The 72,089-nt window shown below is 41.6% G+C and overlaps 1 protein-coding gene across 4 annotated transcripts; it reads right to left on the bottom strand.

Annotated features, from left to right (window-relative positions):
* Positions 1 to 31,766: 31,766 nt before the first annotated feature.
* VLDLR (very low density lipoprotein receptor) lies at positions 31,767 to 67,857 on the bottom strand. 4 transcript variants are annotated; one of them, XM_063080336.1, is made up of 20 exons: positions 67,785 to 67,857; positions 67,197 to 67,333; positions 55,516 to 55,635; positions 51,449 to 51,571; positions 49,925 to 50,047; positions 47,867 to 48,238; positions 47,644 to 47,766; positions 47,435 to 47,557; positions 46,880 to 46,999; positions 46,657 to 46,782; positions 45,988 to 46,159; positions 44,290 to 44,508; positions 43,276 to 43,394; positions 42,537 to 42,676; positions 42,072 to 42,213; positions 40,631 to 40,777; positions 39,666 to 39,749; positions 39,206 to 39,286; positions 38,151 to 38,320; positions 31,767 to 37,289 (listed from the first exon to the last, which is right to left on the bottom strand). In XM_063080336.1, the coding sequence occupies exons 2-20, from the start codon at positions 67,276 to 67,278 to the stop codon at positions 37,254 to 37,256; spliced, it is 2,622 nt and encodes an 873-aa protein (XP_062936406.1). In that variant the 5' UTR covers positions 67,279 to 67,333; positions 67,785 to 67,857; the 3' UTR covers positions 31,767 to 37,253. The 4 variants fall into 4 exon arrangements, with proteins under 4 accessions (XP_062936406.1, XP_062936404.1, XP_062936407.1 ...); XM_063080334.1 differs by having other exon boundaries at positions 67,662 to 67,849; XM_063080337.1 differs by lacking the exon at positions 39,666 to 39,749 and having other exon boundaries at positions 67,662 to 67,849.
* Between the last annotated feature and the right edge of the window lie 4,232 nt (positions 67,858 to 72,089).

The raw sequence follows: 72,089 nt of genomic DNA, 5'->3' as shown, positions 1-72,089 counted from the left end.
TTCCATAGTCTTCTCCGGATAGGCAAGGGTATTGACTTTCGTTTCTCACTTCAGGCTTTTGGCAGTTGTTTACAACCATCAACAAGGGCAATATCACTAAATCAGTGCTACCGAGTCAGGGAAAAGAGCTAGGTGGTGATGCTGAGCAGTTTCAATGACCACATCAATCAGGGCTGTTCACCCCATCAGTATCAAAATGGGGACAGGCTAGAAAGCTAATCTGGCTACAGAGTAGTTCGCGGAGAGATGTCTGGAGGCAAATAGCATCTGTTAGGAATGTCTTATCCTCCGTGACCTTGCTGGTGTGTTCTCATGTTCCTCCTGGCAGGGGGGTGTGGAGTCTGGGGCTGAAGACTGCAATATTGAGTTCACCTTCAAAGCCCGAGTCCTCATCTGAAATTCAAGCAGTTTGAGCTGTAAGGTATTAAGAGTTTTCTAGCTCAAAATTTAGTTCTATCATCTTTCTTCCCCAATGGCCCTTGTCCTATCTTTACGGCTGGCTTTTTTCCCTCCCTTGTCCTTTAACTGCGGCTATTTTCTATGATTCCTTGTTCCTAATGTCCTCTATTTTCTCATAGCTTTGGGGAGTTTAGAACTTGGACTGCTGCCTCAGCTTTAGGTTGCTGTACATGCCCCCTAGTCCATCCTCTTGTTTTCAGTCTTTTCCCAGGCTGATCCCAGGCAACAACCAGAATTTTCTTACTTTCAATCTTTTACTCAATAGCTTCCATTTATTTTCTATTTCTTAAGCTTAAGCCTTCTCAAGTGGATCTGGTGCCGACTTTTAGCCCTATAATGTTTTTATCTTGAGAAAAAATATCCATTTAGAATAAAAATTGAGGTCAACCCCAATCAACTGAATTTATAACGGGTATCACTTTCAAGTATGGCAGTCACCTCATGAAATGTTGCACAGATGGGGTAGCACGAAAAGGCAAAAGTCAACCTGAAGAGGTTACAGTAAAGGCAAGAAGAGAATTTACAAGCTAATCTAACAAACAGCATTGAAGTGACCAAATTATAATGCAATGACTTGTTACTGGGAAGGGGGTATTTAATAAGTAGCACAGAAGCTGTAATGAGTTTTATGTTTCTTCCTAATGAAGAATTCATTTTTCAATGGGACCTACAACAGGAAGTAATTTGTCCTTTTAAAAAGGATGTAACTTTTCCTTCCCATTCACATAGCAGCCTGGAGTTTGGTGATTCTGCCAGAAATGATGTTGTTTCCATGGAGAGAATGCTGTTTCCATGAAGCACATAGAGCTGCTAAAACTATCCTCAAGCTCAGGTTAGAGAAGAAGAGGCTCGGCCTCACACAGGCACGCAAGGTTCATTTAGATCATGGGAAAAGCAGCCAGCATTTTTTTTTTGCAGAGAATATTGAGAATAAGCAACGTCTGCCCTCACAGACTTGAACTGATACATTCTCAGTTATGGACATTGAGATGGTATGTTAGCAAAATCTATGACCTTCCTCCGATAAGTAATTAGAATAGAGGACAGAATTGGACATCTCTGCCAGATTGTGTATTGTCTGTGGAAAAGAGTATAGGTAAGACCAGAAAATGATTATTCCAAGTCACACTGGTTATGTTCTGACCAACAGCTTAGTGGTGACAGACTCGACACAGCTGTCATGAGCCACGGTGTGTCCTTTATCACTCATTACATTTAGGAATGGATCATAAGTTGTTCACAGCTTTCATCATAGCCATTGTCAATAAAATTCTTTTGTCATCTTCACTAAGCCCAAAGTTCACCCTTCCCTCCTGATGTTGGTGATTAGATGTGCATATGTGGAAAAGATGAGCCCTACTTGATTTTCAGGGGGCTGCGGTAAGTGGGCAGCGCCTCTTCGAAATGCTCACGTATCCTGGCTTCCTTCCATCAGGAGGTGCTGCATCTCAGAGACACACTGCATTTTCCATGTTGACCCTTTAGTCACCGTCCGCTTTGCATCCTCTCCAGAAGCTACTACAGGTACCTGTTATGAGCTGAACTATGTCTCTTCAAAATTCATGTGCTGAAGTCCTAATTCCTAATACCTCAGAAGGTGTCAATACCTTTAAATAGGTAATTAGGGTAAAATGAGGTCCTCAGGGTGCCCCTAATCCAATGTGGCTGTTGTCCTTATGAGAAGACGAGATTAGGACACAGGCACGCAGAGAAGGAACACCATGTGACATAGGGAGAAGATGACCATCTGCAAACCAAAAAGAGAGGCCTCAGAAGAAATTGACCCTGCTGACACCTTGATTTTGGACTTCAAACCTTTAGAGCTATGAAGAAATAAATTTGTTTAAGCCACCAAGTGTGTGGTACTTTGTTATGACAGCCCATGTAAATTAACACAGTGCCCTTTCTGCCACCTCCATCGCTGATTCTTGAGTGTGGGAACAAGGGTGATTGTGTTGGTTAGACACACAAAGGCGACAGATGTGACCTACATCGAGCCTAAACTCGCACTCTGTTTTCACTCTTCCCCCTCCTGTTCTGCATCCAGGCTTTCAGCATGAACTTTAGTCAGACAGTCGGACAAGTCTCTTTACTGTCTCATGTGCTGCATCTCCTCTGCACATTCTACTGAGCTCTGCTTTTAGTGGATCTCCTGCTCTTTCAACTTGGGATGTCCTTCTGTGGTCCCCTCCCTGTCCAGTCGCCAAGGCCCAGTTCCTGACTCCTCCTCCCACACTTTCACCCTCTTCCGAATGCCTCTCCTGCTTTCTAGTTTGTGCCATGCCGTTTCAGGCTTGATTCTTCTCTCTTACATTGCAGCCTTCTCAATTGGAAAAAAAAAAAAATGTATTTCAGGCAGCTTAAACAGGTACAGAAAATGTAGCGAGATAACATAAATTTGGCATGGGGAAAAAGGAAAACCACAGCAGGGATATGAAAGGGAGCCGGCAACGAGACAAACACCAGAAAGCAGACTAGTCTTGCTACAGGTTCAGCTCAGTTTTCAAGAAACCAGCCTGAAAATGGAAGCTTTCCAGTGGAACAATTCACACTGTATATAAAGTGGAAGTAAACCGATTGCTCAGGAGAGGTAAAACTGTTCCTAATATTATCAAAAGAAATAGCATTCTCCTGAGAAACATAAAACTGATTTATGTCATGAATGGCATCTTCAGCATCTTCTCAGTGGCCGAACGATGAGGTTTTATAAAAGCTCTCACATGTTATCCTAAAGTTTCATTCCATAAGGGAAGGTTTACAGATGCCAGACAGTAGGATTCAGGTACGGAGTTCTTTCTGGTCTCTTGAATTTAGATTTAGATTTTCGAGATTTTAGAAGAGGAGAGGGATTACACAGTGAGCCTCAGACAGTTCACCATATGGTTTCTCTCAACTGTGCTCTGATAAGTACTGGATGACAGTGAGCAGTGAATTCAGCAAGGGCAAGAACCTGCAAGCTATTCTGGGTTGCCAACTAAAGTTTGATTGCTTGCCCTAAAGGTGACAAAAGGCAGGAATAAACATGCTACAGTCATCCTTTAGTATCATTAGAATCTCAGGGGATTGGTTCCAGGACCCCTGTGGATTCCAAAATCCACAGATGCTCAAGTCCCTTACATAAAGTGGCATAGTATTTGCGTACAACTTATGCAGTCCCTCATAGTACTTTAATCATCTCTAGATTACTTACAATACCTAATACAATGTTAAATGCTGTGTAAATAATTTTCATGCTGTATTGTTTTCCCCCAATATTTTTCATCTGCAGTTGGTTGAATCTGCAGATGCAGAACCACAGATACGGAGGGCCGACTGTACTCCAGTTGCCAGTGCTCTAAGGCAGAGACCCCCAGGAGCACACCTGGAGTGAAACGGAGTTGGGTTTTCTGGCTTGCTGCGTTGAGGGAGATCGCCTATCAAGGGGACGCACATGGCGGAAGCCCCACAAGAAGGTGGTAGAGGATTTGCGCTTGTGTTTGGTGTCAAGGAAGCAGGAGTTTGCTCTGATTTGGGTGCTATCAGAAATTCGAGGGAATTTTGATTGGAGATCTGAATTTGTATCTAGAAGGCATGAGGAATGAAGTGTGGCTAAAGCTAGGACTGGTCAGAAGCTCCAGTGTCTCTTACAAGCTGAGAAAGAAATATTTGGTTATTTCAGTGGTTTTCACAGTGGCCTTATTTTTGTCTGTGCTCAGATGTGATTATGGAGTGGACTTATTTTTCTTTCACTTTAGCACTGTGATAGAGTGACCTTGTCTGGCATTGCCTTCTAGCATCACCAAGACCTGACTGCTAGTGCCAGGCCAGCTCCCGGCTGTCAGAGGCTGCTTTTCTCTTTCTCGTGCTGCAGAGACTGAGGGTCCTAATCAGGCCGGGTACCCACTGTGTGAGGAGGAGGAAATGCCTTCATAGAGGAATAAGATTTTACCCTAAAACATTGGTTTGAACCTGCTCAAACACACAGGCAAATAGGGAATTGAAGCCTCTTTTATTCCAATAACAAGAAAATAATTTTAACCTCCCCCAAAAGTTTTAGGGCAAATCCCTGATCCAGGCAGTGTCAATCTTAAAAACTGATACTAGCGTATTGATCCTGGAGCCCTGAATCGGCTGGTTCAGCTGCAAGGCATGTGCTGTGTGTGAACTTTCCTTTAGCATCTACAGGTTATAACATGACTTTCCATGTTACTTATTAAAAGTATAATTTAAAAAAAACAAGCTAAACTTTACATTAACTATTGCTCAACTCAAAAAATTATTACTATAATATTACACTATAGAAAGTTAATAGAACAGAAAAAGAAAAAAACCTATTAACTATTCTAACCCAGTTACTGTTATCTCATTTATTCCTTCGATCTTTTTCATGTACATTTTAAAACAGTTTAAATCATGCCATACAGTTTCATTATCTGCTATTTTACTTTCATCTGTGCTTTTCCATGTAACTAGAGAATTGTTTTAATGATAGTTTTTAATGGGTGCATAAATTTACCATTTTCTTACTGCTACTTGTAGAAATGTGTAGCTTTTTTTTTGTTTTAAATAGCATTAGAATAAAGATTTTTCAAGCTTATAGGATTTTTTTTCCTTTTAAGAGAATTTTTTTTTCAAACTGAATGGTTTAAAGATTTTCATTATTCTTGAAGATTGAGAAATTTGCCAGATAATGGATAAATGTCTCTCTTCTTTCAATAATAGTGCCTAAAATTCATTAGGCATTTGAAAACTCAGATTTTTTTCCCCCCCAGGGGAGTTTTTCTTACTTTTGTTTTTTTCTCCATCTTTCCTTTTTTTCTTTTCTTTTTCTTCTAGGACTCCTTCCACCCACATGTAAGTTTCCTGGGTCTACTGACCAAGCCTCTTATCTTTGTTTCTCATGATTACTAGATCTTTGTATTTTTATCTATGGTATTTATTTTATCCTTTTGATCTTCTAGGACACTGAATTTGAGTATCAACAGTGATCACTTCTTAAATTCATCTACTGCTTTTTTAAAAAATGAAAGCATGTGTTCTAGGAAGTCTTTTTTCATGTGCCGAAACTGAATCTCTTTAGGTGCTTTTATTATCATTACTTTTTTATAGTTTGTCCTCTGTCTGCTCCAGTCAGCTTTATTTCATCAGGGACCAGCTCTCATCCTTGCTTATTTTTCTTCTCTCTGGCTATGAAGCCCCCTTAGCATCTGATTATTTTTCTTTGCTGCTCATTGGAGTTCAGCTGCTGGGATACCTTAACTAGGATTGAGGGTGGGGTGGGACTGTGAGAGGGACAGAAGATTTCTGACCCTGAAAGCTGTCTGGACTGCAGCAGGAAGACATCAGCTCCCTTCCAGGGCATGATGGAGGGGAGAGGAGGAGGGAAGGAGGTGCCTTTCCCTCAGTCCACCCTTTCCCCTGCTTGTCAGCTCCTTTGGGCCTGGCAAGACTGGCTAATGTCAACCTTCCCCACAGGGGTTTGGGATCCCAGTGGATCAAGCTCTTCCCAAAAGCTGACTGCTTCAGATCCTTGTCCTGTGACTGTCTTCTCCTCCTCCCAGCCCCCAGGCTCCCTCCTGGCCCAGAGAATTGATGCACCTCACTAGGGTGCAGTTTACCTGTCCACCGCTGAAATTGATGCGAGGCTTGGGGAAAGGCAGGATGCGTTAATGCACTATCTTTCTAGACTCCCTTGCTGCATGTTTTTTACAATTATTTTTGATATTTTGGCTCAGTTATTCTTTCATATAATTTTAGAATCAATCAAGTTTAAAAATCCTGTAGGTTTTTTTTGAGGCAGGAGGGGGTAAATTAGCATCTTTCAAATATTTAGTCATGAAAGGTAGAGCTCTATATTTATTCAAGCCTTCTTTATTTTGTTTCATTATTTTCTCTATATAAGGCCACATACTTTTCTCATTAAGGTTATTTACAGATACATGGTTATGATCATGAATTATATATTTTTTATTTTTCTCATTATATTTTCTTCTGAATTATGCTGTTAATTTTCAAAATGCTCTTTTAGAGTAAAGGTCCTTAGCCTTGGGTGTAGTTTAGAATCTCTGGGGAACCCATCCCCAGCAATGCGGATTCAAATTAAAGCCATTCTTTTAGAATATATATATATATAGATAGATAGATATCTATTATATCTATATCTAGATATAGATATAGATATAACAGATATATATATCTATATATAAAGGCACACCTGAAATACAATATAGTAACAATTGTCTCCCTCCCTTTTATCGGTACTCTCTGAAGCTGAGGACCTTTCCAGGGTTTCTTCTCAACCTCCAAGCTGCCTTGGGGATCAAAGATGCCCAGATTGTTCATTTCCAGGTTCTCAGATGCCTTCCCGTCCTCTATCAGAGACAGACAGGGGGTTTCTCTCCGTGCCTGTGCAGCCTGGGAAGATTTTCACTTACTTTTTCAATGTAGCCACAGAAGAAATGATCATGAAGTAGTGTAATGTTGCATGAAACATAAAATCAGCCATGGATTTTTATTTCTCCATCAGAAAGAATAAGGACATTCAACATCCTCTCCCTTTTTTCCTCACAACAGAGATGACTATTTTTAATGTGGTAAAATTATACAGGATACATCCTGATCTGGCTCCCTGGTCTCCCTGACACTCCCAAGGACCACCTTGGGGAGTCATGCCAACGACAGAACACCCCATCAAGGACAGGACACACAGGGCACACTATTTCTTATCCCAAGCTATTTCACAGATTTATTACATTGTTAAATAATTTAAGAAAATTATTAATAACAAATTGTCTATTTTCTTAAATTAGGTAATATTTGCTCATTATACAAAATTCAAATGTACAAAAGTTTAGAAAGTAAAATACAAAATTCAAATGTACAAAAGGTTAGAAGTATATTCTGGTACCTTCCCCAAAGGAAACTAGTTATTAGTTGCTGTAAATTTTTGTTCAGCGGGGGGTCGACAAAATTTTTCTGTAAAGGACCAGGTAATAAATATTTTACCCTCTGTGGGCCATAAAGTCTCTATCACAACTATCCAACTTTACTGCAGTTACTTGGAAGCAGCCAGACATTACAAAGAGTGTGTCTATGTTCCAAGAAGGCTTTATGAACATTAACATTTGAATTTCATATACTTTTGATGAAATTATATTAACTTCTTTTGAATTTATTCTTCTATTGATTTTTTTCTACCCTTAAAAAATATAAAAACCACTCACAGCATACAAAAACAGGTGATGGGCTGGGTTTGACCCTTGGGCCATAATTTGCTGATCCCTACTCTAAAGGCATTCCGTGCATATTCAATCATGTGTGGACAGATATTCCTTGTATTTCTTTATTTAATTACAGACAGGCTCCATGCCATACGAATTGTTCTGCACTGGGCTTTTTCTGTGAAGGTTTCCTGGTGATGATTCCATATCAGTTTACAGAATCACTTCTTTTGTTTTACTGGTCATGTGATGTTCAGGCATGTGCAGTGATGTATTGGGGAGCATTAATATTGCTTTTGATCTTTGTCTTCTACAAGCAATGCTGTGACAGAATCCTTGTACATATGCCATTGTGCACCTCGGTGATTCTGTTTGTAGAATAAATTCACAAAAAGAGTAATCAGAACTAACAATTCAGCATAAATATAAGTAAAGTCTCCGACCAGCGCTTTTGGCTGCTTTCATTACAGTTTTCATGTCTCATCCACACCAAAGTCCTGGGTGGTTCTGAATCTTTTCAAGAATCAACTGTTAATAGGAATCCCAGAGGATGTGGACAAAATTTGTAGGTGCAGGCATGTGTTAACTACCAGTGTGCAGAGCGGAGTGGGAGAAATACACCGTGGACCCATCCCTTGGAGGACTCTGAAAGTTCCAAATGACCTATTAGGGGTATAATTACTACCCATGGGGCTGATTGGCACTACACAGAGCTGGAGGGGACAGAGTGATGGGGTTTGGGGTGGGATACAAGAGTAAGAAATTTTCATTTTCATGACTTACAAAGAGATTACCTCCAAAAAAGATTATGAACTAATTTTACAAATGAAACTTTATCTTAATGACATATAGACACCATCTAAATGAATCTTGTGGTGAATGATTTTATAGAGTAAGTAGTTCCCCCTAAAGTGATTTGTCTTGGTTTGGTATATTTTGGGTTGGCATATAACAAGTTCTATTTACACATATAGAAAGCTTTTGGACCCAGGATACTTGGTGCCACAAAAAGTGCAAACTGAAGATGGCAGAATAGACAGTCCCCAGCATCACTCTCTCCAACAAATCAACCAATTTATAACTATTAAAAAGCAATAACAGCCAAGCTGGGGCCACTAGAGCTCAGGGCAAGAGGAGGAGAGACCTATGGAGTGCATGAAGGTGGGAGAAGCCACAATGAGAGAAATAAAAACTCCTCTGACCATTTCAAGCCCCGGCTGCTTCCAAGCTGCAGCTGGTGAGTGCATGGAGAAGGAGCTGGCAAAAGCTGCAGCTGTGCCCCTGGGATGAAGTTGCTTAGAGGCTGCAGGGGAGAAGAGGGCTGTCAGAAAAATGGACAAATGGTCAGGTTCCCTCAGATGTTTGGAATCTTGCTGGACATGACTTAGCTTGTTTGATGTAAACTGTTCACATGCATCCGGGTATTCCTTGGCTATTGTCTGATGTGGATGTGTGTGGGCAACCAGGTGTTCCTGGGTTGTCTGACTCGCACCCAAATGTCCTGGGTTATCAGATTTAAGTATAAAGGATGAACAACTCTGATCCACAGCGCCCCCTGCCCCTGGGATGCTGTGTGGGGGGGGCGATGAGGGGGCCACTCCTGCTACTGGAGGCTGTTGCTGCAAGCTGTTGCTGCCAGGGCCCCTGGTGTGCCCCTGGAGACCACTGACACTACTGCCAGATCTGCTGAAGGCTTCTGTAAGCTGCTGCTGCTGCTGCTAAGGAGACTGGGGACTGAGCTTGCCTTGGAATGAAGCATGTCAACCTTTCTGGTGGCTCCCAGGGTCTTTTTCAATTACCTAGCTCATGACCTGCATGTGAGGGGTCTGTGACCCAGTCTGTATATGCGAGGTCTGTGACATAGTCTGTACAATGGGTGTGTACAGTCTGAGACTTAGCTCAACAAGGGTCTTGGTGGCCCCCAGGCCAGAAAGACTACTAATAGGGTGCCTGTGGACCTACATTGAAGCAAGGAGCCACAACAACTGAAAAAAAGGAGTCACTCAGAGGCTGGTGAGTCATCTCAAGGGACCGAAACTTGGGAAGTGTTTGGAGCACAGGCAGTGGGGGAGACTGATCCACCAGAAGAACACTGGGGCACAGTAAGGACAGCTAATCTGCCCCCCAGTCAGCACAGGACCACTCAATGGAGACTGGTCAGGAATATAGAACTGTAGGGGGTGCAGTTTGATGAAAAGACTTGGACCCAGACCAGAGTTTCCACACAACCCAGGTGTACCAGATCTCACGAGAAACGGAAGTACCTGTAAAGTCAAATTAAAACCTGAGCTGCATGAAAGGCCCTCCCTAGAGAATTAGCAGCAAACCAGCAATTTAGCTCAACCACAGAGCTCAAGTACTGGCCCCACAGGAAGTTACCCCATTTTAGAAATAAGCAAAGGACAACAAATTAGTTCCAGTGCAGAACTTAAGTGATGGGAATAGCAAATGCAAATAATCCAACACAGAACTGAAAAAAAAGACAAAATACCCACAGACCACAGACAAAGTTTGATATTAACTAGTAAAGGTCTCACATCACCAAAGAACACCTATAACACCTAGAAGAACTGGAAGTCACCTGGGTTACCAAGCCAGCGAGTGGGGAGGACTGGGGGCCTCAGCCATGCCCCTGATACCCACAACCAGTCCCAAGGGTGGGGTCCAAGGGCCTCAGGCACACCCCCTGACACCCACAACCAGCCCAGTGATGACCACTGAGTCACTGCAGGAAGTGCCCTAGGCTCTCCCAAGCATGGGTGGTGGGGAGCCAAGTGTCTTAGCCATGTCCCCCTGACACCCGCAACCAGCCCAGTGATGACTACAGAGCCACTGCAAGAAGTGCCCCAGGCTTTGAGCTGGGGTGGTGGGGGGCAAGGGCGTTAGCCACACACCCCCTGACATCTGCAGCCAACACAGCAATGACCAAGACACAACTGGAAGCTACCTGGTCTCCCCTGCAGAAATGAGGGGGGGTGCCACAGGCATCAATCTCACCCCTCTTCCTTCCTCCTTCTTCCACTCTACTTCCTACCCCTTCCCCTCTCCTCCTCCCCCCACAACTGCTCTGCAACAATATCATAGAATGTAAAATATATATATATGAATAAATAAATAAATAAGCTGAAAAAAAAGAGTGCAAATTGCAGATAATCCAAAATGAGATGTATCCCTGGTCCAGGAAATGATTTAGTCTCCCTAAGCTTCTGTTTCCTCATCTCTAAAATGAAAGAGTTGGGATATTTGCTCTCTAAATCCCCTCCCAGTCTCAGTACTATGCAAAATGTGGACAGTCAAGAAATGCCCAGTAGATTGAGGTCCATGAGGGCAGGGACAGTGTCTACTTTTTCTTACTATGATGTCCTCCTGCTACTTAGAATAATGCATGGCACATAGAGGGTACTCAAGAAACATTTATTAAATAAATTAAAAAATGAATGTGTCAAATGACCATATTGCAGAAAGTTTTACTTTTTCATTTGCTGTAGATTCTTGTGGTCTAATACAACAGTTATCCCTCCTTCCTTCTTTGTAAGAGAACTATCATTGTTTAAATGAATGCCTTCCTCCATATTACCTTTAGTTTCATGGGATGTGGTGCTACGGTTTGAATGATATTTCCCTCCAAAACTTATGTTGAAATTTAATTGCCATTATAACAGTATTAAGAGGTGGGACTTTTAATAGGTGATTAGGCCATGATGGCTCTCTCCTCGTGGGTGGGATTGGTGCTGTTAAAAAAAAGGGTGGGTTTGGTTCCCTCTTGCCTTCTCTCTTGCTCTTCTGCCCTCGACCATAAGATGATGCAGCAAGAAGTCCCTCACCAGGTGCTGGCCCCTCATTCTTGGACTTCTCAGCCTCTATAACTGTGAGAAATAAATTTCTGTTCATTATGAATTACCCAGTCTCAGGTATTCTGTTATAGCAGCACAAAACAGACTAAGATATGTGGTCTTCAGACCCAGTGCTAAAAGATGGTTCTGGCCAATCATAGTGATTCCATTTCTCTTGCTTGTGATGGGTCTAAGAATGGTCACATGATATAATTCTGGCCAATGATAAATCAGGGGAAAATTGCTGCTGGGCTCTAGGAAAGTTTCCTCACTGAGATGATGGGAACCCTGGAAGAAAGCAATCTTCTCACTGTTGTCATGTCTACTTGACTCCTGAAACTATTCAGTCATCTTGCAATCATGAGAGAGTCAGTTTGGGAACAAGATGAGAAGCCCAGAGTAATAGAGGAGAAATACGAAATCTGAGTCCGTGATAACTATGTAGAAGTTCTAAGGTAACTAATTCTGGAGCAGCTCTGTTTCTGGATTTTTAATTAAGTGAAATGATAAATGCTTCATGTTTTTCATGACTTGCAGCCAAAACCATCCTAATAATATGTCACTTTTATAGTCATTATGCAGATGACTGTTGAAAATTAAAGAGTCCTCATTGGTTGTAACTTGGAGCTTAAGGATTGTATTAGAGCTTACCAGAGGTGGGAAAGGGGGAGAGGAGGAGGAGGTAGAGGAGTAATTGGTAAAGGGTAAATTGATTAACATTACTGGTTATCCTGATTTAAGCATCACAGATTGCACGCAGATATTAATATTCAACTCTACCCCACACATATGTACAATCAACTATGTTTCAACAAAAAATTAAATCAAATTTGAAAAAAGGAAAAAGAAACTATTGTTTTTTTAAAAAATTTTATGTCTGAAATTGGCATCTTGGCTTTGGGTTTGGATAGCATTTTAACTTTGTATAGAGTTTTCATGTGGTATAAACATTTCTTTATTTACTAAATAAAAAAAATACCTGGAACTAGGTAATTTATAAGAAAATAACATTTATTGCTTATAGTTTCAGAGACTGGGAAGTCCAAAATCGAGGAGAAACGTCTGTTGAAGATCTTCTTTGGAGGTGGCTTTACAGCAACACAGGGTTTCACATGGCAGAAAATGTCAGAGCAGAGAGAGCTCCTCCTGCTCTCTCCTTTTAAAGCCTACAGAACCACTCCCATGACCACCTTTAAACAATCAACTTAATCACTTCTTCAAGCCCCCACCTTTCAATTACCATAATAGGATTTCCCACCCTCAACAGTTACAGTGGGGATTAAGTTTTGGGGGCACATTCAGTTCAATGCAGGGGTAGCAAATAAGGATGCATTTCTCTTGTTCTTTCTCATGTTATGGAAAATTTTAAGAAGCAAAAACTGCTAAAATAGGGAAGAGTCTAGTGTTGACATAAAGTGGGTACATTGCAAATTTTATAACCCATTCAGATATATTACAGAGCTGGGCTGTGTAAAAAATGATTTATGGAGATGAAAGTAGTAAAATATTTCCACTTTAAAATGAGGTAACATTATAATTGCTTATTTATATTTTTTTCCTTGGATTTTTTTTAAGATTGTAGGCAAAAGCAATTCATTCCAAATTTTATGTGAAATTCATGGCAAGAACCAGATATTAGCTTTAATAACTGAATCAATAAAATACAGGCAAAGCACCCACAGCTGTGTCAGTATCTTTAAAAGAGATAAATGTCAATTCAGTATTTACCCAGTGTCCCACCCACAGCAGGAAGTTGGGTGCTGAGGCAAGGTTGGTAGAAGTGTAGGCCTTTACATGATTAGCTATAGTATTATGGGAGCAAATTATAGGATTAGCTGAGGATAGACTATTATTAGACCTGTCAATATTTGTTAATTGCTGGATAATACTGTTTCATACATTTCCTCTCTGCTTCAACACAGAATCTTTCTCTTTCAAGCCCAAGCACACATGCGAACACACACACACACACACACACACACACACACACACACACACTTTGGACTTTGGCAGTAGATCATGAAAAGCACTCATCTAAAAGACCCTGCAAACTTAATTTTTAGTACACTAAATGTTTCCAAGATGCTTGTGGAAAGTGTCCAAAACCCTGTTCTGATGCTCTTATTCCAGAGCAATCTTTGCTTATAAAAGGCACCATAGAGCTCTAAGCATAGAGTCCCAAAGCTACACAAAAGAGGTTGTTATAGAAAAACAGAGTAAAATGAATGATTGTGCTGAAAGAAAAGATCTTTGAAACCTTGATTGGCAAGTTCTACCAGTTGCAGCCAAGGAGACTTTCCACTGGGTTATGTGATCATAACATTCTTAGTCATGAGTTGTTTTAGCTCTCTTGATCTTATAACCACTGTTATTTCATTTATTTTGCTTTCTCTTCTCCCTGTCACTTCTCCTTCCTCACCCATCTGCCCTCCCTCTGTGTCTCTTGTAGGTTTGAGAGGGTGGAAATTTCACAGTACAAGAGCACAAAAGCAGGCTTTCAGCTTTCCACAGATACAAGGCCTATCTCAGCTGTAAAGACGTCAGCTGGAGGTAGTAATACATAGCATATTCCATCCTGTTGAGGTCTAACAGCCTTCAGAGGGTAAGTCCACATGAGGTTAATCGCCTGCTTCAAATCATTCACTGAGGTTGGTTCCATGCAGTAGAAGGCGGCTAACGTAATGGAAGGAGGACGCCGGCCTGAGTTCATAAAGCATTTCTGTTACTCAGTAATTGTGTGACTTAGACCACATAATTAGCCAATAAAAGATCAGCCTCAGTTTCTTCACTTGCCAAGTGGGATGTTAATTCAGACCTTGTGAGGATTAAATGAGAGAAGCGTGGGAAGCAGGTTAGAACGCACTCGCTCTGCAAACATTTACTGAGTACTACTCTGTTCCAGGCATACGTGTTAGGACAGGAAATTAAAAGTCAAGTGTGGCACAGTGCCTGACCCTGAGGAGCTTACAGTCCACCGGGGGAGGCAGGTGTGTGCATCAATGATTCCAGAAAAGCAACAGAGAGGAGGCTGAAGACAGTGGTGATGACGATGGTATAGTGACAGAGAAGGCTTCCTAGTAATGGTGGCCCCTGCCGTGTGTTTCAAAGGACGAGCAGGACAAGGAAAAGTGAGGGGAAGGGCAGCTTAGGCTGAAGGAAAAACATGCACAGAAGCCACTAAGATTTACCAGAGCATGAGGAATTACCATTGGGGCTGAACGGCCAGATTGGACAGGGTGACAGAGGTAATGATAGGAAACAAAACCAGAGAATTTGTCAGGAATCCCACAATAAAGGGCCTTGTGTGCTAAGATGTGAAGTTTGAACTTATCCAGGTCACTTGGTCACACAGCCTGTATTTGGTAGGTAGATTTAGGGTGGAACTCAATTTATCTAAATCCACAGCCAGGATGTTCTCCACTATAACATGCTATCTCCTTCTGTATGAGACTTTAACACAGTGATCGTAACCTCAGTGCCTGCAGGGGCACCTATAATGGTATAGACTGGATTAGAGAATGTGGAAAGGGCAGCTTACCTCTTCCCTTGGGGTGAGGAGGCACAGGCAGACCCACTGAAGGTGCTGGCAAAGGATCAATGGCTTGCCTGAGCACGATAGTTAGCCTATGGGTTCCAAAGCAGAGTCTGAGACTAGGGGCCAAAAAAGATCATCAGAAGGTGTGAAGGCCATCCAAAAGTGAGTGAGGGCTAGGAATGGAGGATGAGCCCATGAGTCAAGCAACAGGTCCGCACAGGTACAGAACAGGAGGACAGGAGTAAAGATTGCTACGAGGCAAGGGGGGTTCAGACCCTCTTCTTAACCAGGACTGAGAGGCCCAAAGCCCCTTTTTATTTATTGGGAGCTGGCTGCAGAGGGTGTGCATGAGTAAGTCACCCTAGTGAAATGCACAGGGTTGGCAAGGAGCAGGTCGTAATTGGGCGCATGCAGTGTAACTGAGACCACCTTTGCAGTACCCCACTTTGTACCCCATCGAGGGAGCTTTCTACTTCCTTCCATATCTTAGCATGTGTTTTTCCCTCTTGCATCATAAGGCCCTCCAAGAGAGGGTGCCATTTGAACACTTACATTATAAACACTCTCTTGAAGATAATCCAGGCTTTAAAATTAATTTAAAAAGTCATTTGTTGAAATTCACCTGCTTGAGGACATTATTCTATTTTGGTATCATAAGAACATCATTGTCTCTGAAAAATCAGGCTGGAGAGAATTTGCATTTAGGGAAGTCAGATAGCAAAAGAAAAAAAAAAAAGAAAGAAAGAAAGAAACACAGAAAACCCCATTCCAGCTACTTCCTGGGCTAGGAGGCAAATCCAATAAATGTTTTCAGGCAACGACATAGTGGTAAACCTGTTTCCGTTTGCTTTGCTGGGGTTAGGTGCCAGTCGGTTGTTTGGATATTAGAACATAATGTGCTGACGCTGGCAGCCCTGACTTACTTTGGTAGAGGGATTAATGTTGGTATGTGTCATTGAATGTAACCAGTTCTTTGTCCCTTTGACTCCCCCTTGCCCAAACTAGAGAAGCACACTTCTTCCAGATCACTTTTCAGTGTCAGTTTGTAATCTTGATTTTTGTCCTGGAAAAACTAAAGTGCACCTGTTTGGTTCTCAGAAAATGCTAGCCGGTGCCCTGAGCAGATCAAGAAACCCCTGTGCTGTTGCCCACAGGCGAGCTGGGGCTGCACTTGCTCAGGACTTGCTTTTGAGTTGATGCCAGTACTGAAACCCAAATCCATGCCTTTTGGGGGAAATCTATGCTCTAGTTTTCAATGGCACTGATGCTTTTCAAGCGGCTCCAGAGCCAAGAAACAGGCCACTCTTTCTAAAATAGATTGCAGATTCAGCAGTGTACTGTATATGGTGGTGCCAGAAATCTTTCTTAAATCTAAACAAACAAACAAACAAAAAAGTAGAAGACTGTCCCTCTATATCAGGCAAAGTTGCAAAAGTCATTTTTTCTGACTTGTTAGAGACTCAAAACTTCCTTTAGAATCTTCAGCAGACTTTGAGTCCAGCAGAAAAGTACAACCTGTCATCTACTAAGTTATCCAGTAAAAACCACTGGGGAGTCTAAACTTTCAAGTGTCATGATGAAAGGATACAAACATCCTCATATCTTGCTCCTGGAAATGGAATGTACCAAAGTGAGATATGTTCATGCTACAACCAAGACTCTCGCTTCTCCCTCCTCTTTCTCCTCTTGCTTTTCTGCCTTCATCTCTTCCTCAGGACAGGGGCAAAGGGGCTAAATGATAACTCACGTCTTTCTGAAGGGGTCCAAATGTTTTCAGAAGGGCCTTGTCCATCAATTCACTTTTATTTAAGAATTGCATTCTTAAATGACTAAGACTCCTTATCTTCTCCTGTCCTGTAAAAACCATTCCTGTGATTTTGAAATGTTCTAATAAACTTGAGTCAGAAAGACCAACAGGTAGAATATAAACTTAATGATGGCAGAGATCTTTGTTTTGTTAATTGAAGTATCCCAAGCTCTTAGAACAGTCTCAAGCACAGAAGAAGTGCTCAAAGTATGTGTTGAACAAATAAAGTAATGAATGAATAAAGATGCAAGTGTGTTGGTCATTAATTCAGTAGGTCCAGAGCTACTGAAAAAGTAGACTTTTCCTCTCTTCTTCCCTTACGGGCTGAAGAGGTTTGAAACATAGAGTGGGGGTGTAAGAACAGGTCAGGGAGAGAGTTTAAGAAAACTTGGAACTTTCAGAGAATAATGTCAAAAAGAAGACAAAGCTTAAAAATAAACAAATAGTACATCCCCCAAAGAATTTAAACAGGTACTTGAACAGATACTTGGACACAAAACAATCCAAATGTCCATCAACAGATGAGTGGATAAACACGTGTTATATACATACAATGGATTATTATTCAGCCTTTAAAAGCAATAAAATTCTGACTCATGTTACAACATGAATGAACCCTGAAAACATTATGCTTAATAAGCCAGACACAAAAGGACAGATATTGTATGATTCCACTTATATGACGTAAATAGAGGAGACAAATTCATAGAGAAAGAAAGCAAAACAGAGCTTACCAGGGGCTGAGGAAGCGGGGAATGGGAGTCATTGTTTAATGAATGCACGGTTTCTGTCTGGGTTGATGAAAAGGTTCCGAAATAGATGACAGTTTTATAACATTGTGAATGTAGTTTTTGATTTTGTTTTTCCTGAATTTGTTGTATATATTTTCATTTATTTATTTATTTATTTTGAAGGAAAACATCACAAATAAAATTTAAAGTCGATTGATAAGGAACAAATTTAACACTCAAAGACTGACATCCTTAATGCAAAAAGAACTCTTAGAAATGCAGTAGAAAAATCTAAGCAGAAATTTGGTGAAGGACATGAGCAGATAAGTCACACATCCCAAAGAAACACACGTGGCTAATAAGAACATTCTAAGATGCTGTTGCCAGGTGGCAGGGTGGCGAGACTGGGCTGGCCCTCGGCTCCTGTCTCAGGACCTCGGGCAGCTGGCTCTGTTACTTGCCTCATTGTGGGCATGGCTGGGGACCTGAGGCCCGCAGCTCCCATCTCAGGATGTGAATATATTTAATGCTACTGAATTGTACACTTTGAAATGGTTAAAATGGTCAATTTTATGTTATGTATATTTTCCTACAATTTGAAAAAACAAATAAGCAAACAACAACAAAACCTGACATTTTGACATGCCCAGGAAACAAAGGAAACGTCCTCTTTTATCTCTGACTCTTTCTTTTCCTCTGGCTTGGCACAGAAGATTTTGGCATCAGACAGAGGTGGCTCAAATCCAAGCCCCACCACTCACTAATGCTGTGGCTTTGGTCAAGCTAGTTCACCTCTCAGGGTTCCAACTTCCTCATTGGTAAAATGGAGGTAAAAGAAATACAAATTACTGTGATGTGAGAATAAATGTCATTGTGTATGTGAAATGCTTAGCACAGTGCCTGACACATGGTAGGCAGGCAGTAAGTGGTTAACTCACGATCCCTCCCACTCTCTCCCCCATCTCTGTATCTTCCCACCATCCTCTGACCCAGGGCCTAGATCTTTGATAGATGCTATTCTCTCCAGCTGGGCTCAGGCAGGCTTCCCATAGACAAAGCAGTTGCTGATGCAGGTGTATGTTTTGAAAACTTTCTGTGCAGCTACGTCAACTGAAGCTCATATTTTTTTCTTTGTGCCTCTGGCATTGCAGACGCAGCCCACACATTCCTCAATGCATTGTGGAACTCAGAGTCAACTTGTTTGGAACATCATTTACTCTTCCTTACACCAAAGCATAAACCAACTTCCTGTGTGTTCATGCCATTGGAGCACCGGCTTCATGCTCCCTTCTTAAAAATTATTTTTGTTTTAAAAAATATGTAGGCATAGTTTGAAAAGTCAAAAAGTTCTAGGATGATTGTAATAAAAACCAGCGGTATCCTCTCTCATCCCTTTCCCACCCCCAATCCCAGCTACCCAGAGACAAGTACTGTAACTCTTACGGCTCTTATTGCTAATATTTCATCCCATTTTTTAAAAGATACAGTTTTATTGCTATATCTTGTTTTTATTGAGTTAGATATTATCAATTGACTTGTAACTATAAAATATGAGAATTTTTCTTACTTTAAATTTCTCCCAAACTTCTGCCTTCACAATCTCTCTCCCTGCACCCTTCCATTACACGATTCTGGATTACATGAATAGTTGGTATTTACACTTTTTATAACAATGTAAATCTTATTCCCAACTAAACTCGTGTATTTTTATTATTTTTCTTGTACATCTACTTTTTATTTCCTTGGAAGTAATAATCACCTAACATTTTATTTGCTTGGTCAATCTTTCTAAGACCCTGCATGTCTGAAAATGTGTTTATTTCAAACCCCCATTTGATTAACAGTTTGATTGGGTACAGAATTCTTGGTTAAACTAATCTTTCTTCCGAATATTTAAACCGTTATTCTATTTTCCTCTAGTGATTGGTGTTGTTGAGAAGTCCAGTGACATTCTGTTGTCTGATCTTTTATTTGTGGCCTTTTTTTTTTTTCTTGGAAGTGTCTAGGATCTTGGTTTTGCCTTCAGTTTTCTGAAGTGCTGTGGTGCTGTGTCTCGGAGTGTGTGCGTTTACTGTGTTGGACAGTCAGTGGCCCTTTCCATCAGGAGACTCATGTCTTTTTCTTTTCGTAAATTCTCCCATTATTTCTTTGATGATATTCTTTACTATTTTATCTGAACTCTTTCTGAAGCTCTCTTTGAGTTGCGCCTCCTAGACTGATCCTCTAGTTGTCATATGTTTTGTCTCCTATTTTCTCCTTCTTTGTCTTTTGTTTTACTTTTTGGAAAACTTTTTCAACTTTATCTTTCAGTCCTTTCACTGACCTTTGTATTTTTGATTACAGTATTTTTTTAACTTCCAAGAATTTTCCTTACTCTTGGAATGTTCCTTTTTTTTTTTTATAACATCTTGTTCTTGTTTTGTACATGCACTATCTTATGTCTTAAAGCTATAAATTACAGAGATTTGGGGGGACATTTTCTTGTATTTCCTCCATTGAAATGGTTTCTTCTGAAGTTCTTTTTTTCCCCCTCTTTGTTCAATTTAGTCTGCTCTTCATGTTTGAAGACTTTTAAGACGGTTGGGATTTTTTTTTTTTTTTTGGCTGTTCATACTTAACAGTGAGGGACTAAAATACTGATTAAAATTCTGTGTGCATGAGCAGGGTTCATCGACTGGTGGCTTTTTCTATACATAGTTCAGTTTAGGATCTGGTCATTTTTAGAGGGAATTCCAACCATTGGTAACTACAGATCCTTTTTCTTGGTCATACCAAAACCTCCAGTCCCCTGATTTATACAGGAGTACAAATCTGGATGAAACACTCTGTGAGCTATGGAATTTGGGGTTTTGAAAGTGGACAAAGTTAACTCCCGAGTTGATCACCCTATTTTCATCCAAAGTTCTTCTCATTTATTTCTCCCAGAGTGTACACTTGAAAATTTCTATCGGGATTAGGGAGAGAGTGATCTGAGTTATAAGGAAAATCTAAGGGGTTCACTATTTGCTGTGTGGGTGGGAGAAGGTGGAAATATTCCTCAAAATGCCATGTTTAGAAAAATTGGAGACAAAATGAATGCCCATCAATAGGGACAAGGTTAAGTAAATTATGGTACAGCTATATCATGTTATATTGCCTATGAAATAATGATTCGGATAAATATATATTACATAATAAAATGGTCATAATGTATGACTAAGTGAAAAATGCAGGCTATAAAATATATGTAATATGATGTATTTTTATTAAAACAAAATCAAAACCTTCTTACTGTATAATTTTTATCTCTATAAATATTTCAGTTGTAAGACAAAGGATGTGTTAATAAGATAAAACAAGGGATAGAGCTCTTTACAAATAAGACTAAAAAGTTATCTTTTCAAAAAGGTTGTCCCATGTGATGCAGCTATAACGAAATAATTTTTCCAATCATTCTGGCTTTTTATTTTCTACTTCTTTTTTAATTTGTGAGGCTTACAGATGCTTTTGCCTGACTATTTGGTCAAATTAGAAAATGGAGCATAAGCCATATATCATCAAGTTATCCAGTACCTGCAGCAACTATCTCTGGCATGAACTGAAGAAACTCAAAGACTCTGGGGCCAGGAGGCACATAGCATGAAGAATGAAAGTAAACAAGTTGCAAACAGCTTTGGAAAAACCAGCATTTTTCTTTAATTGAGGTTCTCAGAAGGAATATTTCTCATGTATTTTATCATTAAGAATGAAAATGGCTGTTGATTTAAAATTTCTATATATTTTTAATCCCTTTAAAGAAGTATAATTCTGGTTTTTAAAGCATTTTTATTTAAAATTGATTATTGGATTTTATTGAATTGGACATTTTTTATTATAAGGTTTGTCTTATTTTATTCATTGATATGCCATGTTAGATTGCTCAATATTGCATCTTTCTAGCATAGCTTAAGAATTATGATTTGGTCATGGTCAATGATGCTTCTCATGTTATCTTTGAATTTGATTTGATAACATTTAATTTGGGGTTTTTTTCATTTGCATTCAGAAGTGACAATGACCTATAAGGGTGTGTGTGTGCATGCCTGCGTGCGTGTGTGTGTGTAATTGTATACGCATGCACACTAGCTATCTTTGTCAGGTGTGAAACAAGATTATTCTAGTTACAAGCAGAGCATCAAATACATGGACAAAAACTGGGGGAACTGCAAGAAGCAACAGACAATCCACATTTATAGTTAGAGATTGTAATGCCTCTCTCTCAATAATTGATAAAGCAAGTAGACAGAAAATCTGCAAGGATATAGGAAATTTGAACAGCACTATCAACCAATTTAACCTAGCTGACACTTATGTGATACTCCACTCAACAACTGCACAATACATATTTTTTTCAAGTTGCACATGTGACATTTAATAAGATAAACTACATTCTTTGCTTTTTTAAGTTATTATTTTAACTTACTACACATTGTAATTGTACATACTTATGGTGCACAATCTGATGTTTTGATACATATAGATGTCGTATAATAAGGATAGACTATATTCTTGTGTTCAGGTCTTCATATCTTTTGTCAGATTTATCTCTAAGTGTTTCATATTTTTGGTGATGTGAAAGGTATTGCTATTTTACATTTCAATTTTTTTTTTTAAAGATGACCAGTAAGGAGATCTTTACCCTTGACTTGGTGTTGTCAGCACGAAGCTCTCCCAAGTGAGTGAACCAGCCATCCCTATATAGGGATCTGAACCCGTGGCCTTGGTGTTATGAGCAACATACTCTCCCAAGTGAGCCACAGGCTGGCCCTTACATTTCAATTTTTAATTGTTGCTAGTTTACAGAAAGACAATTGATATTTGTATGTTGCATTTGTAACCTGCTAAACATACTTATTAATTTTAGGATAGTTTTTATAGATTTCATAGGATGTTCTACACAGATGATCATGTCATCTATAAATACAAAAAGTTTACTTTTTCTTTTCCAACCTGGATGCATTGTAATTTTTCCTTTTTTTTTCTTTTTTTCCCCTTATTGCAGTGGTTAGAATCCCTAATACAATAACAAATTGAAGTGATGAAGAAAACATATTTTTCTCATACCTGATCTTAAGGGAAAGGCATTCAGTCATTTACTATTAAGTGTGATGTTGGCTATAAACATTCTGTAAATGCTTTTTGTGAGGCTGAGTAAGTTTCCTTCTATCTCTAATTTGCTGAGAGTTTTTATCAGTAGTAGATGTATTTTGTCAAATGCTATTTCTGCATCTATTGAGATGATCACAATATATTTCTTTTATAGTCTATTAATATCACAAATTACATTAAGTGATTTTCAAGTGTTAAACCACCCTGTACCCTTAGGATAAACCCTGTGTGGTCATCCTTTTTATATATGAGCATTGTTGAATTGGATTTGTTAATATTTTGTTCAGAATTTTTGCATCTATGTTCATGAGGAATATTGATCTGTTTTCTTCTAATGTCTTTGTCCAGTTTTAGTATCAGAGTAATGTTGGTCTCTTGAAATGAGTTGGGAAAGATTCTGTTCTCTTCAATTTTCTGGAAAAGATTGAGTAGAAATGATATTATTTCTTTCTTAAATGTTTGGTAGAATTCACCATAAATTCAAATAGCAAAGCCATTTGGAGGGCCTTGAATGCCAGGCTGAAGATCTTGGATCCTGCTCAGGAACCTGCAATGGTTCCCACAGTAAAAAGATGACGTCCACAAAGTATGTTTTGGGAATATGAATCTGGCAGCTATGCGCAGGGAACATGTTGGCAGTAAGGACCTAGATACAAGCACCAAGGAAAACACTACATACTAACTTCCAAAGTGCCTACAGATAAAACTTTTGCTTTATCTTTCACAGCCTTGGGGGAATTCCCCACACAGAAGGGAAAGGGACCCCATTTGGTGAACACTGCAAATACTCTGGAAGAAGCTTTTCTTTATGGAGAGGCTATGAGAGGTCTCCAACCATCGTCACTGAAAAATTACTCTCGGTTCCTGGGGTTTCTAATTTGGCTAAATAAATCCAGCTCAGCTTGACATTGGCTTTATGAAGTGCCAAGACCAGAGTTAGATTGCAGCATTTTTAAGTGTCTGGAATTTTTTAAAAACTATTTTAGATTTTCTTTTCTTTACAGGTTTAAAGAGTCATAAAAGAAACACAAATCTGAAGGACCTGTTCATAACACAACTCTGTAAAGTTGCTGCCTCCCCATGACCCAGGAGATTTGTCATTTTGAACAAGCACAATCTCCTCTTCTGGGCACAGTATCCAACATATTTCCTTCTGCACTGTTTATTATTTTTAAATAACAATATTGCAATTTGATCCATCTCATTGCAATGGACACTCTCAACGAGTTTCACTTTATTGCATCAGCTCTCAGGATGGGATAGGCCAGTGCCAACCAAAAAGCTTAGTAACTCAAACTGTAAAAAAATATGAATTTGTTTTAAGACTGAAACTACCATATTTTGCAAGCCCTTTTTAGCTCATGAAAACATTTCTCAAACTATAAGTCTTATGAGAACATCTTTTAGCATTTCCTTCTGCACTGCAACTTAAACAATGCCTACATGTTAGTAATGTATGCATACCTTTCTAATGGGAAGTCTTCTTGGGAGGGAGGCATAGTCAACATCAATGGAAGATTCATCAGATCAGGGAATGGCTTTCACTTGGCATTAGCGTGAATGGCTTGTCATTGTCAATATGGGTGGCGTTATTATAAACACAGAACATCCTGCACAGTGATTTTCATTGTAAACCCAAAGTCACTGATGTCAAACTTTGATAAAATTTCTTTCTGGGAAGTGAACCTTCAAAATGTACATACAGCAAATGTCTTTTATTCAAACAGCCCTGAAAAAAAAAGCTTACATTTGGATCATACACATCTGTTATCCCATCTGGTCTCCATAACAGCTGTGTGAAGTGACTAGGTCAAATTTTATCACTGGCTCATTTTACAGATGAAGAAATGGAGGTGGAAGAGAATTTACCAGGATCACAAGGCAAGGAAGTGGCAGGGCTAAGATCAGAACTCAAATCCCATAACTCTGGCTCTCATGCTTCCACCGTTGTGGCATGCTGCCTCTCCAGAGTGGAAATACGGATACTGTGACAGAGTGACTCCTAGTTTGCAGGGCTCAAAATACACACACCTGGTGTATAACACAGGGCAAGCCAATATTACAGCCCTAGAGTTGAGTATTTTGTCAATAGATTTCCAAATGTTACAATTCCATAAAGGACTATTATGTTTTGCTTTTAAATAAAATGTTACTTCTGCCTGTTAATAACCCTGTTTTGACAGTATCTCAGCTAACTTACGCATAGGATCTGAGGGAAAAGGAGACAAAGAAAATGTGAATTTATTATCAGATATTTCTAACCTGGGGTATGAACCTTTTTAGAATCCACTGATAGACTTCATAGGATACGGGAACCCTTGTGTCTTAGTCCGTTTTATGTTGCTATAACAGTAATACCTGACACTGGGTAATTTGTAAAGACTGCTTACAGTTTCTGAGGCTGAGAAATCCAAAGTCCATCTGGTGGTGGTAACAGTGACCCAGGGGTCTCACATTGCAAGATGGTGGAAGCAGAGAGAGCAGAGAGAGAGAACGACAGTTTCGCTTCTTCTCTTAAAACCCTCAGAGCTACGCTCCAGACCACCATTTTTAATCCATTCACTACTGCACAGTCCTACAAACCAATCACCTCTTCAAGGCTCCACCTTTCAATTACCATAATAGGATTTCCCACACTTAACAGTCACAGTGGGGGCTAAGTTTCTAATACATAGAGCATGGGGGATACGATTCAAGCTTCAGTGAGTTTTGGGGGGACATAATTTAATCCACTACACCTTGAAATTAAATGTAAATTTTGTGAGTATATTTTTTTCTGGGAGGATCTGTTGGTTTCATCAAACTTTTAATGAGGGGTCTGTTTCTTGAGGAACTATTACTCTGATAGACACAAATACAATTCCTTCTTTTCCCCAACAAGGCAGCCCACAAAGATTTCTCCATCTCCTGAGATCTCAGGGATTGTCTGTCTGCCACGTTCATTTGGACCCATTGAGCACAGCTTTGCTTCATTCCTTACCTGTTACACATCAGAGGGACTTCATCTCAATCATCTCTGTTTGTTTCAGAGTACCCAGAACCCTGCTGTGCATGTAATAGATGCTTCATAAATCACAGATTCATAAATGCTTACTTTCAACTCTAATAAATAGGGTAAAAACACATGGAGGATAGTGGGATCAAGCCCTTTTGTAGTCATAATTAATTAAGGTACTTAGCTGGCAAATCAATTTTAAACACAAAAACGAAGTAACAGGTATGATTATCAAGCCATAGGATAACTTTTAAAGTAGTCCCACAGTATTTAATGACCTAGATGAGTGTTACCCCATTTAATGCAATTCCCTTGGCTGGTTGCGTGCTTAATTTCACAGATGATGACATTGGCTCTAAGTATGTTCTGTAAGACCTTCTCAATAGGAAAGACATGGAGGATCTCAAAATGGCATTATCCAGCATGACAACCTATTATGTTTCCTGATGGAAAACTCAATGATTTATGCTGTTGCAAAATATTAAGTATACCCTCAAAGATTTAAGATTTGCTACAACAGTATGTATGCGAAAGTTAGCTTTGCACTCCCTGAAAAGGACCTCCTACAAAGGGACTTCCAATTTGTGTGGAGCATAGGACGTCATTGGGGTAGGTGAATAACCTCTCATGGTAACTTCTTTCAAGAGATGATGCTCAATTGGAGGCCTTATTTACAACATAATCTAAGGCTTGCATTCATGGGATCAATTTACTTTAGCAATCAGTATCTGAGATCTTAAGAAGTGCCTGACTTTGTACTATGCACAAAGATTACCAAAACTAAATTCTTGCATTAAAGAAGCTTGCATTTCATTCAGTCAGGAAGCTACACACATAGCTAGACAATCTCAGCATAATTATACACATGTTACTATAGAATTATATGCTGTGTAGACAAGAGACACATGACCCAAATTGGGGCAGCAAGGAGAGCTTCCTGGAGAAGGTGACATGTGAGCCAAGACTTGGAAGAAGAGTAAGAGACAGATGAGGAAAGATGAGAAGGGCACTCCAAGCAGAGGGACAAGCAGGGGCAAAGGTGCAGCATTGTGCAGGAAACGCCAGTATGGGGCGGGGGCGGGGGCAGGGGGAGAGATTACAAACAGTTGAATGCTACCAGAGTATTAAACTGGCTGGATATAGGAAGACTAAGCAGAAGGGGTCAGGTTATGGCTGTCTTGAGCCTGAGCCTAAGGATCTGGCTTTCATTTCACAGGCAATGAAAGTCATTTAAGATAGGGAGTGACATGGTCATATTTGTACTTTGGAAAGATGATTCCATAGTTTGAAATATTCCAAGTTCCTACAGGCCATTGCTATAATAAGTTCTGTACACCAACTAGCATAATCCTGGATGCATAATATCATTTAAAAGGCAACCTGATTCTGCCTAATAAATTTAGTAACTTATGACATCATCTGGAGTCACTCTGCCCCTTAAGCTCCAGGTACTATGAACTTGAACTTCCATTTTACATCCTGTAGAAAGTTCAGCCAAAGAGTTCTAAAGGTCTCTGGGGGTGCTTGCGCACTCTAAGTCTAAGCTCTTGCAGAGACTTGAGTTAGTTAAGTTAATGGGTTGCTCTGTAAGTCCTTTCCCTGTTTTGCTGCCACGTCAACCCAGGTCTAGGACTGAGCTCCTTTCTATGATTATCATCAAAAGCCACTCACACCAGGTGTTAGAGTGTGCCATGGACTTTAACGAAGGACCGTGGAGGTGAAAGGATTTACAGTGTAGGAAGCGTAAGCATCGCAAAATTGCATGTTACATGATCCTCTTGTCTGTCACCTTGAACCCCAAACTTCCTCTCCACTCCACGTGCCTCTGCGACTTCTCCGCCCTGCGTGGCCCCGCCCCTTCTCCGTCCTGCGTGGCCACGCCCCCTTCTCAACCTTTCCACCTCAGGGCAACTTCCCATCCCTGACCTGATTCTCTGTCTAGAGCACACAGAACAGTTCAGCCATCTGAACCCAACGCCCCAAACTTGGCTTAGGACCTCCATTGGCAAATCCAAAGATTGTCCTTCTCTCCTAGCAGTATGGAAATTTCCTTTCCCAGGGTCATTCCCAGCCCTCCTGCCAAGGCAAAAAACAAAAAACAAAACTATAGTTAGTTTGGGTTTTTTTTTTTTTTTTTTTTTTTTTTTTTGTCGTTCTTTCGTGACCGGCACTCAGCCAGTGAGTGCACCGGTCAGTCCTATATAGGATCCGAACCCGCGGCGGGAGCGTCGCCGCGCTGCCAGCGCAGCACGCTACCAAGTGCGCCACGGGCTCGGCCCTAGTTTGGGTTTTAAATAATTTTTTTCCACCCCAATTTCATTGGATTTCTGAGAGAACTTGAGACTGCATGCAAATTGGTGTGCCACTTTTGGCGAATTGGCACTATTCATTAGGCTCATTGAAATCTTACCTGTGGTGTAACGGAGACAGTTCACAGAGTGCTGGGAACACAGTGCCCGCCGCGGAGGAGGACCAGTGAGGGGACCGCACGTGTGGCCTCTGTTCTCAGCGCAGGCTTCTCGGGATGTGCCGGGTCCTCTCGGGTTTTCAGCAGCTTGGGTTTCTCTTCTGAATGGAAGCAGGTAGTGGGACTCACCTCTGGGAAGAGGCTGTTTTCTGTTTCACAAACTGTTTGTTAATATTTGGCTTCTATCTGATGCCATGCACGAATGCAGTTCAGAGATTCACCTCACTTCTTACCACATTAAAGAAAACTCTTTCCTCAAGTTTTGGGTCCTAGGAGGCTTTTGTTTTCCAAAACTGTATCTTTTCCTGTTTTTTGTACTAAAGGCTCACAAGCTGTTGCTGAATTTATAGGCCTATGATGAGAGTCATTGTTACTCTGTGGGTGACATGAGACATTGTCTGCTGTAGGGGGTCTCCTTATGGAGTAACTTTAGGCTTCCTATTTTTTGCTTCCTCAGCTGGGGCCTGTTACCTGCTGTATCAGACATATATGACACTCAGTGACCTTGGTGTCCCTTTTAACTCAGAAATACAGGGATTCTAAAATTTCTTACAGAAAGTAGTTTGATGGTTCTCCAATGCCTTTAGGAACCAGGCAGATAATGGGGGGGGGGGGGGAGCAGTTGGATGGACAAAAAATACTGCTGGTTCCTGTCTAAAGCCATTACATTAAAAAAATTGTGCTATCTATAAAAACATTTCTCCAGAGGCCATTACTCAGGAGCTAGCACAGAGCTCCACACCAAAATGATGCTGCCAAAATGTGTTCCCGGAAGGTTGTTACCTTGAAGGTACAATGGGGCTCACTTGGACTAGTTGAAGCCCTTGCAGTTTTGCGGACTGGGATTAATGCTCCAGGCTCTTTTCTTCCAGATTCTGACATCTTTTGGTCGGGAAGAGAAGCATGGCTTTCCTTCCAGTTTCCATGCAGCCCTGTCAAGCTTTTCCTCCCAGGCTGGGGTTGTGCTTGTCATCCCTACCCAGTCAGGGGGCAGCCAAGCTGATATTGGCACAAGGCAGAGGGCACAACTGAGAAAGGAACGAGTTAGAGTCCCCTGGATGGGGACCACTTATCCTGCCACATTCTTCACTCCAGGGACACGACCTGTGCACATACCCCCTCATGTGATGAGCTGGATGTGGAGCAGAGCTTTCTTCCATCCCTACCAGCCCAGCCAAGCCATGGCCATCTGCCTGGACTAGTGTCATAGCCTCCTAACTTGTCTCCCTGCTTTCACTCTTGCCTCCATGCAGCCTATTCTCAACAAAGCAGCCAGTGTGATCCTTTTAAAATTGGACATCACTCCACTGCCCCAAGCCCTCTAAAGCTGTCCCATCTCTTAAAAGACAATCCTGAGTCCTAACCATGGCCTCTGAAATCTACATCACTTGGTCCTTGCTCCCTTCTCTCCTCCCACTCTGCCTGTGCCACCTCCAGCTGCAAGGCCTCCTTGTTTTTCCTCAGATGAATCAAGCATTTCCTGCCTCAGGACTTATGTCCTTACTCTGCCCTCATTAGGCTCACCCCGATACTTCCTCCAGGTTCTCTAAGTCTCCTTCTCAGAGGCCTTCCTTGATCACTTTATCTAAAATAGCACATTCTGTCACTGTCTGTTCCCTCACTCTGTTTTGTTTTCCTTCACAGCTTTTAGCACTGCCTGACTCCCAACTAGAATAAGAACCATGAAGGATGGGCTTTGGCCTGTCGTGCTCTCCCTGGTTCCCCAGAATCCAGAACAATGGCTGCCACATAGAAGGTGCTGAACAAATGAATAAGTAAAGACAGCACATGTAGCGTGTGTGTGTGTGTGTGTGTGTGTGTGTGGGTGTGTGTGTGTGTGTGTGTGTATGGGGAGGGATACTTTCTGGAGCTGATCCATATATTTTCCCTCAATTTCATTAAAAGCTCAAGAAATTTTTGAACTTCTGCCTAACTGATGCTCAGTATAGGATATACTGATTATAAAACTGCCCTGGAACCTTTTAGATACTGTTGCTGAATGTATTCTGAGGCCCGAGGAGGAATACCAATTGCTATCTAGTTATCTAAAACCATTCTCCAACATTTAGAAGTTGTTCTTAGGAAATACAGGGCTTTTGTTTGGGGTCAGGCCAAAAGGCAAATTTGCTTTCAACTTTAAAGAACTAATCCTCAGCAAATTTCCCATGTGAATAAGTGAATTTAAGAAAACATAAACAATGATTAAGGGCTTAAAACATACTCTCTGCTCTCTATCAACTCGTAGGCAAGAAATACCTCTGAATTAGACACTATGGCTTTAAATGTTCAGACCTGAAACTCAGCGTTTTCCAATATTTCCTAGATCATAGGCCAATCTTATTTGCTGAGCATAATAAATACAGAGTGTACTATACTTCCTCGAGTGATATAATTTGCTTCCCTCACTGATTAAACAGACTTCTTGAATAACTGCTGAACTTAAACCAATCGCCTGTACTCTTTAATCAGCAGAGGGTCACACACATGAGGCTTTCTGCAAAGCTAATAGGTGCAGCATGATTAATCTTGATTTTTTGGAGTAAAAAAAGTTCACAAATGCTAGCATTTTCAAGGGGAGATTTAACAAGGAACACCTGCAAATGGGATTTAAATAGAAAAGTACAGATCAAAATCATATCCCCAAATGGACATACAGGATTTTACTTTACTACTTTTTTTTTTTTTTTTAATGAATCAGGATTTTTTTTGGCACTATAAAAATAGCACCTGCTATCTGAGTGAAGCACTTTATATGTACTGCTTCTTTCTCTCATGAGAATCCTATGAGGGTGGGTGTCATGATTTTCGGAAGAGGACAGAAGCTTGGATGGTAAGCAACGTACTGGTGGCCACAGCTTAGCAGTGGAAGAAAATCCAGACTTACACCCAAGAAAATGCAAAGCTGTTGCAATAGACAACTCAAAAAAAACTCCACATCTCCCTCATTAAGGACTCACTCTGAGCTTTTGAAGACTTTTTTTTTTTTTTGACAGTCTCTCTTTCAACTTACTAATTCCCCCCCCCCCCCCCACTACTCTTTTGGATTCCCTTAGTCAATTTCCAGGTTTAGCAGCCAAAATAATTCACACAATTGGGGGCCATTGCTTGGAAAAGTTTCAGGCAGAATATTGCTAAGGCTCACAAAGATTTAGCCTTATAAATGAACCTCAACATGGACAATTTAAGAGCAGATGAGGGGAAAGTATCAAAATGATTTTACTTACTTTTCACAGCTTGTCTTGTCTGCCACTCTGAGGCATCTTCCTTTGAACCACCTACAGGGAGGAAGCTCTGGACTCATATTCCCTGGGAATAGGAGCTTAGACTTTCATGGGAGGGGTGGTAGTTTGAGAGGATGACACACTGGCTGCCGATGATGAGGCACTAACTGTTATACTCAGTACAGCAAGAAAGGGGACATCTCTCCTTCTTTCAGCCTGAAGAGTCCAGGCCGGCAAGGCCCTAGCTGTTTCCCAGAAAGGGGCGATGAGTCACTCCAATGATTCAGTTGAGAAACGGAGAAAGATTTGAGCAAAAGCTTTTAGAAAATCTCCAGAAAAAAGAAAGTGTTGCAACAATCTCAAAAATAAACTTTTATTTAAGTTAAGGGTACAGTACATTAATAAAAGGAAAACGTGTATCTACAGGTCAGCAGGACTGAACACGTTCCAACATGTGCCTCTAGACTTCCGAAGATCCTGAGTGGGATAATTTGGTTGTATGCACTGGACTCCTGAGGTGTTCCATGCTCTTAAATCACATTTCAATATCAAGAGACATTTAAGAAGGGCTAGATAGTTTTGTCAAAGCCAGTCATTTTGTTCAAAAATTCCCCCTGTGCATGTGTGTAGATTGAGAAGTATCCAGGTCTCAGGGTAGATTCCAGAATACCTAAGATCCAATCCTGGAGTTCCAACATTATCATTCAGTTGCCAAGCCACAATCTTCCTGTCTTCTTAGGCATGTCACTCCCTATATGAGAGCCTTAAAACTTAAGATTTATTGTGTTACAGCTTGTTTTTCCCCAATATCTTGTACACAGGAACAATGTTGCTTATCTATAAATTCCTTTAGTGAATCTTTATCCTTTTATATACAACCCAGGAATCTACTTCTTCACTTGGATGGCCAGGAAAAATAATTCTGGACTGTCTAGCATCTTGATGGCATGACACATAACAGTAATTCTGTGCTGACCTGATGTAGTCATGCTGGTGTTACACTTCCAGTACACCACTACATTGCAAACCAGCCATAAAATGCATCTGAGACACCTGAGAAACTGCTCGATCATCCTAAAATCAGTAATAAAGTGGAGCCAGCAAACATACTACACAACAGCCAGCTTAAGCTTTACACAGCATGCATCTGCTTCTCAGAAGAAATGACAGTGAGCACAAAGGGTTTGTAATCATGTATTATTTGTAGCCTCAGTTTTTACATCTGTAAAGTGGAGCTAATACTTACCTATTAGGATTGTTGTGAAGATCAAATAAAAGGCATGAGAGTATTTAGCGCAACATTAAGCATATGGCAGGAACTTATAGGAGATTTAAAGTGCTTTGGCAGCCATCGAAAGACTATTCAGGCCCCAAAATATTTGTTTCCATGTCCTAGGAATTAAGTCAAAAGACTGAGGCAGAAGGATACCAGCTAGAGTTTATTCCATGTAATCCTTTAAGCCCTCTTAACTATACAAGGTGATATTACTACCTAAATTTCAGATTTAGATCTCATAAGACAGGTGTAGTGGAGAACACTTGGGTCAAGGTCTATGCATGTTACACTCAATAATGAATAAAGTCATCTGTAACTCTCACTGGTAAAGTTACTTACCAGATCCTAGACTGTGCTACAATAAATACAGAGGCTTGTCATTGATAGAGACATTCAGTAGTGACGTTTGCCCTGCACATACCTAATGCCAGTTACTGTGCTGAGCTCTTTGTGTGCATCTCATTTAATCCCTACCAGATCACAGTGAATAGTCCCATCATCTCCATTTTCAGAGGGTATTAGTAACTTGCTCAAGCTATCAGACACAAGACTGCCACAGAAATCTGTGCTGTTAACTGCACTGCCTACTGCTTCTAAACAGAACCACCTGGCTGCCCATCTGACATTTCCCTTAAGTACAGTGAAGAAGAGAACCATTTCTGATATGCCACAGGGTACCTTGTAGAGCCTGAACCCCCACCCTCAGCCTGTCTCACTCCTGCCTTGGTGTCCATGCATGGAAGGAGTTTCACAAGAGGACTCTGAGTCAGTGTCCCATTTCATTCCTGCTTCTTAAATGAGGCAGGCTCAGAAATGCTGCACAAGATTCAGGAGCTGCCACAGAGAGCTGTAACACTACTGTGATTAGTTTCTCAGTAGCTTATCTATGGATTCTCAAATTTCACACCTAGGACCTCGCTGCTAACTTTTCACATGTGAAGGTAGATGTGAGTGATGTATACAAGGACAGCTGATGATCTTCACAGGAAGCTGTTCTGAGCTGGAAACCTCCATGCTGGATTTGAATGAAGTCAGTCCCCAAAATGCCTTTGTTTCTTCCTCATCCCCACTGTGCACGGAAACAACAGATCTTTGAAGACTTTTTCTGCTTTTCTGTATTTCTGAACTTCCACAGTTTAGGTCTAGGATATGAATGAAACATGGATATACAATTCTCAATTCCCCCAAAGAATCAGGCTAAACATTGGTTATAAAACTGACGTGCTCATATGTAGGGATCAAGATTAGCAGGTTGTATTCTTCGTTCTTAGGCCCTAACTTAACAAAAGCATGTGAGCTTTTTGCAAGTTTCACCACCATTGAAAGCACAGTGTAGCTTTTGTTTGGGTTCAAAACAATAAATTGTTTCATTAGGTTAGATTTTACTAGGTAAGAATTCTAGAAAATTCCTCTAGTTAGACTACACGATAAAAGAGTAAAAGCCCACCAGAATCTTTTGGTTTGGGATGAAAATAGTTAGAAGGTAAACTTTGGGTGGGTCTTCTGATTCTATAGTGTTCTTAGCTGAAGAATTAGTCCTTTAAATGCCCTAGAGTTGTGCGATTTAAAGCCTGGCTTCTCATTTTTGAGAAGGGTTATCTGACTTCCAAAGATATAAGCAACAGAAACAAGTGCCAAAGTGAAAGCCTCAATTGTTTTTTGCCTTGTGTTCATCAAGAACCAAAGGCTTAGAAATAATACCAAGGCTTTAAAATAAGGTTTAGAAATGATACCAAGGCTTTAAAATAGCTGTAAGAATGTTTTAAGGGAACTAGTTGAATTACTGGAACTATTTCTTGCCAAATAGATGGCTTGCAAAGGCCACTTAAAAATTTGGACTCATGGACTTGGCTGAATTTTTTTTACCAGAGGCCACGAATCTGTTTATTCATCCATCATCAATGCTTTTTAGAAATTCCTAAAGTCTCTGGAGGACCCACTTTCAGTCACTTCATGTGACAGTCTCATTTAACTCCAAGTATATTCCTTTAGTGTTTGATAAACTTTATATTTTACCTCTTAATGAATTCTCTTCTCCTGCATTAAACTCCAGAAACACAGCAAACTTATGCAAACACATTTCACATAGGATCTTGTTTGGGTGATAAAGCTCAGGGCACCAGTGTCTCATAAACTATTCCATGCTAAATTGTTTAGTGGTCTATTCATACAACTATTCTTATCTCAACAGAAATATCAAGTTGTTTCATTTCTTCAAATGAGTTTGTACCTCTTAAGTTAGGCACAATGACTTGTACCCTGGCTTCTTACTGGGGAGGACAAGGTTAAAAAAATGAGATACTTTAGACTCTTTAAAGGTTGGAAATTGGTGCCAAGAACCTGAAAAAATACATTAGGGACTAGAATCCAAAAGAAGAAGATGGAGAATAATCCTTTAATTTGTAAAAACTATGTCTTTGGGCTTTATAGTCGATTAACACTGTGTAATCCTTATAATGGGGGAAAGCACTGGCATGTTCAAGCTTCTAAAGGGAATTTGGTATTATTACAATTAAAAAATAAATAAATCAGTGATTTTTGTACCTTAGCAGTGTCAAAGCATGATTCAAACAACTGGCCGTGAGTTTGGATACGATGAATGCTAACCTATCTATCAAACAGGCACTTCAGCCACTTCCTGTCAGCAGGCCATGTCCTGCTCAGTATGACAAGTATTTGTAGAGTAAGAAACCGGTGAACAGAAGACAGTCCTACCCTACCTTTTCCTTCTGCACGCTTGACCTCCAGACCTCCCATGATAAAAAGGCCCAAGCCTATCCTTTCTCTTTTGTCCATTTGACCAAAATCACAAGGGAGTGTCCATTAAACAAGAGGACAGAATCAACTTCCCCTTTAACTAGGATTATTGATCTCCATGACTAACCAGTTGTCAACCGCCTTACATTCCATATGCAAGTGAAATATGAGTCATCCACCAATTTATCTAGCTACTCAAAACATCTCTTCATCCTCTTGCTACTGTGTCAGTTGTTTAATCCCAGAAGGATCACTGAACCTTCTGCAGGTGACCCTCCCACCTTACTCTGGACTTGGAGCATCCTCCCCGTGCTTCAAGCCTTGCATCTTCTCCTGCTTCCAGGTGCCCTGAGACTCTAGAGAAAGGCAGTAAAGGCCAATCTGTGGAAAGCCCACTGAACTCCCTGTGCTACTTTTTCTTCTGCTCAAAATCCTTGTCTGCTTTTCATACTAAAAGTTCCAGAAATTGTTGATAGTAGGAATCTGTCCTATCCTTGCCAGGCTAAAAATTTAGAAGATATTACAATTATATTCTCCATGAAGTCACACATTAGAACCGTGGTTTTCAAGCATTAGTTTCCATCAGTATCACCTGAAGGTCCTGTGAAAACAGATTCCTGAGCCCTACCCCAGGGTTTCTGATTCAGGAGGTCTGGGGTGGGGCCTGAGAACTTGCATTTCAAACAAGTTCCTAGGTGATGCTGATGTTGCTGTTCCTGGGACCACATTGAGAACTACTTCCTTAGATTGTTCCAGAATGGCACTGCTTGTTTTCTTCCTTAGCTAGCCATCTCCATGCTGAGACAGTCCAGACTTTTATAAGAAGAAAGCTCTTTCCCTTGCCTTAGAAGGCACTTGTCCATGACCTATATATAATGACAGGATATGAAAAACAGAGACTTAAGTATGAAGAAACAGAATTCATAGAAATCTTAGCACATGTTTCTGGATCAGGAAACAAGTTAATGAGAAAAGAAACTCTCCTCTAAGCAAGAGGGATTCTAGGTACAAACTAAGTGAGCTTCCTTTACACAATAAGAAATATTCGGGGAGCAAATATTAAATGGTAACTTGTTCTTTAGTTAGTACTTGGTTGTAAGAGAAACTAACCCAATTACAGGCTTAGTTATACAATAGCAAGAGCTATAGCTCATACATTTAGTTAGAACACTTCATACTACTCAGACTGTTTATAGGAGTTTATCCTGGAGGAATAGGCACAAACCATGGTTAAGCTGCTTGGTTTAATTTTTTAGCACTTGGAAAAAAAAAAAAAGTACAGTAGTTTTAACACTCAGTCTTTGCAAACCTCCATTGAGGTCAAAGATTTCATTCATACGTACAAAATTAGTTTACAAATTTTTTGGCAATTTCATCTCAGTAACCCGTTTTATCCTATTGCCATTGTCCCAACCATTGAAAAAGTTTACAATAATTTACATAGAAATATTTTCAAAGTGCTTAAGAATAGTGATTGTTCTCTGGGATATTTACAGATGGCCTATACAATGTATGTACAGGTGGTATACACTATAGCACAAGTTTCATTGCTGGAATATGGCTTTCTAGGGAAAGTGCATATTTGGCCAGAGGTGGCAATACTGTCTAGAAATTCAAAGGTTACAGATACTTGGTAACCACATCCAAAGCTGAAGTAGAATGTGGACAAGACTATTTGCAAAAATAGTATAAAAACGGTCAAGTACACAAGCTTGATCCAACGCAAAGGTATCCTGACGTTCTTCCAGGTGGGAGGAAGAAAGAGACTTCAGCTGCTGGCTCGGTTACCATTCCAAAGTGGAGTATTATTGGTTTAGACCTCAAAGGCCGAGACTTGTCTCAGAAGTCAAGCTAGATCATCATCTGTGCTTACAACTGATATCTGTGGAAAAGAAAAAATATGAAATGAGCTTGGTGACTACTCACTGGTGGCAACTCTAGTTTCTCAAAAAGCAAGCTTTTGAGTTGGTCATTCAAAGACCCGACATGCTTAGAAGAGAAGTCAGATACAAAATAGTAGTAAGTTGAATCACTCATGCATTTAACTTGACCCAACTATACCTGCAAGGTAGAGAGAGAGAAGAGTGTGACAGATTCTGCCTATTCAGCTTAATGATCATAAGCCTTGGAAGAAAAATGTGAAAAAACACACGCATGCCATGAGCTTGAGAGGGGGGTGCCCAGCAGTTGTTTTGTTCAGCCTGTTCCCTAAATGAAGGCCAGATATTCCATTTGGGTCTCAGCTGAAGAACAAGTGACTGACTACTGCTGAAAAAAAAAGCTAGCTGTACCAGGTGGGACCGAATACTTTCCTAAGCATGTAGTAATTTTGGCTAAGGGAATCTTACCCAATATACTCCACTATACATGATCCCTATGTATGATATGCTACTTTACTTTTAAGTATTTAGGAGTCAATGGATTTAACCCCTTTAAAAAAAAGCTACTTGGCCCATGCTAATATTTACATGGCATTTATATAACCAAAAATATCTCAAATATTATAGTGATGACCTTAAGTTGACCTACTTGCCATTCTTTGTGGTCCAGATGCTTATCAACTGACTGACATATGTACTAACAGGCCAGACTCTCTAATATACAGGTAGTATACAAAGAGTTCAGTGATCCATGATCCTGATGGCTCTTGTTAGCCCAAGTAGCCATACCTTGAGTTAGTGGCCTCCTTTCCAAAAACTCTCACTTCAAGCTATGATGTACATAAGACACGAAATTGACTTACTGCTGGGTATGTGTGTCCAACAGAAGCACTGTGTCTACCAATGTCTATCGAGAGGTCCTCTTCAGTGGTCTTCAAGTACACAGGATTGTCAAAGTTCATACTTTTCATGTTCTTGTGTTGCCAATTCCGCCACATCAAGTAGCCACCCACTGCTGCCATCACTAAGAGCACTGAAAAAAGAGCATGACTATGAAAAAAGAGCGTGACTAAGTGAGGTCTAGTTCCAGAACATATAAAAAAGATAATGTATAGAAATCATGATAACTGACATTAATAAAAGTTTCATGTGTACAAAGCTGAAATAACTTAGTATCTACCAATGTAGAATATAAATGGGCCAGAAGCTTGAGACAAGTTGAATTCAGTGGTTGTGTTATTCCGTGTACTGAAGCTGTGCTGGCCACACCCATCAGGGCAAGTGTAAAGTCCTGGGTCCCACCCCAGACCAACTGAATTAAAATTGCAGAAGCATCTGGAGAGCTATTCTGGGGGTCCTGGTGTGCTATCTAAGCTTAGAATCCAGTAATTTAGGACAAAGGGGCCATTTATAGAAAGAAAAATGCCTTATAATTCACATGTCTGATAATAGCTTTAGAAGTCCTTTTCCCAGGGGTTGAAAATTCTTAACTACTTTTAACTTACCCTCTATAAGTCCTACAACTCTTCAAGAAGGTATTTTAGCATCAGTGCAACTCCTCTGTTGTGAAGTATTATGCATATTTCAAAGCGGAATAGAACAGTACTTTGGTTAAAGGGACTTACTATAAAAGGGGATCAGTCAGGCTAACGACTTTGAAGTAGAAAGCAATAAGTACCTTTCATGTAATTGTTGGACATTTATCACTGCCAGTTGCTGTGCTGAGGATCCCACTGAGGAGAAATGTATGAGGTCTTAACTTAGTGCACTATATGGGGGAGGGAGTGAATGTAGTTCAGTGTCACAAGTGCTGTGACAGAATAAGGAGCCATGGAAGGGGTGGCTTTAGATGAACTAGAAATGCCCATCGGGTTTTAAAGAAGTTCATTGGATCCAGATGGGTAGGGTATCTACTTACAGAGAGGAAGAATGGCCCAGGCAGCAGAAGTCCCTTTTGGGGGAACACTGACCTCCGATACTGCTGTGGTCACATTGATCCCTACAGGGGAATAAAAGGAATCAGTTTAGTAGGATCTGAATTCAGACTTAGAAATTTACCCACCAGGTAGAGAGCCTCATACCTTTGCACCCAAAGCCAAGGTTCAGTATCTACTAGTTATACACCACGAACGACTCTGGCTGGCCTAGAAGTATTTGAGTCACATGCTGTAATGGTCATTTCACTAACAGCTCTCTAATAGAAACCTTGATAAGTCAGGTCAGGCTAAGATTTGCAGGTTCTAAGTCTTTGGAGTTTAAATATAGGTTACCAATCAGTGGCAGAACTATTAGTTAAAGGCTGCATTAATTATTTAAGCTATAGATACAGAGTGTGGCTGTTAGTTGTGATTAACAGTTTGCAGTACTGAACCCAATACCTCCAGGAACTAGTCCACTAGTTGGTGAAATTTCTGTTGTGATGGTATCTTTTGTCTCACTGTAAGTCACAGTAGTTGCAGTACCTGAATTATAAAAACCAAGAACCTGGTTAATGCCAAGGTTCTAGAGTGGCTAGCTGTTTAGTCCAGACAAGCCATGTGAAAGGTTATTTTAACACCAAGTGACATAGACGAAACACTGCTGAACTAAGTTGTACAGTCGTATCAAAATTGAGAGAAACAGCAGTCTTCATGCAAAAACAGAGATACATAAAACTTTGGGAAGAACAGTCAGCATTTTGAATTTGACAATTTAAAATGATTCACAACCACACTTAATGACCCCTCTAAACAATATTCCAGGCTCCTGGAAGTTACAAGAACTGTTCTCAAATTACTCTGGTATACCAGATTGTCTTGCAACTGTTGTGGCCCAGAATTCAGCTAATAAAAACCTCACCATATAAGTTCCTGATCACAATAAGTGAGTTTAATTTGCCACTTAATCAAATGCTAAGAACAGAAGACTAAAATGCAAATTTGGTTAAAATGTGACTTTAAGCTAGTGTCATCCATGGAGGCAATGAGGTTTCCTTTAACTATGGCCATCCTTAAGCAAAATCAGAGTCCTCCCTCTTTGGAGGAAAATGTTAAGACTTTATTTAATTACCTGCAAGTTGGCTAGCTCAGTGCTGTTATGGGAGTAATTGGTACAAATCAGTATGAAATACATTAACATTTTAGTCACCTATAACTCATCTAATGTTGAAATAGATTAAAAATCAGCTCTGAGGTAATGACGTGAATACCTGGCAAGCAACAGTAGCAGATATGTTCTCAAATCTATTCCAAGAGATGGTTAAAACAGAATTCTTAAAATCCAGTCTAGTTTTTATAGCTAGTGTCTTATCACATTGCCTGTTGTATGTCTATCCTGCTTGTGGCTGAAATGCAAAAAGCCTTACTTTGGCACTCTCGGCCATTGTCCTGTAGATTGTACCCATTGGGACAGGAACAGGTATATTTTGGAGAGTGATCATTAATCTGTGGTGCTGGCAGACAAAGGTATTCACATCCTCCGTTCTCCATGTCTTCTTCACACCAATTCTTACCTAATCAGAAAAAAAAAAAAGTTCTTTAAAAGAGGGATGCCTACTATAAAAAGCCTTGTTGTAGATGGTGAAGATTTGATTCTTTGTCTCCAAGGAGCTTAAACCTGTCTACTCTGTCAAACCTCCAAGTGAGACAAATATCAATGAAGAATAAGTATCAATATCAATAAAGAATAAGTGCAGGCAGCATGCTCTAAGGATACCGGATTCAAAGACTCTTCTCGGAGGGAGAATATAGGAGTTAAGTCTTCACCAGATGGATGCCATGGGAGGAGGTGAGGAAGGAAGGTGAAGGACCAAGACTGGTTCTCACCACTGGCCGAAGGCTTAAAGTGGAGGCTCACAAGAGGAGACCAAGCATGTTCTTTTGGTTTTGTCTTGTCTTGTCCCCCAAAAGTGGAAGGGAACTCAGCTATAGGGAGGTCTGAGGGTTTCATTTAGATAGAGCCAGTCAAGTGCTTTGAACAGAAGACAATATGACCAGATATATTTGAGGTTCTACACAGTCCTGTACAAGATGTGTCACAGGGGGAGGGTAAATGGTACGAGTCGAATTGTGTTCATCTCCAAAATTCATATGTTGAAGTACTAAGCCCCAGTATTTCACAATATGACCTTATTTGGAGATAGGGTCTTCACAGAGGTAACCAAGTTAAAATGAGGTCATTAGGGTGGACCCTAATCCAATGACCGGTGTCCTTATAAGAGGAGGAAATTTGGACACAAGCACGTACAGAGATGATGTGAATAGACACAGGGAGAAGGGGGCCATCTGCAAGCCAAAGAGGGCACCCTGGAACAGATCCTTCCCTCATAGCCCTTGGAAGGAACCAACCCTGCCAACAGCTTGATTTTGGATGTTTAGCCTCCAGAACTGTGAGACAGTAAATTTCTGTTGTTTAAGGCACCCAATTTGTGGTACTTTGCTATGGCATCCCTAGCAAACTAATAGTAGAGAAAGTCTGTGGCACAAAAGCTACTTTGGAGGCTATAGCAATGGTCTTAGCAAGAGGGACTGAAGGCCAAGGTGAAATGGAAGAAATAGAAATAAAAGCTCTGGCAGGAGGGAAGACAAGAGGGAAGACAGGAGCTTTAGTTCTGAAGCCATTTCACTAAGACGCCAGAACTAAAAGGTACCAAACACCAGTGTGAAGTGTTTAAGGTACTATACAGGAGGGAAAAAGTTCCATTTTAAAGAAAGTTGAGCTGCTCAAGAGCTACTGACACCCAGTAGGTTCCGTGGCATGCTGCTGCCCTTAAAGTGTTTATTAAGTACCGTGCTTCTCCATGTTACCTGATGGCTGTACGAGCTCATGATAGATAATGATGTCTTGGGCATCATTAAGGTTGTTAACTAGGGTGGCCAGCTCCGATCCAGTGAATTTATTGGCACCATAGACTGCTTCATTTTCCCCATCTATCCAGTAGACACGATCCTAAAACAGAACCCCCTGATTAAGATGTACACGAAGATTAACACAAGTCAATATCAAAGGTCATCATATTTACTGGCCATTTAATGAACCAAGGTTATTGAATGCTGATCTGGGACGTTAGATGTGAAACAGTAAGAGAAGAAAGTTCAGATTCCTTGAAGCACTTTGAGGAATTAGTGTCTAATTTGTATCAGGTTTGAAGTGAGAGCAGTTTCTCAGGTCATGCTTCTCTGCTATTCCCTCCTTCTTCCATGACAGTTCTTTCTCCCCAAACTGCTATAATAACTCCAAGTATACACTTAGATGCGAGACATGTGTCTTACCTCGAAGATTGTTAGTGCAAGAGGATGAGCTAGGAACTCCAGAGACTTTAGTACTATCCTACGATCTTGGCCATTCAAGTCCACACTGGATAACATGTGCAACTTAGAATCAAGCCAATAGAGGCGGCTCTTTATAAGGTCTGGTAGGAAAAGAATTGACATCGTATGATCAGCCATTACTGTTCTGGCTTTCATTTAAAATATCTAAGGAATCCAATATTCTACTTTTGTATTTCCTTTTCTAGCAGGAGATCTTAACAGTGGTCCCACAAACCTTGTGAGGCAGCATGCAGAATCTGTGCCCACTTTTGTTATTGGGGACTAAGATTCTTAAAGTAACTGACTTAAGAAATTTTACTCACATTATAGAAAGTATTGAGAGGAACTAGTATTTTGTTGTTCTCCCCTGATAAGCCAGAAGAAAACTGTTATAAGCCTGCAATTCAGGAAATCCTAAGGCGCCTGTGGCAGGAGTATTTAGGATGAGAGTCTCCAACACCCAAGTTCACTGAATTTGTGTCATATATCAGGCCCAAATGGACAACAAGCTAGTAATTACGGAACATGTAATTTGGCAAGTCCACCATTCCGCTTGCATTGTTCAGTTACTCATCCAAAATTCTTGCTATAGAAGGAGCCAGAAGAGACATTTGCAGTAATCCAGAATTAACCATGGAGTTAAGTTAAAATGCTATGAAGACAGATGAATTGTTGGTCTAGGAAAAAAGGAAATACATACCAAGTGTAATTCCATTAGGCCATTGGATGTCAACTGTCACCAGTGGGCGTCTATCAAATCCATTCATTCCTGCTTTCTCTATTTTAGCTGGTTCACCCCAGTCTGACCAGTAAACAAAGCTGGGAAGAGTTAAATTAGAAATAAGCCTCAGTGGTTTAGAAGGTATAAAGTTGTAGCTTAAAACAAAAGTTTAAAGATTGAACAGAAAACTCTAGGGATTGATTCTCTAGAGATAAATAGTAACACTTGAGGGGCTAAATTATGTTCTGGGTAAATAAAATTTAACACTAAGAATCTACAAGCTCATTATTAACTGTATTTATCTATATCAGTCTGACATTTAAATTTCAACTCAAAGTCACAAGATTATGTATTTTCTTTTTAAAAGGCCAATTCTTTCAGAGTTGTGAAAGATGAATATTCTTTAAGTTTTACAGGAAGGGCTGGTTGATTATGTTCTAATGAAGCTTCATGGAGGTCAGTTGTGGTTGCTACAGCCTTGGTCACTTGGTCAACTTCCTACACTGCCTTTCTATGTTACTTATCGGCAACCCCTCAGTTTCTAAAAGATCTTTTTATTTCAATTGGACTTTCAGACAACCTGCACTTTCAGATGAAAGCCTCAAAGCAATATGTTTACCAAAATCCCTGCAATTCATGCTAGTATTTAGGTTTGATCAACCAGTGCTAACTAAGCAAAGTGTTCAAAGAAAAATTTAAAAATCACTTGTGTAGAAGCTGGGTAGGTATAAAGGTGTGGATATAGATTTTGGTGTACATCAAATCAGAAATGTTTCAGTAATGTCAACCAGCAGTTGGCCACCGGGAGGACCTGTCACATATATAAGGCCATCCCCCAAGGTTGCTCAGCCGTGGCACCACTGACATCTTTAATCAGATAATTCTTTTCTGTGGAGGGCTGGTAAATCTTGGGATTTTAGTACCAATTCAGGTATGAGGGAAGCTACACAGATAGCATCCAAAAGGCTATGTGATGGAAAACAGAATACAAACCCAGACAACGGGTCCACAGCTATGGAGGCAGGCTCTCGCAAGTCTGAGTTAAACAGGAACTTCCTCTTGGTTCCGTCTAGGGTAGCTACTGAAATAGTCTTAGAAGCCGCATCAGTCCAGTAGATGGTCTTGTACACCCAATCAACAGCAATGGCTGCAGGATTATAGACATTGTCGATCATTTTAACATGTCTACCAACCTTGTCATCAATTGAGGCACTGAAACAGAATAGGCCACAAGAAATTTAAGAGTTTGACACCATTAGAACTTGGAGAATGGACTTTCTGCTTACGAAATGGTCAACACCTTTGTTCAGAAAGAACTCTAGTAACATCATAGCTCACCACTCAAATTACTTAACCATGCTGCTTAGTGATGCTAAATTAATAATACTGTAGGTTCTTAGTTGCTGATGTGTATTCTGTGTAGAACAACAAAACTCTAAGTGAAGCTACTTGTTTCAGTAACCATCGCCTGAGTTTCTATAGTTCCCATTCAGTAAAGGCTGCCACTACCATTTCTATTGGTAGTAACAACAAAAAGTTCTCAATTAACTGTGGAGAAAGGAGAGAAAATAAGTGAAATTAAGATGTCATCTGATACAGTCTTACAGCTGTAGCCATCTTTTACTTTATAGACAACTGATAGTCTCTGTGACATGAAATATCTATTTGGTGTTTGTCCCTGTTTTCTGGCATGCAACTCCTAAAATCCTCAGAAACTCCAACGTGATATCTTTTTGTATGCTAATGAGTTGACTGATGGCCAGCAGGCCCTAGGTAGCTTCAGGATGGGGGCTGGTCACTGGAAAAACCGAGGCAGAATTAGAGGATTGGGACTTTCAGCCCCATCCCCCAATCTCAAAGGAGGGGAGAGGAGCTGAAGGTTGAGTTAGTCACCAAAGGCCAATGATTTAGTCAATCATGCCTCTGTAATGAAGACTCCATAAAATCATAAAAGAACTGGGTTCAGAGAGCTTCCAGATAGCTGACCACGTAGAGGTTCCTGGAGGGTGGCGCCCTTGGGGAGGGCATGGAAGCTCTGCTCCTCTTTCTCCATACCTCGCCCTGTGCATCTCTTCATCTGTGCCCTTTGTAATATCTTTCATGATAAACTTTGTAATATATTTTATAATAAACTGGTAAATGTAAATATGCAAAAAAAATGTGTTTCCCTGAGTCCTGCGAGCTGCTCTAGCAAATTAATTGGACCTAAAGAAGGGGTCATGGGAACTCCTACTGGAAGCCAGACGTTCTGGAGGCCCAGATTTGTGACTGGTGTCTGAAGTGGGGGCAGTCTTAGGGAAGTGGGCCCTCAATCAATGGGGTCTGAGGCTACCTCCAGGCAGACAGGGTCAGAATTGAATTGCATTAGAGGACACTCAGCTTGTGACTGCTACAGAATTGATTGCTTGCTTGCTGGTGCAGAAAAACCCTCACACATTTGGTCACAGAAGTCACCTGTGCTGATTATGGTATGAGGGCAGAGGGAAAACAATTTGTGCTGCTTTTTTCCTCTCAGTTTCTAATTAGGAACTGATAGTAATTTAATAGTTAAAGAAGCAGTGTTAGATTTAATATTCCCAGGTAATTTGATGCTAGATTGGAGCTAGAGGCAAGAGAAACTCCTCCAAACCTTCCTACAGGCCATGTGACAATGACTCATGTCAAGACACCAAGAATGGAACTGGAAGTTACCTGAAGATGGCCTTTTGGCTGAGATCAGCCCAGAACAGTTTCTGAGCAGCAATGTCAGCATCGAGAGCCACAGTGTTTCTCAGCTGCTCAACTAGTTGGATATACTCTTTCCTCTCTAAGCCAATCCTCCTGATGTCTCTTCGATTAGTGAAGATGAGACTCGGTTCTTTGCCTGTAAGACAGGAGTCAAGTTACTTAGTTTTGCTGCAAGAAGGCAAGATCCTTCCTAAGTCACCCCCTTCCAACAGAGGAGCACTGAAAGTGTCAAGGTACTGCTGAACACCTCAGTGGTACCTGTCCTGGAATTCCTGCCCTGGGCCCTGAAATTGCTTCCCACTGTTAAGGAAGGCAGTCATGTAGTTACAGCATCTGACGATAGGGGCAGCAGATGAGTAAGTTACTTATTTGAATTGTACTCAAATTTCAGAAGCAGAAAGCAAGCAAACCTGGAGGTATTCATGGTATCATGTGCAAAAGAAATGACCAAGACAGCTAACTGGGGAAATAATCTGCTATATAACCTAGAATAGTGCACTGTGAGTTTAGTAGCATTGCTTTCAAGTACTATGTAATTTCATACTTAGTTTGACTATCGTAGTCACTGGCTGTACCTTTTATAAGCACTTACTCATAAAGGTACCAGAGCAACAACAGTCCGAGTCCATTTACCTACTGCCTTGCACACACCAGTGGCAAGATCCATTTGATAGCCACGACTACATTCACACTTGTAACCGCCTTTTAAGTTGATACAAATTTGACTGCAGATTCCTGGATTTTGGCATTCATCAATATCTAGGAGGGAAATTAGAATTAGTCTTGCTGTTCTTACACCTTACTAGATATATACTGTCCTTTTCCTATCACCTCCAGGTTCTCCTCTTTGACTCACCTCCACAGGTCTTCCTGTCTATCAGTTCAAACCCAGCTGCACAGTCACATTCGTAGCCTATTACTAGGTCTTTGCAGATATGGGAACATCCACCATTATTTACCAAGCATTCATTTACATCTGGAATAAAAATGTAGGAAAGCCACTTGACAACATGTTTTCAACTGATCTTTGTCTTATTCACATTTAAAATACAGGCTATTTGTGATAACTTACCTAGTTAGCCTGTCTAACCCATGATTTGCCTAAGACCTAATCATTTGTTTTATAGGTATGCATCTCAAGGTGCATTGCCAATATCCTTGGTAAGGTACCAGTTGGTTAAGTACTATGTAGTCAAGTTTCTCTATTGCTGATCAGTTATCTTTAAGGAGGTTAAACTTTGAGCTAGTTTGTTGCTGTCTGGGCTTTTAAGTCATAAAATTTTACTCTTAAGCATAACAATTGAATTTTAGTTCATTAGAAGTTTAACCAGGCACCATGCAGGGTCAAAGCAGCAGTATGCTGGATCGATTTAAACTTCCACCTCCGTCCTCAAGCAACCCTTTCACTTACGACATTCTTTCAGGGGCTCGTCACTCCAGTCCCTGCAGTCCTGCTCCTGGTTACATACTTTGTTGATATCTATGCATTCCCCACTTCTGCACTTGAATTTTCCAGGGCCCAAGCACTGATTGACTACAAAGAGAAACACAGAAGAGAAATTTCATTCATGGGTCTGATCAGAGCAATCCCCTGCCTAACCACCAAGAAGAGACCCTCACCATTTTTGCAGTTGACTTCGTCAGAGCCGTCGACACAGTCTCGGATCCCATTACACTGCCTGCTGCCGTGGATACAACTGCCATCCTCACATTCAAATTGGTCAGGTCGGCAGGTTCGAGAAGCTACAGAAGGAGGGAACACCCTGGAATGAAGCCAGCCATGTTGTCCCAGCTGCTACATGGAAGGGCACTGAATGTCCATGCTGATAAGAAAGCTACTTACGACAGTTGACCTCGTCACTGCCGTCCTTGCAGTCAGGGTCCCCATCACATCGCCACTTCTTGTGGATGCACTCGCCAGAGCCACACTGGATCTCGCTGGCTGGGCACTTGGTGTGTATCACTGGCTGGCGGCCACACTGCTCAAGGGACTCATCCGACTGGTCTGAACAGTCTGCATCATCGTCACATACCCAGCTGATGGGGATGCATGAGGAGGTGCTGCACTGGAACTCATGGGCACCGCAGGTCGGTGGGGCACAGTCGAGCTCGTCACTGCCATCATTACAGTCATCCTGGCCATTGCATACAAAGTTCTTGGAGATGCAGCGGCCACTGGAGCATGTGAATTCATCAGAGCTACACGTTATGTTGCCTAGTGAGAGAGAGGATGTCCCACTGAAAGTGCATCATGGTGGTCTTTTCAAGACTCTCGTCCCAAAATCTAATATAGTGATCTTTGACCACGAATCCTAGCTTACCTTAAAAGCTAAAGTGGAGTTATATCAAGAACAAGTTACTAGGATATTAGGAAACAGTCTCACCGTGTAAAAAATGCAGGCACACTACAAATAAGTTAAGAACAGAAATAAAGGACCAAGAAAATAGTTGAAGACTAGAAATTAATTTGAGATGAGAACCACAATTGACTCTTAAAGGGATGGTGATCAATAACTTAAAACTTTAACAAAGGATTTCATTTTGTAAAGAAGAGACTGATTTACTCCTAAATCAACAGACTGCTTGCCAGGGCAGATTGCATCACTAGCTGAGAATATCATGAATTACATACATAGGCAACATAATACAAAAAGTAGTAAGCCACTATCACCAAAAAGAAGTGAACCTTATACTACTGTACTTGGTTCCTTCTCTTTTGGTCCTTTAAATGAAGATCAGGAATAACAAGTCTTAAATACTTTCAATTTCTAAAGAGTCACTGCTAGGGCTATTATCATGATCTAGCAACCAGGAATGCTAATAATGATAAGCTAGTCATACTAGCCAGTTTTTACTTTGACTTAAATTCCTGCCAAACATATTAAGGTCACAATTTGGTGGTGATTAGAATGGAGACCACCACTCTCTTGGGAAGCAAAGTTGAGATTTATGAGGGAAACACTTGGCAGCTCCAGGGATTTCCAGTACATAAAGCTCAATTCTAGGATTGAACACTAAGACTCATTGGACTAGGTGCAGTGGTATTGACCTCAGGAGGTGACTTCTACACAAGCTTGTTCATGTCTCAACTGTGAGTGCCCTGAGCTCCCTTGTATACTGCTGTATCAGGAATAGTATCCTTGTCAGATTTGGGAGCTGTGGGTTTTAAAGGCCCTATAAAAACAGCGGTAGCTTGAAAGAGCATTCCAAGCAATGTTTGTTCAACCTACAGATTTTCCCAGGGCCTCACCTTTAACATGTAGCATTTTATTATAGGTTTTCCAAGAATAGAAACATGAAAGAATAGGAAACAGAGTGAGCTTTCAGAGACAGGAACTATAACAGGTGACAAAGGTACCACCAATTGGGTAGACTTTTCTTTGGGTATCTATGAGCAACATGTTAATTCAGATTTCTGTTGACTTTTGAAAACTTTTAGTTACAATAGAATCTAGTTTGCAAGCTAAGAAATGCATGTGTGATACTCAAGTAATTTGTTCCAATAAGCCAGTCTAGCTGAGACCTATGAATGTGTTTGCCAGCCCTAATCACCTTCTAGTTTTACTGAGCCAAAGTGAGGAAGGCCCATGAATTACTATCACAACAGACAAAAGCCCACATGATGTTGCTTTACTGAGCTAACTCTAAATATAAGTGCCTTGACTGACTTACCTTCTTATTTCTATTTGCCTAAAAGAAACACCAAGCAATGGTCAATTACCACGTGAACATCCTTCAGAGTGTTAGGCAGTTATGAAGGAGAAGTGATCAAGCAGACAGTGAAGTTACTGAAAAGCGAGTCAATAGAATCGCATCTTCACGCTTAAGTCAGCTTCCCCTGCCCACCCCTCTTTGAGGGAAAGGGTCTTTGGGTTACGCCACTCAACACTGATCTTCTTACCACAGTTTTCTTCATCTTCTCCACTGTCACAATCATTTTCACCATCACATCTCCAGGACACTGGGATGCACTGAGTAGAGTGGGCGCCACAGCTGATTTCATTTATGCGGCATGTTCTCATATCTGTTGATGATATACAATCTCAAAAGAGCCTCAAAACTGATCAGTGCAAAGCTGCTGCTCCTGCGCTGCCTGGCAGCGGGGACACCTGTAACTAAGCAACGTGGCATGCTGGTAAAGGGAGTCCTTCACCAGCTCCATTCCTTAAGAAGCCATGCCAACCTTTGCTACCTGGCAGTGCTCCTGAGAGCCTTGACCGTGTCACTCCTTCAAGGTTCCATGGCGTACTCAGTTCTGGCTTTTGTTTTACTTGGCATGGTGAAATTTATTGGCTGGCCTGCTCCTAGACTATTATTTATCTGTTAGATATCAATTGGACACACCCACATATTGTCACCTAATCCCAACTTCATTAAAGGCCATGTGGTTTGCCACCTATGAAATCTTCCATTGCCTAGATTCCTCTATAGGCCTTGCTCACAACCTCCTCTACATTTACATCTTGCAAAGCAGAGACATGCCCTAAATCTCGACTTTACAGGTCATCTGCCACTAAAACTTGGGGCTGAATCTTTATAGAACCTGCCTTTAACTCACAGGTGTTTAACTCACCTGCCTTGACCAATATTATAATTACTCCCCTCACTTTTTGCCTAGAAAATTGAAAGTAACACCCTTATCTTCCTTTATGCTTGATTTTCTTTTATAATCATATTCCAGACCTAAACTTTGTTGGTGTTAGTCCTCCTCTTTTAGTGTTTCAGCAGGCCTCTACTGCTTCAAAATGAATTCCAAGACTTCCTTCACCTTGCCATTCAAATGATTCCAATTTATGTGACCCCAAACCATCACCCTCTATGATCTCATAGACTTTTTTTCTGAATATTGGCCTAAGGACACAGATAAACATTTGCATACCTATAAAGTTTCTCTTATTTAAGAACAAGATGCCTGTAAGATCCATGCTTTAGAAAATGTAGTTCACATGTTTGCTAAAAATCACTATATCACCCTATTGCTAATGACCTTCCCCCTTCAGTAATAGCTTTTTTCATAATATGAGAATCCATGCATCTAAAAGCTTATAATTAGCCCATGGGAAACCCTCTGATCTTGACTTAGCTTCCAGGACCAGAGTACCATCTGCTCAGAGTCATTATCACCAAACATTTGAAATCTGTGCACCTAGTCAAGGAGTTCTTAATCAAACCTGTTGGCTGTAGTCTTAAGTATTCATAGTGAAGCTACCCAAGAGAATGTCAGTCTTGTTAGACCATGGAGAACATTCTTTAAAGGAAAATGATCAGCTGTTAAGAACGTGACTAACCTTGGAGTCAACTGGCCTAAACTTTAAGGCAGGCAGAAGGAAACAAATACCGAGTATGCAGTAGATTAAGCAATGCTTAGAACTATGAGACACAGAATGGCTTGGAGAAGCTCCAGTGCAAAGCGCATGGCACTCACGGCACTGTTCTGGGCTTTCGTCAGAACCATCTTCACAGTCAGGATCGCCATCACACTGCCATCGGTTGGGGACACACTGGCCATTGTTGCACACGAAGTCAGACTCAGCACACGTCTTCCTTACTGCACAGGTTGATTTATAGGGTTAAAGTTACGTCACTTACTGGAGAGCCCTATCATCTCATCAGGGCTAAAACTTCTTTTTGGTATGTTTTCCAGAACATTCAACTGCCAACATCTGGGGGAATTGCTTTTCAAAAATCTTTCTTTTTTTCAGAGAAGGAAGGTGCTCATTTGGGAGACTTGGAGGATACTGAAGTCATGGCAAGACAAAGGCTGCTCATTGTCTTATGACCCAGGGATACCTTCTAATTAACTTCTTGCTTGTTTTATAATGTTGAGATTAAGTAATACTTTCATTCTTTTCATGCATTTCTTCTAAGTCACTCAAGTACTTCATAAGTTTAACAGCCAAATGTTCTATCCTGTGACTGGATGACAGCAGAACTGCTTGTTATGGACTCAATGTTTGTGTCTCCCCCAAATTCATATGTTGAAATCCTCACCCCCAAAGTGATGGTATTAGGAGGTGGGGTCTTCGGGAGGTAATTAGGTCATGAGGGTGGAGACTTCGTGAATGGGATTCACACCCTTATAAAAGAAACAAGAGGGTTTGCTTTCTTTCTGTTTTCCATCATGTGAGGATGCAATGAGAAGACAGCTAGGAAGAGAGCCCTCACCAGTCATCAGATTTTGCTAGCACCTTGACCTTGAACTTTCCAGCCTCTGTAATGTGACAAATAAGGTTCTGTTTAAGTCACCCAGTCTATGGTATTTTTGTTACAGAAGTCCGAACTAAGACACTATTCTTGGGCATCTCTTAACAACACAGGCATTTAGTGTAGAGATAGAAGGCCAAGGCCCAGGACTGAACACTGTGACCCCTATTTGTCTCCTGAAGCAAAGGAATTCAGCCAGTAGGAAAGGGAGAAAACTTAAAAGCAAGTATAACAAGAGAGGTCATATTTAGAATTCAAGGGAAAGGAGATTTTAGTCCTTCCAGCCACGGGTTAGAAGCAGTCAGTATGGATATTAGCACTGGCAGCTTTAATGACTTTCAGTGTAAAAATAGCCTAAAGTAACATATCAATTCTACTACTAATTCTTTCTAGGGCAGGCCTGGTCCCCTATACTTAGGGTCACACCATGCAATTTGTTGTCTGAATTGGGACAGTCTCTCTAGAAAGGGTACACTGTTAATTATACCAGGAAGATAAGCATAAACCAGGACTGTCCTAAGCAAACCAGGCAGCTTGGTCATCTTACTCCTGAAGGAGTCACAGAGTAGGAAGAGTCTCGGTAATGTAGCCAACAGGACACCCTAGGCTTGTTCTTCTCAAGACTATTTTCTTCCTTGCCTGTGTGCCAATACTTTCTACCTGAATTTCCGTTTTCAAACATTCCTCTTAAACAAGTATTCTGTGATCGGCTAAAAGTCCACAACTTGCTGAAAATTTGAAAGAGACTGCTTCAAGTCAGGGGTGTACGCTAGATAGAACTCTGAGTTGAGGGCTTACCCTTGGGCCACTCTAGTTCTGCCTTAGATACTGCAAAGAGGGTAGACAGTGATTACAGTCCATCTCTAGAACTCAAGATGGGTTGACGAATTATGATGATCCCCAAAGAGTTATTCATCTCCTTAAATTACATAGCCAAGGAAACAAAAAAGGCCATGTTAGCTCTTAGATTCACACCTGTTTCTAAAATCACTGAAATACTCAAACCCCAGTGTTAATGGATAAGGCGCTATCCAAGGTCCATGTTCTCCTGAGCATGGAGGAAGAGGCCAGAGGGTCAACAAGGTTAGAATATCAACCAGTGATATTCTTTGGAGATTGCAAAAGAGGGGGTAGGGAAATGTTTGTAAAGAGACCGCATGATTTTAACAAGTAGAAAATGTCATGAGGATTTGAAAGATTGGCTATATAATAAAGTGTTTGAGCAAAAGACAAATAGGGACAGACAAATTGCTATAGAATTCATCTCTCTGCATTCTAAGCATAGACTGGGAAGATGAAGAAAGGATATTTGAACTGGACAGTGAGAGATGGATAGAAATTTAGATGTGTCACAGAGGAAGAGAATTAGCAGTTATATGCTTAGGGTATCTAAGTTACTGATTAATCAGCTCAGCCTAACACTTTATAAAAGAATGAGTTAATGAGACCAATAGAAGCACATGGCTTATGGAATCTAAGCTCAAGTTGACTAAAAATGCTAGTTGACATGCTTGAAAGAAAGAGCCCTGCCAAAAATTGCAACCAAGTTCTGCATCAAGAGGTTAAACAGGAAAAATAGGAGGTGGCTTCAGAAATTTTAAATAATTATGTAGATTTTGCTTTCATAAAGGAACATCTCAATATAAGCATTCAGAGTTTTCCTGAGTAATGCTTCCGTTTTCTTTCTCTACCCATTCACACCTGAGAGGCAAAGACAAATTCTGGCCAAGAATAGATTTAATTTTTCCCATCTCAAGTGATCCCTATTAGATATAAATCTACTTCTTTCCCTCTTCTAAACTGTCCTACCATGTGGCTAGTAGGGGGTATTTATGCAGAGATTATTTTAAGAAAAGCCAGAGATTACCCCTAAAATGACCCAAGTTAGTTTCTACTCAGTCAGATGGTTAAAAAAAAAAAAAAAAAAGATGTCAACACATAAAGTGAATAATTATTTTTTAAGAAAAAGCAATGGATTTTGCCAAATACACAGTTTAGAATAGAGGAAGAATTGCTACTTACACCAAGAGTACAGTAAACAAGACTGAGAATCTTCTAGTGAAATATTTAGTGAGAGAACCATATTACCTAGGTAACCCCAAAATAGCATGGAACTCAATGCCTTGTGGAGTAGATTAAAATCTCAGTGTTAAAATGCAAATGATGGAGAAGTGTTGCATGGGAGAACTATTCTTGGGTCCTGAGGCTAGAGATAAGTTTCTTCCCTGAGACTATAGAATGGACTTTCCATGCTCCCAACAGAGCTATTGATCTGCATATTGGCACAAAAACACCCGTGGTGTTACCCAGAGAGATCAAGCATAGGGCAGTATCTGCCACGTTGTTTACTCTGTAACATTTTAGTAATGATGCATGAAGAAGTAGGTAAGGGAATAACAAGACGGCAGTTGATGAAACCTGCATTTAGCTTCTACTTTTCTTCTGCATTTCCGTTTTGTCTAATGGACATTTTTACATAACCTCTTTTAAAAGGTAAATGACAGTGTTAGCACCAATATTCACACACAACATTATTTCGGGATTTTTACAACACAGAACAAAGAGGTCATAAAGCAAACTTCAGCATGTATTCAAGGGTTCTGGCTTGACATGATCGCAGACAAAGGCATTTCTCATGATGATCTTTTGACAGATGCTGATCAATGGGTATGATGTATATCCCCATTCTCTTGGGGTGAGAATGTCTTCCGCCCTGCCCTGCCTAATGCTTTAGAATTAGCAACAATTGTAGGCAGAAAATTCAAAAAGAATCCTTATCTGATCTTTGATCTGTGCTGGCTTGTAGTTTCTATGCCAGGGGTGAATTAACACCCTGAAACTTTAGGGGATTTCATAGTGTTCAGGGCTTGTTTTCCCTTCTGTGATCAAAGCCACTGGAGAAAAATAAATAAATTTAAAAAATGGCACTTCTAGGCAATTTTCTGTCTGCCTCTATTTCAGGTCCTTCCCCCTTCCCCCAGCTTCCTATACCACATCGTTTGCCTAATCTAAGATAAATCAGGTCCTGTCGTTTGAAAGGAACTCCACTTTATCTTCAACATTCCATATTCAAGTTGATAACCCCATGTCAAACATTCAATTCTATTCTTCTAGACCAGGAAGTACAGATTCCTCAGACTCCGATTCAAAGCAATTCTTCGAAGTAGATTTTACTTTCAGAATCTCAGTAGAAACTATTTGTAGAAACTAAGATAACATCATCACATTTCAATAGAATGCATAAGTCCAAGTGAGGTGGCAAGTGAGACTATCAGACTCTTCACTCACCACAGTTCTTTTCGTCACTGCCATCAGCACAGTCTTCGTCCCCGTCACACTTCCACAGCAGCGTAATACATCGGCCATTCGTGCACTGGAATTGGGAGGGTTCACACTTGGCTTTTTTCCCTAAAAAAGAGGGAACACTTAGCAAAGCAAGGATAGAAGGGTGGTAGGATAGAGGGGCAAGTTACCCAAAACCCATGGATAGGGATCTTCTCAGAAGGATAGCTGCAGACTCAGCAGGCTTTAACATTCTAGCGGCCACAGTTGGATGGGTCTTGGGAACATGACTGGCAGTAACTGAGTTCTTAGCTGGGCACACGCGAAGACTAAACACTAGATTTCTCAGCCTCTCCTGTCTTGAGGCATAGCCATAGTACTAAGTTTTGGCTAATGAAATGTAAACAGAAATGGTATATACAACTTCTAGGAAATATCCTTACAAGAATAGGAGATCTATTTTCCTTCCCTTTATTCCCTTCTGGTTCCTGAAAATTGGGCATGGTTGCTGGAATAGTGATCTTGGACCAATAGAGGCAGACCAAAATAGAAGGAACCCAGGTTGCTTTAAGACCACAAAGGGCATCACATCTGCTCTGGACTCATTTCTCTCATTTGTTTAAGCCACTTGTGTGGCTATAACCATGCACCCGAATCCTAATCCTTTAATGGCATTTCTTGTCTACATCCTTACTGTTATTCACGAATGATGCTCCTATTACAAGCAAAGTAAGAGAGATTTAAAAGAAGCAGCAAGAAAAGGGTTTAATACATAGTTCCTCATCTTAGAAATTGAAGTCTAACTGGAAGAACACACATTTACAAAACAGCTCCAAGATAAGATAAAAGCATCAAAAGATTATAGACACTGTACTTAGAAAGGGAGATCACTTCTAATTTAGTGATGAAAGAAAATGGAAAGTGAGGTAGAGCCACAGAACCAGGGTGTATTTCTCTGAACCTCGGCTTTCCTATGCTCAGTGTACGGATATTTAATTCACATAATGGTATGAACTCATAGATAGGGCACTTAGTTATTTTCCTGAAAAAAGACAGCTAACATTCAGGTGTTTCCTGTCGCTAGCAGTTCTGTCCTTCTGGAGGGTGTGATTTCTTTGAGATAAAAGGCACAGATTTGGTCACTTAAAGCAAACATACTGTAAATATTCAAGAAAACCAGTGGAATCACATAGTTCACGCAGATTACTTATGGAGGGAGGGATTCCAAGCAAAAAGTCTTCCGATTTCCTGCCACCTTTAAGCATCTGCAGCTGTGGCATGCTGGCACAGGAGCAGATGCTACAGAGACAAGCACAGACTGGAACTCTTGTGTTATGCGCACAATACTCAGGTTGGTCTCCCTGGTATCAGCCTCTCCCTGAAGATGATATGCTGGGAGCATCTATGCTTTGTGTCTAATTCCCAGGGAGATTAAAAATTGGTCCAAGTCAAAATTACCATATGGATGTGGTTACCTTCTTGGATACTAAATATAATGCTTTTAAAACTACATCTACCATTCTGCTCCCAAGAGTCTAATGAAGTTAGGACCGAGATACAAAGCAGTATACTTTAATGGCACTTCCTACCTACATTTCATAATATTTATTCATTTTATTGGATGTAAGATATTAGGTATTTAGAAGGGAGAACAAGAAAAGGGTGGAGGTTGTTGTCAGGAAGTGTCACTTGTTCAAGTATGAGGTCCCTGGCTGCTTCCTCCCCTCTCCTCCCACTGCCACTGTGTTCTCAAGATAGTTTCAATATTCTCAGTGCTGGGGTACATGTTCCAGGGGCTATTTGCTATAGTTCTATGTCATCACTACCTTTGAGGGCTGTGGGAATGGTAAGCATCTACTGTGAGTACTTTATTTGAAAAAGAAGAAAAAGAACAATTTGTAACCAGAGAGCATAGGTGTAAATATACTTGGAAAGAATAATCAGGTTGCAGTGAGGATACAGTGAGGACTGAAAGGCTCTGAATTTTTTAAGGGTTTCAGTTATCTTTTTACTGTTAAGTCAAAATGAGACAAAAACATTGACGTTGACATCTACATAGTCAAAACAGCAACCATATAATCAGACTTGTATAGGGATTTAAAAAGTAGAAGTCAAATGGTGGTTTCCACTCCAGGGTAAGATACATGGAAGAAGAAGACTTCCTTAAAAATGAGTTTTGGGGCCGGCCTGTGGCGCACTCGGGAGAGTGCAGCGCTTGGGAGTGCAGCGGCGCTCCCACCGCGGGTTCGGATCCTATACAGGAATGGCCCGTGCGCTCACTGGCTGAGCGCGGTGAGGGCGACACCGCGCCAAGGGTTGTGATCCCCTTACCGGTCACGAAAAGACAAAAAAAAAAAAAAAAAAAAAATTGTTAAAAATGAGTTTTGAAGTTACAGATTTTACAGACACTTAAGTGGACCTAGGATTAAATATGGGCACACAATATCCTAAGGCTGATATTTAGTATACTATCACCTTAAAAAGGGTCTCTGAATTTAGTTGTATATACAAGCTGTCAACAGTAATAAACTATATTAAAATATAAGCAACTCTGCCCCAAGAGTTTACACTGAGTAGGCTCAGGACAGACATAAGTATGTTTTCAGTATTCATTCCAATATCCTAAGACAAAAAGGTATTTAATTTCTACCTTTTTTATTCCAGATATTTCCACTTCACCCAAACTTCTGCCTGATTGTCATAAAGCTGTGTTTTATCCTCACACACAAGACAATCTATTAGGAAGGAGGAACAACTGGCATTAGTAGTAGAGTATGTTACTAAAACATCTCTGCTTGTTTAAAAGAAGAGCGAGATCAGAACAGGGGTGGGAAGGCTCGCTGGTTTTATAAAGGACCCTTTAAAGAGAGGTGAATAAAGACCTTAAGCTTTAGGGCTATGCCTCTTAGTTTCCTAGTTTCCTAAGTACTTTGTTTTGAGACATTGCTACTGGGCAGAAAGTGTTCCCTAGTTCTGTTTAATTCTCTGCTTCACGCAGAGCGGGAGAGCTCAGACACTAAATTGAATGCTAAGACCTCAACCATTGGACTGAACACTATAAGTATTCTGTTTAAGTTTCAAAAAGATCCTACCTTTCCACCTCTGGTGCTGAACTGGGACTGCTGTTGTACAGAGCTCCAGGGGAATCAAAAGCACCAAATGAGTTAAGAAGCTTTTGGTTTCCAAAGCTTTGGGGATTACAGGATTGTGGACTGTAGACTATTTCCATCCATGAAAGTTAAGTCTCAAGTTCAATATTATACTTTTATAAAGGGAACAGGTTGAGCATGAAATCAGCTACACCTGAGGTTCTTTTAATTCTTAGGCCAACGACACCTCCAAAAATAATCTTGGAGGTAGAAGCATTAGGCACGCTATATCATACCAGGGTCTGCCTGCTCAGAAAGGTAAAAAGTTGGAGTAAACTGCAATTTTATCAGGTTCCTCAAAGCCATAGGGTTTCACAGGAATGCTTTATGGCCAAAGTGGTGGCTGAAGTGAGAGGAAAGGCCAAGACAGCAGGGGCCCTTTGTGTTCCACCTCTGTTTCCACCAAGAAGACTTTTTTTTTTGAATGTTAAATATTTGTGTAAGAATTTGAAGGGGGATCTATTGCTCTATGAAATTAATCTGCCTAGGTTTCCTTCTAGCTCTAATACTAAGAATGAATACTTCTGCCCCTTTGGGTCAGGGCATTGGAAGTCACTTATACCTACTCACTTTCATGGCTATTTAAATTCGTAATGAATGAATTCCCCAAAATGTCAAAGAATTACTTGCTTTTACTTATATAGATTGAATCAGACTACACAAACTTACTCCAAGGCACCCATGTCCCAGGAGCCTTGATTACCTAAATAGTTAACGTTGCTACCCAGACATGTTGGCAGTTCACTGGCTCCAAGAAACTTAGGGTTTTTAATGCATATAGAAGTCAGCCTGCTGTTGTCTAATTGTCCCTGCAAGGGTTAACATGGAAGAACAATATGTAAGCTTCAGTAAAAAACTGCATAGTCCTTATAGTAAATATTATGCCTACAGCACGGGCTACAAATTTCCCTGAGAGCTCTAAGCAGCACCTTGGTAGGAGCGCTCCAACATGCATGCTTAGAATATAGAGACATCTCTGAGTATCAGGCTCAGAATATACTTCAGCCTGCACAGAGGAGCTTCTGCTGCCACAGTGCTGGGTGCCGGGGCTACCAGGGCCAAGCATTCACTTCTTCAATGCCCTTCCTCCTTGCTTGAGCATATGAGTGTTATCTTCTGCTGAAATTTCTTCAGTCCATCTGTTTTGGCACTTCTGGGGCCATCAAGGGCATTTATTTTTAGTCTAGTTCACTACTACTGCTTGCCACTTTAATGCCAATCTTACTATTCATAGGCTGAATCTCCTTTTAGGACAAGCAGATTTCTGAGTCAGCAAAGAAGTCTTCCTACAGGAAAGAAATTTCATAAGAGGAAAGTATCACAACAGAGGTGGTAAGGAAGAAGGTCTGAGCTGTCAGGCACAAAGGTTACATTCTAGCTTTAAAGTCAGCTGCTGAAGCCATGTATGAACCAGTTTAGAGGCAACTAAAATCTGCTAAATATTTAGGTTGGGCAACTAAAATTTGTTAAATTTTTAGATTTACTCCTGATTCACTGAAATAAGTGGATTTTACAGTTCAATTATCAGTTTTTTCATTTACATCGGATTGAGATGATCTTAAGAATCATGGATAAATGCTTTTTGTTGTTGGCAAGCACTGCCCTAAGACTGTCTCTCAACTTTTTAAATTCTCAGTCCTACATGGTCACACTTTTATTCCCTTTTACAGATCAGAAAACCTGTTTGGAGAAGTGGAGTCCAGTAACTTACCCAAGATCATGCTGGGCAGAGCTAGGATTTGAATTCAGGCACTCCGGCTCCAGATACTGTGCTGCTGAGCATGCAAATAAACTAGAGCACCTTACTCAGGACTATGTCCTTCTAGAATATTCTGTTGACTTGGAATTTAGGTAGTAGAGCCAGCTCTGATGAACCCAGAATTAGGTAGTTTCACTTGTGAAGAGGAATTCACATACACAGCCTTGTTGAGATAGAGCCCTCCTTCCCTTCCCCATTTAAGTTTTAAAAAAGTGCTGCTAGAATTTCCTCAGCGAGTCTTTTCCAAGAAGGACTACAGCTCTTGGTTTTCTTGTCTGGGGGGACCCTCTACCTGCTATATCCTGGAAGTTACTAGCCTCTGTGGGTGGTAAACTAACTCAGCGGTTCTCAAGATCTAGTTGCATTAGGCTACCCTGGAAAACTTGTTGGAACACAGAATGCTGGGCTCTGGCCCCAGAGATTGTGACTCAGTAGATGTAGGGTAGGGCCCAAGCTTGTATTTCTAATGAATTCATGTTGATACTGCTGGTCTCAGACCATACTTTGAGAAGAACCATTGCACTCAGGTTAAGAAGCTACAGATTCTACCCATTTATCAAGGTGGCTATTTCATTTTCAGGTTTGTAATATGTACTACTAAATCCCATAAGCCCTCACGTCCATCACTGGATGGACATAGGAGATAAATCCAGTCTTTGACCACAGACACGATGCTTACAACCTGAGTAAAGCCCTTGAGCCTATTATGTAAGAAAAAATTATTTCGATGCCTTAACAAGCATGCATAGTAAATAGGTTCTTCTAAAAATCTATCTTCTCCTCCCCATGTGCCCTATCTTTAATTGGCCCCATCACTTACTCCAAATCAGTAGTCCAGAAATGGGCCCAGATTCTTCTCCCCTGACACCTGGCCATGTCCCAAGCCCTCATCTCTCATTGGATCTAAATTTAAGTCTTCTGTTCCTTTGCCTCCAAGCTGCCACACTCTCCATCCAAATCAGGATAGTGATTCGAGCAACCTGGAAAGCCCAGACGTACCAAGGATGGGATTATTTCCTGGCTTCCCATTGTCTCTAGGATTGAGACTAAGTTCCCTCCCAATTTCTCCAGACTTTTCCCTGTTGGTCACCACTCACCATCTTCTCAGGCTATACTGGCTGAGCTAACAGCTCCAAGAGGCCTCACTGGCACCTGATGCCCTTGGCCTCCTTCGTGGTCACTTTGTCTCGGTGTGGCCATGTTTCCACTCTTCACTTTCCCAGATGGCACCTCTTGAATGAGGCCCTCCATGCCTTTTTTGGCAGAACTAGATGTGTTTGGGCTGCTTTGTCATAGTCCTCTGTGCCTGTCACACAGCCGTCACACACTGAGATGCACTTACCTACCCATTTCCACTTTTAGACACTGAGATCCCCCGAAGGCAAGGCCTGGGAATTATCTTTGTAACTCAGGACCTGGTGCCTTACATCCAAAGATTTTGTAGGCACTATTTAGTAGTAAATGCATTAGTCAACTACTTAGTTCACCAATAAAGCTGGTCTGAACAAAGACATTTGTCAAAACATTCCTCCAAGCTTTTCTGAACTTGAAACCAAGTATGACCAGTTGTTTTACTAGCTAGAATACTCTGGAAGACTCTAGGTTATAAAGGCTCCTGTTCCATATGCCTGTGAGGGTACTTGGTACTTTTACCTCCTCTTTGTGGCACTTTACCATTTAAAAACAGTGCACGCTCACACACTCACTTGTCTGTCAGCTTGAGTGCCTCGGGGTGGGTGTGTTGGTCTCATTTCCAGTGAGAAGTGAGGTTCCAACACATGGAGAAAGTTAGCAGCAGTAAGGTTAGAAGTTTGATATATCAGACCTAGATTTTAGTTCTGATATGTTTGAATGCTCTTAGCAATGCTGGCAGCTTTCCATTGTTGCTTGAGTCCTATCACCTTTGTAAGATCATCTGCAGAGATGGAAAAGTTTCTGGCTTTGTTGTATTAAAGTCTAAGTTCTTGGTGATTTTAGGGAAACATCATAAGCTATAACTCAGGTAGCATGTGGGAACTCCAGCAATCTTCAGCTGCTATCTGCCTCTTTTATGATCAAGTCTTAAACTCTGGATCTGCTCACTCCTGTCCAGAGCTTCTATTCCTGGCTGTCTTTGGATCACTGATATCCTGATTTGACACCTCCGCTAGACTAAATGCCATGAAGTAAGGAACCAACTCTGTGGTCCCTGTGGCCCCCTTGCCTACTGCCATATGGCAGGTGCTCAGTAGATTTACATCAAGTAGTTTCAAGCAGATGTACAAAGAAGACTAACATCAATTTACAACTTACTTAGCGAACCTACAGATCAGGTAATAACCTGGATTTTTAGGAAGGCTTTCTTTAGAAAACTAAAGATGAGAGGCAGTCTATAAAATAGGAACCTTATTTACTCACAGTATTTGAAGAAAATATTTAAGTTATAACATGTGAACTAATTGCAAATGCTGTCCAGCATCAAGGATTTATCATATCCCTTGTTTGGCAAATTGCAAGTCCCCTACCCTACCCTCACTGCCAACACCGTGTCTAGACACATAGAGACGACTAGCCAGTAGGATCAACCCAGATGCCCCAAGTTGGTGGCAAGACCAGCCTCTCTAGCCAGTGGTCCCATCTTATAGTTTCTCTTCCCAAAGTTATCTCTTAAATATAAAGCCATGCATGCTCCCTCCCCTACACATACAGCATCTCTAAGAAACAAAGTAGGGGAAGGATTTCTAGGCAAACATTAAGGCAGTTCTAGTAGAATCTTTATACTTGTTCTCACAGCACCTAGCAGGCACTCACTTGCTTAATTGAGAGCCTCAAAATAACTATCAGGCCCAGTCTTTCGTAGGAGACCTCACATGAAAGGAGAAGTGTTTTAAGTTTAAGGAATCACCTGCCATCTTTCTTAGTTTCCACAGTGCGGTTAGGGTGTCTAACAATGTAATATTAACAGTACTTAGAGGTTTTTTTGCAAGCCAACAGAAATGCTTAGCAAGGAGACACTGATTCAGATTGAAAAACAGAGTACGATTGAGATTATTTTCACTTATAAAGTGAGATTCTCCAAGAGCTAAGTCATACTCTGCCTCTAAGTCCTCAGAAAAACTATCAGTTCTCATATTTCATAGCCAAAACTCTTTAGCTGGGGGACAAAAAAAACAGTCCTTGGACCACTTACTTCTGCTCAACCAATACATCTCACCCATAACCTCAGCAGAAGGTATTTTTGGACTGTTCGCCTTGAAAGTAGCCTGTCATGCTGTGGCCTAAGACTCTTTGGAGATTAATTTAAATTAGAAAGGAGAATACTAAGCATGTCTGAATCTATCAATTCACCATGAAGAGGGCAGCTACAGCCCATCAGAAATAGTTCTCCTAAGGCAGGTACATTTATGATAAGCACCACTATATACCTTATCATAACCCTTCAATCTATTTAATTTCTTATAGGCTAGTATGTGAAGGTGGCTTTCCAAAGGAAGGTCATTGTCCAAAGTGAAGTTAATCATGACTTGAAATCATGTAAGTAATTGCCTCATCTTGATTGCTATTCCCTCTGCTGAAAAGAACTTTATTCCCATTCTGTGAGAAATAAAAAATGGTCTAGATATTTAAAATGAATTATCTATATTGCTGTGCTGTGCACCAAGTCTTCCAGTTTTGGGATGAAAACCTGAAGATATATGGCTGGGTACTATCTGTTCCCTTGGTCTTATGGCCATGTTCTACTCAAGGAGTTCTTGTTAAGTCTTAATCAGTTTGATATCCCTCCTGGAAGAAGGAGCTTATAACTACTTTTCACCTTTTCCAGAATTGTAACAAAACTACTCAAGTGAAGTGAAGTTTATAGTTATTCAATTTTAGAAAAGGCAGAAACACTTCAATCAGGTCTTCACTTCTTTTGAGCATGGAGGCTGTCAACTTTGCTAGCAATACTTAGTGCTTAAATATGCAGTTTGTTGTAATGAAGTCTTAATATTTGGCAGCTTAACTGAACTTGACTCTTATACATCCTTTAGGTATCTGGGGACTCAAGCAATAAAATCAAAGAATCAAAATGACACAGGACAGACTCTATAGGCAAATCCACATGAAGTGGGCAAGAGGGGTGATTCAGGGAACAAAGCTGCTGCAGACTTCAAGAAGCTGTCATTGCCCATGAGGGCTTGGCTGGTGACCCTACTTTAAAGAGTCCCTGCTCACATGCTCGTTCTTTGACTTAGATGAGCAATACTGTCATCATCATAGCTTCTCTTGGTGCTACCTGGATGAGCCAGATGTATTTTCCCCTTGCCCTTCAGTTCCCGCCTTCTGGTCTATTAGTATTGCCAGTTACACCAACACACTCCCCACAATAAGAAAAGTTTCTTTCTTTTCATTTGCTAGTTGATAGCCATATCTGAAAAGCTCTCACCAAACCTTAGTTCTTCTAGACTCTGGCCTTAAAGATTATATGGTATCCCAGTCTTAATCTTGACTGAAAATATCGTAGAACCCCAAGGTATTTTGCAATCAGGTATAGTAACTTCTCTTGTTAGCCCTATTTAAGTTCCTGCCAGAGTCTCAGTGCACACCTGCTCTGTCCTAGAGTATTTTGGACCAGCACCATAAGGGTAGTAGTGGAAAGAAGAGGATAAGTGTAAAAAGACTAAAGCCAGAAAGTCGGCCCACATGCCCTGGGACTTTGAACTTAAGATAGGAGCCAGTTTGGGTTGGCTTAGGGTCAATACATGCTCCAGCTAAACCCACATTTTCTCCAGTTCAGAAAGGATCTGCCTCCCTTCCTTTGAAGAATTTAGGTTTGCATGAGCTTCTGTTTTCCAGGTTCATAGCATGTCATATATTTCACATGTGACAAAGACCTGCCTAATACAAGGTGAATGTATGGCTTAGAGTAACTCATTTCAACAGTTTAGGTGCATTCCTAGCATTCTAGGAAGTTAGCATAGGATAAAGCTAACTTCTAATGGAAAGTTATTACATCCTAAATTTCAAGAATATGAAGAAACAAAATGAAGCAAAGAAATGAAACAAAAGAAAGCAAAAATGAATCTTTTCTAATTCCTCCCTGGATCATTAGCAGTAGTTTCTGGTATACCCTGGTGTTTTGAAATGTTACAAAAAGTATGGGCATGGCACTATTCTGAGAAATCGTTTAATAAGTTAGTAGTATTCACCCATTAATGATTAATGTTGGCATCTGAAAACTCCTGTAAGCAGGACTTTTCTAGGTTCTTAGGTTTGTTACACATCTTCACTACCTGCTCGCCTTTTTCAGAGTCCGGGGAGGGGAAAGCATTTGAGAGCGCAGCCCGTTGGAGCCTGTTGGATCTTTCACTTTCCCTTAAAGATAACACTTCACAGGCTGCTAAATGACGAGTCCGCGGAGCCATGTGACCAGCCTAAACGTGATCGGACAGCCGACCAATCGCGGAGGGCAGAAAAGCCCGTCCCAGCTTCACACGCCCCTGACAGTAGGAACCAAAGGGCAGGGGGCATTCGAAAACTTCAAACCCTAAGTCTTGCCCGAGAGGCTGCTTGACCGCACACTAAAGTTCGCTCTCACTCGGGAGACACGTGACTGCAGGCAGGCGGGCCTCCTAAGTCACCAGGCGACAGGAGCGAGGGACTCCTCTGCAATGAGTTCTCAAGGCTGGGGTAGCTTTCTGTCCCAGTTCCCTAGAGCTGGCAAGCGAGCCCCTTGGCGTTGTTTTAAGATCACTGCAGTGACCCACCAAGATTCTGACCGAACCCTCCTAGAAGGGATTTCTGTCGCCTGCCCAGGAAAGTTGTGAGGCCCCAAGTGGGAGGGGCAGGGCTCCCAGGCCCAGTGCGGCGGACCCTGGGGACTCGACAGTTGTCACCCCCGTCCTTTCCAACAAGCCACACACCACACTACACAGCCACACATCAGCTCTCGCGCTACTCCTCTGATCTATTGTCTAGAATAAAGGCTAATTACAGTCACTGGATTAGGACTCGATTCCTCTCGAGGAAACGTCACCGGGAACGAGGATCAGCAAACTAACCTGATTAAGTCTTCGTTCCACTCCCCTCCCCCGTTCAGCTACGAGGGGACCCACGAGATTTCCAAATGCGGCCCCGAGGGGATGGAAAGGGAGGCGAGAAGCACCCGGGGTGGGGGGGATCCTATTTAAAGCCACCCTCCTCCTCTAACCCGCACGCCGGAGAGGCGGCCCGACGCCCGGGGAGTCGCCGTCCGGGTGCTCGGGCTGCGCACTTCTCCCGGCCCCGCGGAGCCCCCCGGCTGCGGCCCACGGAACGTGCGGCTGCTCACGGCCGCGGGAGGACTCCTGGCCCCGGCCGGCCCCGGGCGCCCACCTGCCCCAGCGTCCGCGCCCACCCTCCCCGAAGTCCGAGGGGCGCGTCTCGGCCTCTGCCTCCTTCCTAACACTCCGCCTGGCAGAGGAGCCACAACCATTGTTCGGTGGCTCCGAAGCCCACATTTCCCAGCCCCTGTCAAGGGGGTGAAAAACGAGGCAAAGCAGCGGCTCTGGGAGAGGGGGCGGAAGGGAAGGAGACTAGTTCAGGCGGGGCTTTAGGACGCCTTAAACCTACTGTCCCCCGAGCCCGGCTCCTGGAGCCGCGGCGCTGACAGCCAGCACAGAGGCGCCACCAGGGTGCGGAGGGAAAGAAGGCGCGGAGAGCGGAGAGGCGCCTCCTAGGAGGGGGGTGGGCAAAAGGAGACCCGCGCCCCGGGCTGCCCGCGTCCCCCAGGCGCCCCGGCTGGGTCCCGGCCGCCCGCGGAGGGGCGCGTCCTCACTCACCGGTTCCGGTGGCGCCGCTCTCCGGGGGCGCCCAGCATAGCGCCAGCAGCAGCCAGAGCGCCCAGCGCGCGGACGTGCCCATGGTGCCCGCCTAGATGGTGCCGCCGCCGCCCGCTCCGCACAACAAGTTACCAGCCCTTCCGAAAGGAGGAAGGAGATGGGGGCGGGGAGGGGGAAGGGGAGGCGGAGGGGGCAGGAGTTCGAAGGGGGGAAAGGGAGCGGGAAGAAGAGGGCACCCCCTCCCCTACAGTAACTTGCACAATCTCCTCCCCACCAGCCCACCCACCCACCCGCCCACCTCCCCGGGCTGCAGCAGCCGTGCAAGCCGAGCCTGCGGGCAGAAAATAATGCAGGCGCTGCAGAGGAGGGGAGGGGAGGGTACGAGAGAGGAGGGGGGAGAGGGGGTGGGGAGCCGAGAGCAGAGGAGAAGGCAGAAGCGAGCGGAGCCGGCCGCGGAGCACCCACCCTGGCGGCGGCTGGAGCGCCGGGTGAGGAGCCGGGAGGGGGCAGGAGGGGGAGTGGTCAGCGGGGGGCGGGCGGGGGGCGCGGCGCGGCGGCCCCCCGTTCCCCTCCGAACGCTCCTCTTACACGCGCCGGGGTGTGCGTGCGTGAGTGGCAGTGTCCGCCGCCACCGATACTGCTCCGGGGGCCCGGTTGCTCCGCGCGTCTGCCTGGGGCTCACGGGGGCCCGGGGCGGCCGCTGGTTGGCTCGCGCACCGCCCTCGCCTCCAATCCCCGGTGCCGGTCCTAATTTCCTGATCCAGGGAACCTGCCGCCGCAGCTGCCGTGCGCTCCCTACAGTCCCGACTGTCCCCTCCCGGCAGCCACCAACAGTAAATGCAGCAGTGGCACTTAGCGCTGATGCAACTACTGCTGCTCTTGCCACCGCCTCCCCACTAACGGTGCTTGCAGCTGGGGGGGACTTGCAGCTTCCAGGGCCAACAAGCATCTCTCCACCACCCTCGCCTGCGCCCCTGAGAGGCTGGTACGGTGAGGCGGGTAGGTAGCATCTCTTCCTCGGGCCTCCTCTTTCCACCCGGAAAGTGATGAAGAGGAGGGGATCCAAACGTTTGGGCTGCTCTGATGCGGGGTTCGGGATGCCTGTCTCGGTCGCACGCTGGGATGCCGTTCTGCTAAAAATTAAACGTGACTTTAAGAGTGTGTGAGAGAGTGCGCGCGGTTGTGACTCGTCCTCTGTAATAGAACAGGACTAAAATAACACAGTCTGGGAGGAGGAGGAGGGAAATTGCTAGCGCAGCTTTGCATTCTCTCATCAACGATTATAGTTAATTGCTAATTGCACAAAATGATAGTTTGAGGGCCTGTAATTAAAAGCTTAACCTTTTCTTGTTTGGGCGAGGGGAACCCCAAAGGTTTATTCTTCATGATCTACTTTGTAACATTCAATTACAAAGCTTAAGGAGAAAGAGAAGGAACCAAAGGCAAGAAGACTCTTACAAAGGAATGATTCTTGTTTTGTGCCTTGCAGTCTCTGAGCCTATAATTTGCTTTTTGTGCACTTCTTTTTTCTTGCACCCTTTCCCTCGGTTGTGGTTCATTGTCTGCTGTGGTCTGTTAAGCATCTATCAACAGTGGGAGAGCTCACCGAGCTACTTCACCTTCTTTAATAAAAGGTTTATATATATAAGTTGTTTTTATCTTGAATGACTCAAACTTGGCAGGTTTCAATAAGATCATGTTCTGGCTCTATCCAATTGATGATCTGAGAAGTGGTGGGCACCGCCTACCTGTATTTTCCTTGCCCTGGTTCTCCCGGGCATTTGTCAAGGCTAACCATCAGACGGGATGTTTATTAGGAACTTATTGTACCCAGAAGTCAGGACAGGAAAATTCTGAGACAGGGTACATTTTGGTGGGGCCAGAGGATATCAAGATTGTGACTGATAAACATAAAGGGGCTTAAATCTATGTATGGATGCGGTCTTGCACTCCAGCTGTTTGAATGTGATTTTGCCCACCCTGTGGTTACACGGTTGATACAAATTATAGCAGCCCCACACATGTTGCACGTGAAACTGAATTGAAATTTGTTTTATGCCATTTAGTAGTGAAGATGCATGATGGTATTGTCCATTTAACAGGCATTGAGGTATGATGGTAAAACCTTAGGTGCACTCATTCTTTAATGATCTTGGGGTTCTAAAAGGCCAACTAATGAGCTGTGTCACTTTACAGGAGAGGAAAGGGAGTAAAGGGAATGGGAATCTATATAAAAAGGCACAGCATTTATGAACAGTTATGTTGCTTGTTTTTAATATTTTACTCAGAGGTAAATGTATACTGCAAGCTAAACATTGATATGATATAAAAAGACTTATCTTTGACAAACAAGGAGAAAGGCCAGGACTGGGTTAGGTGGAGCCCAGCATTTCATGATAATGCTTTAGATTTTATCTTACGAACTATGGTGAGGACTTGTGATGGATTTTGATCAGACGCCTGACATCCAGTTTCTTTTAGAAAAATCACTCTGGTAGTGCTGTGAAGGGTGACTTTTTTGGGTGGTGGGTTAGAATAAGACAAGAGGAAGAAAAATTACAGGCCCTGGTAGTGAGAGAGTACATTAAAGAAAGGAGAGAAAAAAGCTATTATTTGCTTTATTATTTATTATCTATTATTGTTTTAGAGAATGCCTTCTTCAATTTGGTTTGAATTGCTAAGTAGCTTTACTTTTGTCGGATATGTATAAATTTATTTGTCCAATTTCTCTGAAGGGAGTGGCTTCAAGCCCGTAGAAAATGCTAAGGTTAATGCTTTGTCATTTCCTTTTCTTTAAGGCCCTGAAACTAATCAATATGGACATCAGAAGTAATCTTCAAACCAATTTGCTGGTTTGTAGCACTGATCACTGTGTTTTCTACCCCACAGCCTCAGCAGAGGAAGTTAGAAGTGAAAAGAGCCGTCCCCTCCTGGAGCTGTCTTCTTCTGAAGTACTTTAATGGTGACTTCCCAGGCCTCCATTCTATCAGTTTCTAATCGTGTGACCACCCAGTGAAATGAATGAGATTCACCCCCTCTACGATCCATGGATGGAACTGAAGGTCTAAACCAGTGGGTCACATATTTTAGCTTTAATCAGAATCACTTGGAAGGTTTGTTAAACCATAGATGGCTGGGTCCCACCCCCAGAGTTTCTGATTCTGGGTGTGGCCCATGAGTATGTATTTCTAACAAGTTCCCAGGGGATGCTGATGACACTGGTCAGGGAATACACTTTGAGAACCACTGTTCTAAACCCATCAGCATAACTTTCCCCAACCTCAACCACTGTGGTTGGTTCAAGGGCATCAACCAGTCATCCCATAGCCTTCTTCTGGCCACATTGACTGGATGCTTAAGCCCTAAGCACATTATCCAAGCTGGTCCAGTTATAGTGAAGCTCAAGACTTTTGCTTGGTTAGAAAGGCATTTTCTTCTAAGTAATGTGATGTGTGGGCATAAGGCCAGAACCGCTTTCACCATTTTGACACCATGAGGGAAGCCAATTTGAAGACCAAACCAACTCATGGTGTAAAGGGAGCCGAGAGAATCAGAAACAGTGCCCAAACCTGCCAGCCCAAGCCCAAGTCGACTTGTCCTGAAAGCTGCCATTCTTTGGGACCCAAGCCAATAAATTCTCTTTGTTGCTTTAGTCAGTTCAGACTGAGTTTTTTTTGTGTGCTACCTAACTAATAGAGGTGACTTCTTGAGGGATGTGGTGATTGAGCAATGAGCTGAGCTTCACATGTGGCCACCCAGTGGAGATAACATGCCCCACCCCACCTGGAGAGGGGCATTCATCAGAGGAGCATGGGTCTTAGTAAGAACTATCTCGAGCAACTGTTTTCTGTACCTCCTGGCCAAATCAACTTCCCACACCCACGTCAGCCCCAAATCAAATGCTTAATGTGGATTTATTACAAATGAACCCCGTTTGAGGGTTACAATCTAGTAAGAACACATTTTCTGAAATTCCAAGCCCAAAATAAATTTGAACACTGCTTTTGAACCGTTTTAGAAAGTAAAAGTGTGGCTAAATGTGGTAGATGTCGTTTATGGCTGAAGAAAAACTCCAGAATGGGTTGAGTATGACAGTAGACCAGTGGTTCTCAACTGGGAATGATTTTGCCCCCAGTGAACATTTGTCAATATCTAAAAGACATTTTTGATTGTCATGCCTGGGGGAGAGGTAGTGCTGGCATTTAGTGGATAGAAGCAATGGATGCTGCTGAACATCCTATAGTGCACAGGACAGTCCCCCACGACAAAGCGTGGTTTAATAGAAAGATGTCTTATCTCTGGACAAAGGAAGGACAAACTGGGTTTTGTCCAGGCAATGACAGGTGTGACTGCACTGTCAGAGGAGGCAATGGGTAGATTGACAAAGCTGGGAGATATGAAGCAAATCACAAGTAGATTACATTTTAAGTTGAGATGGATCAATACAGGACACATTCTGGGCTGCGTTATGAATCATCAGTGTCCTTCATTCTGTAAAGTGTACGGTTTTGTTTCTTTTGTTTTTCAACGCAGGAATGAGGTGCTGGACCACTTACTTTCTGGAAACTCTGATAATTAATTCCTATGATTCTGGCCCCAGATTTGATTGTTATTTGTCATAAATGCAGTGTACAGGCAGTTTTGGAATGCAGTGCTATAGCATTTAAAACATTCTTACAACATGAGTTTCTATGGAAGTGGAGGCTTATTAGGACTTAAGAATTTTAATCTGCAAGTTATGAGTAATGTAGCAAGTTTTTAAAGTATGTACCTTTTCACCATGATAATTTCATTTTTGAATTTTTAGGAGTTTTGTAGAGGTGAACGGTTGATGTAATTAATGTTTTCTTACTTGGTTATGTGTGTGGTTTAAATTCATGTTACACTGCTGTT

This window comes from Cynocephalus volans, chromosome 16, assembly GCF_027409185.1.
Source record: "Cynocephalus volans isolate mCynVol1 chromosome 16, mCynVol1.pri, whole genome shotgun sequence".
NCBI classification, from domain to species: Eukaryota; Metazoa; Chordata; class Mammalia; order Dermoptera; family Cynocephalidae; genus Cynocephalus; species Cynocephalus volans.
Note: the sequence above shows the minus strand (reverse complement) of the source record. Positions and strands in the feature narration are given on the sequence as shown.

Coding starts and splice junctions, on each gene's coding strand:
- VLDLR (XM_063080336.1), bottom strand. CDS start 67,278: ATGGGCACGTCCGCGCGCTGGGCGCTCTGGCTGCTGCTGGCGCTATGC. Junction 48,239..49,924: donor AGAAGATGAAGAAAACTGTG/GTAAGAAGATCA, acceptor CTCTCTCACTAG/GCAACATAACGTGTAGCTCT. Junction 39,287..39,665: donor TAGTGGACTAGTTCCTGGAG/GTATTGGGTTCA, acceptor ATTCCCCTGTAG/GGATCAATGTGACCACAGCA.